Source organism: Alnus glutinosa, chromosome 3 (assembly GCF_958979055.1).
Source record: "Alnus glutinosa chromosome 3, dhAlnGlut1.1, whole genome shotgun sequence".
Lineage (NCBI taxonomy): Eukaryota > Viridiplantae > Streptophyta > Magnoliopsida > Fagales > Betulaceae > Alnus > Alnus glutinosa.
Window position 1 is genome coordinate 25,338,255 of NC_084888.1, and position 72,089 is coordinate 25,410,343.

General features: G+C 36.2%; 2 protein-coding genes and 1 long non-coding RNA gene across 3 annotated transcripts in view; 1 reads left to right on the forward strand and 2 right to left on the reverse strand.

Annotated features, from left to right (window-relative positions):
- Positions 1-16,917: 16,917 nt before the first annotated feature.
- On the reverse strand, positions 16,918-18,321 carry LOC133864069 (probable 2-oxoglutarate-dependent dioxygenase AOP1). The gene is made up of 3 exons (XM_062300267.1): positions 17,903-18,321; positions 17,420-17,741; positions 16,918-17,264 (listed from the first exon to the last, which is right to left on the reverse strand). Exons 1-3 carry the CDS (start codon positions 18,274-18,276, stop codon positions 17,016-17,018), a joined length of 945 nt encoding a protein of 314 aa, XP_062156251.1. The 5' UTR covers positions 18,277-18,321; the 3' UTR covers positions 16,918-17,015.
- A 47,470-nt stretch (positions 18,322-65,791) lies between these two features.
- On the forward strand, positions 65,792-68,235 carry LOC133864908 (uncharacterized). Its single transcript, XR_009899580.1, has 4 exons — positions 65,792-66,044; positions 66,121-66,185; positions 66,552-66,609; positions 67,882-68,235. It is a non-coding gene; the product is annotated as an uncharacterized LOC133864908 (long non-coding RNA).
- A 3,638-nt stretch (positions 68,236-71,873) lies between these two features.
- LOC133863277 (uncharacterized) overlaps positions 71,874-72,089 on the reverse strand; it is a 3,468-nt gene continuing 3,252 nt past the window's right edge. Inside the window, exon 6 of the mRNA XM_062299228.1 lies at positions 71,874-72,089. This exon is cut by the window's right edge and continues 255 nt beyond it. Coding sequence (XP_062155212.1) covers positions 71,874-72,089 — 216 coding nt within the window.

The following is a 72,089-nucleotide window of genomic DNA, read 5'->3' on the forward strand; positions in this document are numbered from 1 at the left end:
ATTTACTAATGATTAAATATTAAAATCACTATTTAATTAACTAACTCGCAATTAATTTCACTAACCCATAAATTATTTTCACTAACACTTATAATAATATTTACCCTAAAATTATATTCACTAATCACTTTTTACAAAACCTGTAGCTAATTTGGGATTACTCATCACAATAACCACAATTAATCCACAAATTAAAAATCTAGGTTTTAAACACTTTAAAACCCCCAAATTAATTTAACTCATCAAATTAAGGTTTTCAAACTTAAACCATAATTTATAAAACACTACCCCAAACACAATATTATTAACCCAATAGCATTTACTAAGGGTTAATCACATAAAAACTCAATTAAAATTAGATACTCAAAAGTTAGGGTTTGAGGAAAACTCACCAAAATTTCACCAAACCACAACCTATGGTTTGGGTAGCTTCAAGTAAGTTCCAAGTAACCCATTACCTAAAGAAAACACTAGATTAAACTCACATTTGAAGATTTTAACCCAACAATTTTAAAAACAAGAGTTTAGTGTTTTACCTCAAAACGATCTATGAAAACCTAGATCCAAGTGCAAGGATCACGTTTCCAAAGACGGATTGAAGATCGGACCATTGGATCTTCGTAGATTGTGTTTTTTCTACGAAAAAACCAAAGGGAAAAAAAAAAAAAAAAAAAAAAAAAAGAACAAGAGGCAATAGCCTCTTCGGAAAAAGAAAAGAAAAGGCCGAATGACCCTCTCTTTCTATTTTTTTTTTTTAACAAGGTGCACTGCGCCTTGTTTTTAGTAGTGAAGGGCCACTCGGCCCTTTTCTTTTTTTTTTTCTTTACTTTTTTTTTTCTTTTCAATTTTCTTTAATAATTTCTTTTCTATTCTATTTTCTTTTATAATTTCTTTTCTATTCTATTTCGTTGGACCTAAAAATATTCCCTTACATTTTTAATGATACTAAATTAATTAAATCAATTATTTACTTAAATTTCGTATTTTAATTACTATGAAATGTCTCGAATATTATAGACCACCCATTGGGATGGTCGGTCAGCCACATATGGAGCCGAGAGTGGTCGCACCACTCCTAGAGTATTTGGGGGTGGCACATGCCATCCCCGGAGACCACTTAACCACCCCAATGGGTGGTCAGCCATCCACTAGTTTTCAATTTTTTTTTTTTTTTTTTAAAATCTTTCTTACCTTTTTTTTCTTTAGTAATTTTGATTGGATTCCAATTAAAGTATATGAGTTGTTACCAAACTAAAGAGTAGGAATAGTCATTTCATCCCACTAGCTCTCTCTTTTATTCTCGGTAATAACTATTCCATTTTTCAATGGAATACTTATTCCGCAAACTAGACAAGGCCTTAGTGTATTTTGGCTCGTAATTGATGTAGCAGCACATAATTATATTAGAAGCAATAGTGCATAATCTGTGCTATTTTCCTTGTTATAAGAATCGCTAGCACAAAACCCTAAATCAGCTCAAGATAACAACCAAATTGAATAAGGGAAAAGATCAAGCTAGCATCTACTATAATACGTGTTGTGATCAACAAGGAAGAGTCTTCTCAAATACAAACCAATGTGATGTAGAATTAAGATGAAGACTTTCCAAATAGATGACGAATTGATAGCTGTAATTGAGGGATTTCTTCCTTTTGTTAAGTGTATAAATACCACCACGTGTAAATTAACAACATACACTACAAAGAAAGGGCTTTTTGAGCCGTTTTAACAAAACGGCTCTAATAACTTTTGAGCTGTTTTAATGAAAACGGCTCAAATTAAATTAGAGTCATTTTTCAAACAACTCCATTTTTAGTTGTTTTTAATAAAAACGGCTCAAATTTGACCCCTTTTTTTTTTTTTAAAAAAAAAGGAAGTTCAAATTAGAGTCGCTTTAACCAAAAAAAAAAGGTCTCAAATTAGAGCCGTTTTTTAAAATAAAAACGACTTCATCTTAGTGCATCGGTCCGATCTATTATGATACGAATGTTCGATCAATCAAACTTGACACAGTGAATGTTCGATCTAACGATCGATTGATCTTAAGTACTAGTCCGATTAATCATAATAAGATCACAGGATTGATAGAAGATCTGATCGATCTAGGTGTATTACTCTTATCGATCGAACATCCAATCAATCTTAGTGCATTAGTCTGATTGATCATGATAGAGTTCGATCAATCCAACTTGAGACAGTGAAAGTTCGATGTAACAAGCAATTGATCCTTGATCAATCAAACTTGACACAGTGAATGTTCGATCAAACGGGCAATTGATCCTAAGTACTAGTCCGATCGATCATGATAGGATCATAGGATTGATAGAATATCTTATCGATCCAAGTGTATTACTTTGATCAATCGAATATCCAATCAATCCTAGTGCATTAGTCTGATCGATAGTGATAGAGTTCGATCAATTAAACTTGACACAGTGAAAGTTCGATCTAGCGGGCGATTGATCCTAAGTATTAGTCTGATCGATCATGATAGGATCATAGGATCGATAGAAGATCTGATCAATCCAAGTGTATTACTCTGATCGTTTGAACATCCAATCAATCCAAATGCATTAGTCTAATCGATCATGATAGAGTTTGATCAATTGAACTTGACACACTGAAAGTTAGATCTATCGGGTGATTGATCCTAAGTACTAGTCTGATCGATCATGATAGGATCATAGGATCGATAGAAGATCTGATCAATCCAAGTGTATTACTTTGATCGATCGAACACGCAATCAATCCTAGTGCATCTGTCCGATTTACTGTGGTACGAATGTTCGATCAATCAAACTTGACACAGTGAAAGTTCGATCTAACGGGCGATTGATCGTAAGTACTAGTCCTATCGATCATGATAGGATCATAGGATCGATAGAAGATCTGATCGATCCAAGTGTATTACTCTGATTGATCGAACATCCAATCAATCCTAGTGCATTAGTCTGATCGATCGTGATAGAAGTTTGATCAATCAAACTTGACACACTGAAAGTTCATTCTATTGGGCGATTGATCGTAAGTACTAGTCGGATCAATCATAATAGGATCATAGGATCGATAGAAGATCTGATCGATCCAAGTGTATTACTCTGATCGATCGAACATCCATTCAATCCTAGTCCATTAGTCTGATCGAACGTGATAGAGTTCGATCAATCAAACATCTGATAGAATCTATTGCATTAGTTTGATTAATCATGATAGAGTCCGACCAATCGAACGTCCGACCGATCATGATGGAATAATATGATCGATAGAGCATCCGATCGATCTTAACTAAGCAACTAGTATGTGAGCAAGTAGTAAGTCTAATATATTCTATATAACTAAATAACTATAATATAAGTGAAAATTATTGGACTTCTAATTAACTGTGTGTGTGAACAGTGTGCAACAAAATATTAAATGCGGAATTAAAAGGAGACAAATATTTTGTTGACGAAGTGGAAACCCATTTAAGAGAAAAACCACTCCGGGGCATCCAAACCCAAGATATCCACTATTCAGAAGACAAAACTAGTTACAAAGCAGTAGCACTCACATAACCCTGATGCAGTGGTCGTACCTTAAGCTCTGACATGTAACCCAACACGAACGTCTTTCAATCAGGTCTCCTACCTAAAGGAGTCTTCAATGGAATCCTTTACCTTAGGGCCAACCCCTAAGATAGGCTTTACAGCTGATCAAATCACATACTGGCAAAAGCTAGAGAGCTAGTAGATCTTCAATATCTCCCTAAACACCCTATCTAAGCTATAAGAAATTCAACACCGAATTCTGTACATAATGCCCGACTAGAGCCTCTTATTTATAGGCTTTACAAAACCTAATTTTAGTCAAAATTGGAGTCTTTAGCACGCACGTCTGAACTTGGTCGTCCAGACGGTCAATTGTTTTCGTGTCCGAAAAGCAATTATAAAAACTTCTTGAATTTTAGCGGGCCGTCTAGACGTCTCTATTGGCCGTCCGGACCATCAAGTTGCATTATTATTCGTTAGCTTTCCAATGACGCCAATTTGATGCCAATCCAAGATTTGAGTAGAAAGTTATGATGAAAATATCGGAGGGTGTCCAGACGATGTTGCCCTAGCATCCTGACAGTTGTACTTTCGCTGCACGTAATTTCCATAATAAGGTTTGAGCGTCCGGACAATTGAACTTCTTGTACATGACTTGCCTTATCAAGGCTAGCGTCCGAACAAGAATACCAAATCGTCCGGACGATTGCAGCTGTCTTCCCTTATCTGTGTCTGAGACAAAATTCCTATTACTTGTCGAACACTGAATGGCGTCCAGACAGTATTGCCATGTCGTCTGGACGGATTCAATTGAACTTTGGATTCTTCTCGAACTCTGAATAGCTGCCGGACGATTTGCTATTACATCCAGACAGATGCAACCTTGAACAGTTCGAAGCTTCTGGACACAGAGGGACGTCTGGAACGAAAAGTTCTCATCGTCCGGATGAATGATGCTTTGACAGATGAGGGTCCGGACAGTATATCATGTCGTCCGAACGGATGCAAGGGAACTGAACTGACTATTTTGAATCCTTCACAAAGTCTTCTTGAAGCTCATAACTGAAGTGTAGACTCCGAATAAAACAGCATCCCTGTATAAAAAACATCATTACATAAAAGTGATTTTGTCCAGCAGAATGTAGACAATCACAAACTAACAATAAGTATAATACACACACACACACACACACACACACACACACACACATATAACTATTATTAATTAACCTTGCGTAATGTGATATATGTGTGTTTATATATAGATGGTTATATACCAATTATATACTAACTATACAATATATGTTATATACTAAGTATTAATAACTAATTAATATGTTAGTTTAACATACTATATAAATACTATTATAAACGTATTATAATTAATATGTAATACTATATTTAATTAACTAGTATACTATATGCTTATTTAGTATATATATATATAATTTTTTTTTTATCAAAAAATTAATTAAAAATAAAAATAAGTGATTGGAGTCGTTTCGATTGGAGTCATTTTTTTCCAAAATGACTCTAAATTTTAGGGGGCCATGCACGCGAGACATGAAACTTTTGTGTCCCGCGCGCCCCACACCTCAAATCTAAAAAATTGATGTTTTTATTTATTTATTTATTTTTCATTCTCTAAATGTCTCGCACGTTTCTCTCTCTTTCTTTACTCTCTCTCTCTCTCTCTCTCTCTCTCTCTCACACACACACACACACACACAGACACCACCGGCCGCCACTCTCCGTCGACCACTGGTACGTCATCTCTCCCTCTATCTCTCTCTCTCTCTCTCTCTCTCTTAGATTTTGGAGTTTCTGGGTTGTTCATCTGAATTAGGGTTCTTCTTGTTTTCTTGGCAGTCTCTTGGGTGTTTCTTGGAGGTTCTATTTCTTGGTGTTTCTCAGAGATCCTGTTCTGAGGTACGATTCTGGAGTAAGATCCTATTCTGGTGCGGTGAGGATGGGTTCAGTTTGGAGTCTTTTGGAGTCTTTTGGAGTGGATGGTAGGATTTTGCTGGGATCTAGATAAAAGTAAACAAACCAAAATTAGAAATAAAATAAAAACAGAAAATTATCAAGTTAAATTCAATATTTAAAACTTAATAACATAATCGTTTGCAGTCCCCGGCAACATACAAAAATTGATGTGGTCGTTTTGGGTACAAAAATATCAATAATAAAATTACCACTCATAATAGTACAAATCCTTGTAGGATAGTCTATATTGAGGGTGTCAAACCTCAAGAACAATATAGGTGTTGTTATCAATCTTTTCGAGATTATATATAACTTAATTTAAAAGATGTTTGATATTTTTTCTTTCTAAAAATTGCAAAATAGATGACTTCTATTTTAACCACGTGTGTGTGCACAATGTGCAAACGATGCAACCAAGAACAATTCGAAGCTTCTAGACACAGAGGGACGTATAGACGGAAAGTTCTCGTCGTCCGGACAGATGATGCTTTGACATATGAGCGTCCGGACGGAATACCACATCATCCGGATGGATGCAAGGGAACTGAACTACACTATATTGAATCTTGCATAGAGTCTTCTTGAAGCTCATAACTGAAGTGTAGACTTTGAATAAAACAACATCTCTTTATAATAATCATCATTAAGTAGAAGTGATTTTGTCCAACAGAATCCAGCCAATCACAAACTAACAAACTCCTGCTTTGGCCATTCTGGGACAAAAATACTTAACCGCTTAAAAATACAATCCCGGTCCAAAACAAAAAATACTTCCCCTTTTTATCTCAAAAGGACAAAGGGTAAAATAGAGTATAAGAAAAAGCACAAAATAATTACTCCCCCTCAATGTCTCAGTAGGACAAGGGTAAACACAGTAAATAAAACCAATCCTAGAAACAGTTCTAAAAACCAAAGAAACTGTTAAAAAATCATGAGAAAAACATCTTCCTGAAAAAGGGAGAGAAAAACAACAAAGTTAGTTGCTTCACAAATAGAGTAGCACACGCATGTATCCAATTATGAGAAATCAGCCAAATAGCAAGTCAAAATTACACAAACATAGAGTTGAGAGACAAGAAATGGATAAGCAAAAATTTCCCTACAAACATAATAATTCAAATAGCTTGCTCAACTTATGTAATGTGTGTGTGTGAAGGCTTTCTCAGTAAGGTTTTGAAGTTTACCGAAATGACTTAAAGCAACTGAATTTTCTAAACAAGGGAGAAAATCAATGATAGATCAGTCAAAAGTCAAACCTTATTTTACTAGGGCCTACCAACCCTCATGTGATACACTCCTCCTAAGATGTAGCACTTTTCTTTTACTTAGTTCTTTAGTGACCGTCTATTTCCACAATGATTTGGTCACAGACTGTTTCTTTAGAGACAAGATCAAGAACAGTTTTATAGCACAATAAGTAGTGGATCTTTTCATTTATCCATATTTACTGATTTTTTGAATGCTTTTTATCACTTGGTGCTGCAACCTAGAGAGAATGCTAGAATTTTTAGGTTCTAGGTTCAACTAGCGAATTGGTCAATTTGACAATCTTACAAAATAATAATAATAAAAAAATCTCTCTTATCAGAATTTTTAGGAACCAGAAGTCAGAGAGAAAAAAGAATGTACCTTAGGAGAGCCTTTGATAGTGCACAAAATCATCACATGAGGAAAGCAACTATCAAGCATAAAAAGTGAGCAGGAAAACTTCGCAAATGTCAGACTTATGATCTCAACTACATGTAAGTATAATTCATCAAAGCATAATGAACCAATAAAGCAGAATAAGAGACATGAGATAGCTGACAAACTTTAGAAAGAACAACCCCTCTACCAAACTCCCCAAAACATTTTTTTTTTTTTAATTAAAACATCATGCTTTCAGAGGATGAGACTTAAGAAACACAAAAAAGACTAATCCTAGTATGGAAAAACATGTCTAGGACATGTCGCAAACACCAATGGCTTTTCGAAGAGACTCAAACCTGATACCATCCAGAGGTTTGGTAAGAATGTCAGCCAATTGGTTATATGTGGGAATGAAAGAAAGAGATACTACCTGTGATTCCATAAGATCACGTAAGAAGTGATGTCTGATGTCAATGTGCTTCGTCTGAGAGTGCTGAACAGGATTCTTAAAAATATTTATGGCACTAGTATTATCATAGTTGATAATCATGGTATCCTGAGTGAATCCATAATCACATAGCAGCTTCTTCATCCACAGCAATTGGGTACAATAGCTTCTCCCAGCAATATACTCAGCCTCAACAATGGAGAGGGAAATAAAAGATTGTTTCCTACTCATCCAAGCCACAACATTATTTTCCACATAGAACCATCCTCCTGAGGTGCTCTTTCTATAATCATCATTGCCAGCCCAGTCTGCATCAGAGTAACCTGCAACAACAAGATTTGATTCCCTGGAATACCAGATGCCATAGAGAAGAGTATCATTTACATACCTGATGATACGTTTGACTGTAGAGAGGTGAGATTCTTTAGGATTTGCCTAAAAATGAGCACAAACTCCCACACTGATGGCGATATCTAGTCGGCTAGCTATGAGGTAGAGGAGACTCCCTATCATATTTCTGTAGAGAGTACGATCAATTGGTTTCCCTGTAATATCAGTGCTTATCTTAACACTAGTGTTCATGGGAGTATGGGCATGACTCTTCCCATCTAGGCCGAAACGTTTAACTAAATCCTTAACATACTTGGATTGAGAAATGAAGATGCCTTCAGAAGTTTGTTTGACTTGAAGACCCATAAAGTAGTTCAACTCACCAATAATGCTCATCTCGAATTCCTGCTTCATCTCTTCAGAAAATTCATGGGCTAGGGAATTTAGAGTAGCTCCAAATATGATATCATCAACATAGATTTGAGCAATGAGCTTATGTGTACCTTAATTTCTGATGAACAAGGTCCGATTAGCCCATTCCCTTGTAAACCCCTTAGCCAAAAAGATATGTGGTTAGACGATCATACCACGCTCGAGGAGCCTGCTTAAGACCATATAGAGCTTTCTTTAGCTTGTAGACATGATGAGGATGATGAGGATCTTGAAATCCTTTTGGCTGTTCTACATAAACCTCTTCTTGAAGAATGTCATTTAGAAAGGCACTCTTTACATCCATCTGATAATGCTTGAATCCAAGATGGCAAGCGATGGAGAGAAGAATTCTAATGGATTCTAAGCTGGCAACTGGAGCAAAGGTTTCATCAAAGTCTATCCCCTCAATCTGTGTGTACCCTTGAGCAACAAGGCGTGCTTTATTCCTGACCAATGTACCATGCTCATCTGATTTGTTCTTGAAAATCTACTTGGTGCCAATGATGTTATGATCAGTAGGTCTGGGAACTAGAGTCCATACATCGTTTCTGGTAAACTAATGTAACTCATCATGCATGGCAGAAACCCATCTTTCATCTTGTCGAGCTTCGTCAACTTTCTTGAGCTCTGTCTGTGCAAGGTAGCAGTTGTAGGATACTTGATTAGCTACTTCAGTTGAGGGCTGGATCACTCTGTTTCTTAGCTAACGCCCTTCTTCAAGAGTCCCATTGAGCTGCTAAGTGGGATGATTATGCTTTACCCATGACCTCTTAGGAGGATTTGTGGGAATATCCTCATCTTCAAAAGCACTGACAGTAGTATCAGAAGTTGTAAGGATAAGAAAAGATTCAGCAGCTGGAGACATGCCTGGGGTTTCTTGAGGTGAAGTGGAAGGCTTGATCATGTTAGCTGGAGGAATAGGCAGCTCTGTAGGAATGGGCTGAATTTTCTGCCCCTTGCTAGATGCCTCAATTTCTTCATCATCAATGATCACATTGATTGAGTCCATAACAGTTTCTGTTCTTTTATTAAAGACCCTATATGCACGACTATTGGTGGAGTACCCTAAGAATATACCTTCATCACTTTTGGGATCAAATGATTTTCCCTATCTCGAAGAATATAGCATTTACTTCCAAAAGTTCTGAAGTACTTAACTATGAGCTTCTTTCCTCGCCAAATCTCATAGGGAGTCTTATTTGTTTCAAACCTCAAGTAGACTCTGTTGATGATATGGCAAGCAGTATTGATAGCTTCTCACCAAAAATGTTGAGCAAGATTTTTTGAGTGGATCATTACACGAGCCATCTCTTGAATCACTCTGTTCTTCTTTTCTACAACCCCATTATGTTGTGGAGTGATGGGGGATGAAAATTCCTACTGGATCCCATACGAAAGGCAGAACTCATGAAACTTGGCATTCTCAAATTCTCTTCCATGATCACTGCGGATTCTCATTATGTGGCAGTTTTGCTCAATTTGAATTTTCTTGAATAACTTCTGAGCTGCATCAAAAGCATCAGACTTTTCTTGGAGAAGAATAGCCCATGTGTATCGAAAAAAGTCATCTACCACTACCAATATATACTTCCACCTAGACTACCAGTTCTAGTGGGACCCATGAGATCCATATGCAACAATTCTAAATTTCTGGAAGTGAGAATACATGAAGTCTTCTTATGAGCCGCTTGAGTCTATTTCCCTAGCTGGCATGGACCACAAACTCATTTCCCAGTCTTCTCCATTTTAGGAAGATCTTTGACAATTTCTTTGCTAGCTATCTTCAACATATCTGTGAAATTCAAGTGCCCCAACCTTTGTTGCCATAATTCACTGTCATCTACGGTTGCCTTATTGCAGATAATTTGAGGATCTGAAGTGAGACCAGGTAGGCCATAGCAATTGTCAACAGTCCTTTCTCCTCCCATTAGCCACTTGCCACTGATGTCAAAGATATTACACTCCTTTTTGGAGAATTGAACCACCAAATCATTGTCACATAATTGGCTGATGCTGAGAAGATTTGCCTTAAATACTTCCATATACAAGGCTTCTTGAGATGCTCCAAGTCCTGGAATGTCGATGATCCCTTTTCCAATTACCTTGGATTGACTTCCATCTCCATAGGTGATTCTTCCTCCTTTACCCATCTAAACTTCTTTTAGTAGAGTCTTATCAGCTGTCATGTGTTTAGAGCAACCACTATCCAAATACCACAAACAAGTATCAAGAATTTTAAGGAAGTATGAGCAACTAGACACAGGTTGTCCTCTTTCTTCACCCAGAATTGTTTGGAAGTTTTCTTCTTCTTATTATTAGTCAAGACAGATTTCTTTTCATTAGGAGTGAGGCTTCCTAGCTTTTCACTAATGAGTTTAACCTGATCACTTAAATTCTTGACTTGGTTCTCAAAACCTGGTTCACCTTCCCTAGGTACATGCAATTTATCCTAAGGTTTCTGATAACGAATCTGAAAGCAATTAGGGCGGATATGACCCATAATGCCACAGTGATGACAAGTAGGGATAGAATTGAAGTTTTTAAAACTAGCCCCTTTATCCCTGCAAGTAGACTGAGTATGATTATGAGACATGCTAGGTTTAATAAACATAGTTCTATGAGCAGGCATAACATGTGAAACAAAAGCAACACTATCAATACTCAAGCCAGAATTAAAAGGTTTGTCCAAAGGAAGTTTTGAATTCATTAGATCATCTTCTAAAGACTTAATTTTTTCAATAAACACATCTTTTTCAACTTCAAAATTTTTAAGTCTTTGTAAGTGATCAATGCTAGATTTTTTAAAATCTTCAAGTTGTTTAAACAATTCGACACACATCTTATGGAGTTCACCTTTTTCCATCAAATCAAAATTAACAGACATAAAAAAAATAGAAGTCAAACAAAATTACACTTAAGAATTTTTTTTCTTCTTAGAGTGTACCAAGCTCTAATACCAATTGAAAATAGATGATGACTTCAATTTTAACCGTGTGTGTGTGCACAATGTGTTAACAAAATAGTATAAAAGCGGAATTTAAATGACACAAGAATTTTGTTAACGAAGTGAAAACTCAATTAAGAGGAAAACCACTCTGGGGAAGCCAAACCCAGGATATCCACTATTCAGAAGACAAAGCTAGTTACAAAGCAGTAGCACTCACATACCCTTATGCAATGGCCGTACCTTGAACTCTGACATGTAACCCAACACGAACACCTCGCAACCAAGTCACCTACTTGAAGGGGTTTTCAATGGAATCATTTACCTTAGGGCAAACCCCTAAGATAAACTTAAGATTCAGTATAGGAACAGCACACAATGGCAACGACTAGAGAGTGAGCCGATCAGTACAACAACTCCTAAAATAAACTCTCTAAGCTCTACAGAATTCAATACCGAATTCTTACACATGACATGCCTAGGGGCCTCTGTTTATAGGCTACAGAAACCTAAATCGCGTCTGATACGATTTTTTTGTGCAGCGTCCAGACGGTAGCTGTGGGCGTCCGAACGAACAACTGTGCAACGGGCTTTCCGAATTTGCTTGATATACTTTCCTGAAAAGGGCCACGTCCGGACGGTGTTGCCCTAGCTTTCAGACGGTTGCACTTCTGCTGCACGTAATTTCCATATTAAGGCCTAAGCGTCCAAACCATGGAGTTTGACGTCCGGACGGTTGAACATCTTTTACATGACTTGCCTTATCAAGGATCGTGTCCGGACGGAACAGCCACATCGTCCAAACGGTTGCAGTTGTCTTCCCATATCTGTGTTTTGGAAAGAAACTCTTTTACTTGTCGAACATTGAAAGGCGTCCGTACGTGTTGCTGAGACGTCCTGACGGATTCAACCAAGAACAATTCGAAGCTTCTGGACACAGAGGGACGTCTAAACAGAAAGTTCTCGTCGTTCAGACGGATGATGATTTGACAAATGAGCGTCCAGGCGAAATACCACATTGTCCGGACAGATGCAAAGGAATTAAACTATATTGTTTTGAATTTGCACAGAGCTAGTCTTCTTGAAGCTCATAACTGAAGTGTAGATTCTGAATAAGACAGCATCCTTGTATAATAAGCATCATTACATAGAACTGATTTTGGCCAACAGAATGCAGCCAATCACAAACTAACAAAAATAAATACATAAAAGTAAAAGATATAAATGTTATGAGAGTAGTGATGTGAGAAAGAATAGGGGGTTGATTTCGCCACTCACCGCATAACGATGGTCAATCATAAATTAACAAGGAAAATTCATATTATGCATGATATGGAGCTCATCTTACTCGAGTAGTCAAGAAATTGCCTATAAAGAATAAGTATAATCCATCTTCGGTTGGCACGGACCGTCGACCTAACCGCTAAGATGATAAACAACCTATTTTCCCTAGGTATGGATTAGCTACGTCTTTAATAGGATATACACAATCAATGGAATAGTATAACCCAACTTAAGTTGGTACGAACTGTCTTCCTAAATTACACTAAACTAGGGTGTAGTACAATCCGTCTTTCCTAGGCATGGCGTATCTAACCCTCTTGATCATATGTCAATTAAAACTGTTGTATAACAATCATTTACATAATTACAAAAAATAAGAAAGATTGAGTTCAATCAATATAAAAAACTTTCTAAGACAAGATAAGAAATTCATAATGATTGACTATAAACATTAAGATTAATTCTCATAGTTATACAATCATCATGCATGTAGAAAAATCCAAATTAAAATACAATTAAACCATTGTTACTTGGAAAGGGCCACATTAGCACCCTATTACGAATTTATCTGCACATCATGGTGCTGGGATGGCCTCCTACCATGTTCTTCTCCTCTTCAACTTGTCAAGCCTCCAAGAAAAGTTTTCTGTCTAAAGCTAAGTACACCTTCTCTTAAACCTTAGGGGTCTATTTATAGAGACTAGGAGAGGCCTAAAAACCCTAGGAATCCAAGAAAAATTGAAACTTAGTCTCTTAGTCCAAGTAGGAGATTGAAAATTTAATCCAAGTAGGAAAATGATTCCAAATTCGTCCATAATTTGCGGTCTTTTATTGCGGGGTGATTTTGGCATAATACACGTCCGAACTATGAAAAATATATTTCTGACATATTTGTTGAATTTTTTATTAGCTTTCCAACACCACCAATTTCATTGCAATCCAAGAATTGAGTAGAAAGTTATGATCAAAACACTGAGACATGTGTAGAATCCAAATTTGAATCCTTTAACTCCTATTGGAGAATTTCCGATTTAATCATTTCCTTAATTTGATTAAACTTAACCACATCATATAGGTCTTCTATTATGATTGGTTAAGCTTAACCACATCTTCTAGATTTTCTCAAAGTGTGTTTTAAGCCCAAAATTAATGAAATTAATTGCATGTTTATGTAAAACTTGAAAACAATAAAACAACACAAAATCAAACAAATAACAATACTAAGGAATTAACATATGCAAGTTAAGGGGCTTGAATATGCAACATTCAATGCTTATCAATAAGCTTTGACCAGTGTTAATATTATATTAAGACTGGATAGAAAGGATGGAAAGGTATTCTATTTTTTTGCCTCAACCAAATCTTCGACTAGGGTTACCAAGCGTTCGATATTACAGTACACCAAATGTTTGATGCTTACATCACGAACATTCGACGACCTGATGTATGCTACTATTCAGGCAACAACTTTGTGTCAGGGGGACCACAGAATGAACAAGGACCACCAAATGTTTGACCTGGCCAAAAATCGTTGGAAAAAAAAGTACACCAAACATTCAACTAAAGTGACAAAATGTTCGACGTTCGGTAAAAATGTGTAAGAACAACTCATCCTTATCATCAAAACCCCCCAGGTCTATGAATACCCATCCCAAGCCCCTTATACTCACTTACACGCCCTTTTGCTCAGTTCGTTCATTGTGTGTGTGTGTGTGTGTGTGTGTGTGTGTGAGGTCTCTTAGAGTAAGGAAGGATTTGTATCTTTACTTGGGTGTGTGTGTGTGTGTGTGTGTGTGTGTGAGGTCTCTTAGAGAAGGAAGGATTTGTATCTTTACTTGGGTTTTTACCACAATGTCAGTTTAGCTTTGGTTTAGTATCTTGTTGATGGTTTAATGTGCCAAGTCTAGCATGAAAGTGTTACTATGGTTTAAGATTCTGGTAGGGATCATTTTAAGGCTCTTGGGCTTTATTATTATTTTTTCGCATAGTATGATTATTTTGTGTACCAAAACATGCATGTTTACAACTCACATTAAATATTTTTTTTTATTACTATGAACTATTTTGTGAAAATGAGTGGTTAACGACAAAACAATGAAAATGATGAGTTTATGAATAACATGCACGTAAAAGACGGTGAATATTAAATTGAATCATTTGAAATGATACACCGATATGTGCAAGATAACGCCCATATGCTTACTATTACACAAGTTGTTCTTTTACGGTCAAATGTTTGTTGTTATAGGATTTTCGTTGACATAACCATGCTTGAGTGGTGGTCACTATAGAAGGACTTCATTAGCAGCATGGGCCACATGAGGTCAGACTCAATCAAGCTGCTAATTCTGACTCTCGATGTTATTTTATGACTTATAGTATTAAGTTGTAATGTTTAAGTGATTTTCAAGAGCGGTCTGTTGACGTTGACATTCGATGACTATCTATGTTATGATGCTTTAGTTTCTCTCTGGTTGTTATGTGATTGTAGGCTTTAATTACTAACTTTATGTTATAAGTGAAAGTCTTCCGTTACAGACTCTCTTTTTGGAGAGAATGAGATTCATGTGATCTTATTCTTCTTAGTTTAAGACTAGGATACGAACCATGAAATTAACTACCAGCTACCAGTTAGCTAATTTCATTGGGTTGTTACGGTTGAGATCAACTATTGTCTTATTCTTTTTAGGATAAGACTAAGAGGCAAACCATGAAGTTAACTACCAGTTAGTAAATTTCATTAAGGCATTTCTAAAGGAAAAGGAAAAGAAAAGGAAGAATGAGGGGAGAAGGGGGCGTGCGTAAAATCAAATAGGACTTAGCCTTATTATTTCTGTTTCTTTTACTAATACTAAGGGATAGTATATCCCTATAACCAACCACAGCCTGATACGTGGCAGTGGATAAGATCCTCTTTTTATTTTAAGGCCCCATATTTTCTAAATTATAACATTATCCCCCACCACATCTAGTTTTCTATTTTGTTAATTGTTATTCAACACTTTTTTATTTAATTCAACTACAACTTATCCTTACATTTAATTATTCACTACACTGGAACTCATTATTAATACTTTATTTCCTAATTCCATCACCTTACTGTAAACCCTTTTTATTCCAATTATATAACTATAATCACTTAAAATATTATATTAATTCTATCTTACTTAATAAATATCATTTATTAATACTAAACTCTTGTTTTTTTTCTTGGGTGTTACAATTTTGCTAGTTGATTGGTATCTTTTATTGCATTGGACTGAATTAGTGATTTGGGTTTATTAACAGGTGAATATTTTTTTGGGAAGAATATAAAAAAGCTTCCTGAACTAACAGCCGATTTTAGAATAGTCCCCCTGAACTTCCAAGTGCAGTACTAATGTGACCCATCAAACTACCAAAGTGTGCCAGAAAGGTCACTTTTGTCGAAATATTTTTATAATACCATCATTCTCTTAAAAACTAAAATAAAAAACATTAATAAAAAAATAATTTTTTTAAAAAAAAATTTTTTTTAAAAAAAATTTATTAATATAAAACTAAAAGGTTAAAGAAATTAAAAATTTTAATTTTTTTAATTAAAAGAAAAAGAAAAGAAGAAGAAAAGGTGTGGCTCAGCAGCCACCCTAATTTAAAAAATTTAATTTTTTAACTTTTTAGTTTTATATATATTATTAACAGTGACACATATCGTTATTTTATTGATACTAACGTGGCACATTAACGGAATCTGTCAAGTATTTTGATAAAAAATTAACTGCAGATAGGTTTTACTATTTGAAGTGTTCTTCAAATAGGTTTTCATACTGTCACTAAATCTATGTTCATTTAATTTTTTGTATTTCGTGATTTGATGATTAAATATGTGGTACTGATAAATTTGTAAAATGTTGTTTGTGTGATAATATTTAGTGATTAAACAAATTGGGGTCTAAACTGGAATTCTTAGTATGCAAGGCCATTTTAAAATGGTTGGGTATATATATTTCTTACCGATCGAGTTCTCCGATCACCACGTTTTGTTTTTCCTCACCACAGATTTTGATGAGAACGTACTAGGAGGGATCTCAAATGAGTTGAGGTGTTTTATTATGTTATCTTGAAATTGTTTAAAAAATAAATAAAAATTTATATTCCCAAGTTTTTCAAAACAATTCATTCGTTATTCGTAAGTAGTCCTCGGGATTTCTTATAATTTCTTGCGTCTAGCTCTGAGTCCAGTAAGTTAATTAAACTGGATCTTATGGCCGGCCCGAGGGCCTTATAAAACAAGACTAAAATTTGTGCCACCACACGAAACCTATGATTTAAGTACATAATTAATATAGTAATGACACTTAGATAAAAAGCACTTTATTTAAAAGGTTAGGAAGGAAACGGTTTAGGCAATACAAGTTGGTAATAGCTTTATTTACTACAAATATAGCCAAATCTTTCATACACCACAATAAGTTGTTAAAGCAGACTCGGCTCTTTGACCGGCCTCAGTGTAGTAGAAGGCGAGGAACTGAACATGGTCAAAAGGCTTGAAGAGCAAAGGGTGCTCCTCATCAACTAGCTCCTCCGGGGCTTTTACAACGTAGCCAGCCCTGGGGATTGAAAACAATCCGGCAGAGTACCTTGCCTTGTTTCCGGTCATCATGACCCGATGATATGGAGAGTGCAGCCTACCGTTTGCCCATGCCTGCAAAATCAATCACAAGTCCTTAGTGTTAATTAAGTTGTTTGTTCTCATCAATCGATCAATTGATTTTGCTTTTTTTTTTTGGAAACTATTTTTGTTTGACTTTGATTTTTCTGTACGTTTCATGTAATTAATGCAGAGAAATATTTAGTTACCAGTAGAGAATCCCCAATCATGACAATGAAAGTGTCTGGGGAGGGCTTGACATTGATCCATTCACCATCTTTAGTCTTCACCTCTAGCCCATCGACTTGATTCTGGCACAAAATGGTAACTATGTTTTTATCTGTGTGCGCACTTAGGCCAAGCTTGGTATCCGTCGTTTCAGGCCCCTTATATTTCATGACCCGAAGAAGATAGTTGGTTGACCCGATATGTTCATCTAAGTATTTCTCCACACCCAAGCTCTCCAAAACCATCCTCCTCACTACTTGGTCCAATTCCGAAAGTTGCTCCGAGTATGACTGTATGGCATTGCTGCCCAAATTATACACAAAGAATATTAACAGAGAAGTCAAAAATTTATTAAATAAATTTTCTAGGCTTCTAGCATATCAAATTTTATGAAAAAAGCAATTGGAAAATATGGTTTATAATGATACTGTTTGGTAACATAAGTAGAGGAAAGAAAGTTATACGAAAATCTTGGGTTTCCTTGAGGCCAGAAGATGTTTGTGAGGCTATCAACTTTGTCAGAGATGTGCGCATCATCAATGCCCAAGCTCTCATAGAGAGGGACCATAGGGTATTGCCCTACATAGCCATGAAAGGGTTTCTTAGAAACGTTCTGTAGCTTTGTTTGTAAAGGGAGGTCAAAAAGCTCTTCAATTGCACCCAACACTGAATTTCGAAGCTCTAATGGTACTTTGCTGAACAAAGCCTCGAAGCAACCATACTCCACCAGTGCTTGCCAGACTTGGGCTTTCAACGAGTCCCACTCGGGAGTGCCAGGTTTTAGAAGCAGGTTGGAGAAATCAATCACAGGAAGTTTGAGAGTGGATTCGGAACCCATTTTCTTTTGCTCTCGATCGAGCAGCTAGATATGGAAGTTGCTACTTTGTTGTGGTTTGCTACACCTTTGGGTGCTATGGGCTAGCTATTTATACAGTTTGAAAACCAATCACATGCAACGTCATTAACAAAACCTTTTAACTTTTAAGTCTATACTCACGTCCAGCTTATACCAAATTTGTAGCTAAAATTTAGTTAAAATATCACTTTTTTTTTTTCTTTTTTTTTCTTTTATATATTTATTTCCTTTTTTAAAGTACATGCATCCTGCTCAAATGTTTGACTATATATCCACTTTCACTATTCTATTTAAATATTATTTCTGTATTATTTATTCAACAATTATTTATTCTAAAATTTTGCATTTTTAATGTTCATATTTTTTAAAATTTGTCTTTTCCTAAAGATTATATTATAAGGCCTCATTTGGTACTCGACCCCTAGATTAGAATTATTATTCCTACGAAATAGTTGAGCATTCTTTTATTTAGTAGGTCTATTATTTGGAATAGTTATTCATATTCCCTTATTACAGTATTCCTCTAAAAAATAAAAAATAAAAAATAGAGAAATAGACCACTTTCCACTCATACTTTTCTAATTTGTATAAAGCCATGGGTACAAACATGAACTCAAGAGTACTATCAAATGAAAAACATGTGACAAATGAAAAATCGTTAACTTTGATGGTAAAGTAATAAAGGGATTAATTAATTAAAAATTGAACAAAATTTAAAAATCTTATTTTTAAAATTGAAAATCTAACTTGTAAATTCAAATTCAATCAAAATTTAGAGATTAAATAAAAATTTTCGGTATAATTTGCATAGAATGCAAAATTTGCAGACGATGATTTCGGTGCTTAATAGTCGGAGTTAAAGACAAGAATATTGTCGTCGCCAATTTGCATCAAACAAAGTATTTTTAACTGTGGTTTTGATTATCTTGAGATTGATGCCTCGATAATGCCTACTGCAGGACCACTAAGCCCATACCTATCCCCAACTCCAAGCTACACAACAATGGGATTGAATAGCGTAGATTTAAAAATAGAAACTATTTTTTTTCTGAGCAATAATAGATAATATAAACGTTATATTATATAGGCCGTACTAATAATAATGATAATGATAATAATAAAAATAAAAATAACAATTTCAAATGTCGTACAATAATTACAGTTAAATATTGGGATTTCTCTACTTTGGGCTCTTGAAGCATAGTAGAATATAAAGTTATCACAATCCGTGTTTTTCTGAGCATATAACATCTCAATTGTTGATTGCCAATAATAACCCGAGGCAATGGGGAAGTGCTAATCTTGGTAAGAAGGCCATTCGAGAAAAACAGTTGTGCCAGCTCAGCTATCAAATCTAGAGCTGCAAATAAATTAGTTCGTACAACAATCCACTCGATACCCACTTGGTAAAACCCAAACTGAGCTCAAACTCAGTACTGTAGAAACCCGTTTATTACTGTAGAAACTCGTTCGATTAGTAAGTGATACATACCAAACCCGCCCAACAGAATTTGATATAAGCTTGCGAGCCTAGCTCGTATATGGCTCGACTGATCCGTACTCTTGACTAGGGCTTATGAGCATAGCTTATATAAGGCACTACAAAAAAAAAAGGGATTTCTGGACGGTTTAAAACCGTCCAGAAATCGGAAAAAACACCGTCTGGAAAAAGGTCCAGACGGTTTTTAATGGGTCGGTAAAAGTATTTGCGGACGGTTTTACTAAAACCGTCCATAATCTTTTATGGACGGTTTTACCAAAACCGTCCATAAAAAATTACGGACGGTTCGGGTAAAACCGTCCGTATATATTTACGGACGGTTTGGGCTCAAACCGTCCGTAAATATTATGGACAGTTTGGGCCCAAACCGTCTTTAATTTACAGACGGTTTGAGCCCAAACCGTCTGGAATTGATATGGGGAGAATACCGAATAATTCTGGACGGTTTGGGCCCAAACCGTCCAGAATTATTATTATTTTTTTAAAAAAATTTATATTTAAAATCAAAAAAAAAAAAACCCTAATACAACATTTCCAATCCATTTCCAAAATTCCAAATTCAAATCTAAATTCAAATACAAATACAAATTCAAATCCAAATCTATTTCCAAATTCAAACAACTCACAACATAACAATAGTCCAATAGCTTACATATTTAAAACATAATTAAACAACTCACAACGTAACCTATTATAGAATTCAAATATAAATACATAACTAAAAATCCAAAAATATTAAAACAAGTTGTTTCCATACACAATTATAATCATCAATGCATGCAAGCCGGCCCATAGGAGAATTAATCTGATTTACGACCTGTGTGCGTTGCTTGCTTCAACCATCTTGTTCATTTCTGCTTCCAGTGTTTGCTGCAATAGGTATACAAATCTCAAATTGTTAAGTAAGAATCATCTTAATGAAGTTATGATTAACATGTTTTTTTTTTCTTGAAAGGATGATTAACATGTTTTTAGGTGAAAACTAAACACTAGTAATGAGAAGGTGTTTAAAAGTTTTGTACACACAAGACTATCTCATCATACTCCCATGGCAATTCAATATTCATAATTTGATATCGAGGATCAATTATTATCTTCTCAAGCTCAACAGCATTATCAATCAAATACCTGACCTAATCGACATCAATTGTTTGACGACGTTTTCCCCCAATAACTAAAAAGACATGTTCACGAGAATTCCAATATTCAACCTAAGCATATAATAGTTAACATTCCTCTTAACTATTAGCATTCATCTTTAACCATAAATTATTTTAGTGTAATTTGAAATAAAAATATAACAATCCCAATGAACAGTAAGAGGGGACAATTAGTGACTGAAGATGGCAAAGTTAAGTGTAAACCAAAACATCACCTTCTTCGTTGTTTCCCATTGATGATTGTTTCTCTGCCATAATCAAGGCTACCATACGTTTGACGCCTGCAAGCTCTTCCTGTTGTGCTTCGTACAAAGTCTTCAAACGTTCCATCTCAGCAGCCATTTCTTGTTCTTTGGGAGTAGGTCCACTAGAGATCGATCCTTGTCCGGAGGTATAAGAGGTGGATTTACCGGGAGTCGGCCCTAGCCCTACCCCGCGTACACGACCGGGATGTTCTCGTCCTAGCACTTGTGCACACACATCATTATGCGACCAATAGATTGACCCCTGTGAACACACTCGTTCTGCAGGCGACTGATTCACAATAATTTCTCTTATCTTCTCCTGCACAAAACATCCAAGGGTGAGAATTTGAACCTAGAAATAATATTTTGTATTTACCACTTACGATAGTTTCTCCAGCCGCCGCATTCACAGGGTTCCCATCTTTCTTGGTGTGCGAGACAATGAACATATCATCTCGGTTTGGTGTTTCTCCTATGTCTTCCTCCTGCAATATCATTAACATTATCAGTTATAAGCATATTATATTACCGCAGTACGTACAAGCCGTGAACGTTTATCTATTAGACGTACCATTTCTCGTGCAACCTGTGCGATGCTCTTCGATCCCAAAGTGTGAAGAAGTGTGTTTTGGCCACGGCTTATCTTGGACTTCAACGCTCTCTCCTATAAATTTGGTAATGTAAAATGTTGATTTCTTCTACAAAGAAAAGACCAATAAGAAATACATTAAAATACCTTATCAGCCGAAGACAACCACGTATCAACTTGCATTTCGAAGTCTTCTGCATTGAACACTGGCGCTGGTGAAGCCCTACTGACCACAGATTATACGGTATCACATTCTTTCAACTTTAGACTCTTCTTCACCTCATACCTGTGTTGCCTTCTTTTCTTTGCTAGGTCCTTCAACGTTAATCTTTTTATGTGCGCAAGTAGGTGAATAGGCTCAAAATAAAATTTTTGCTACACAGAAAATGATATCCCATATCTTAATTAATTGGAAATGTAAGACTAGAAAAACTATAAATAAGAAATTATTGACATGGATATAGAAATTTTGTTACCGTTAGGGTGCGCCACATATCTTCCTTTCCTTCCAATGGTAATGTCCTCCAGTTACCATGCAGCCGTACGAATTTACCACTTCTTATGATCTTCCCACAAATTCTTCTAAATTTCTCAACCCCCGAGCCGGTTGGTTGGTAGGATAGGTTGAATTCGATCACCACCTTTTCCCCATCAGGTATGTGCCATATGTCCTTAGGACTACCAACAGTCCTAACATTCTTTCTACCCTACTCATCTGCAACTCATAAAAAAAAATGTTAGTCACACTTGTTTATTACTATAATAGTAAAAGATTACTAAAGTGATTGACTACCATCAAATATAAAAATAATTCATACCTATTGTGTAAACTTTCCCATCCCGTAATATACACGGCACCCGCGTAGTACCACTATGTTGTGAAGTCTCGGGTACTGATTGTGCTGATGATACAAACTCCATATCAGGTGCTACACATTGTTCAGAATCTACAACCCCTTGTGTCTCGTTAGGGTCCTGTGTCGTTTCGTCTGACCCTACAACCGGTTGGTCATGTACTATATGCTGAGAATGTACGCCCCCTTGTGTCTCCTTAGGGTCCTGTGTCGTATCATTCGATCCTACAACCGGTCGCTCATGTAGTACATATTGACAATCTACGCCCCCTGTGTCTCATTAGGGTCTTGTGTCGTATCGTCCAACCCTACAACCGGTCGCTCACTCGGTGTGCGGTCTATAGGCGTCCAAAAATCCTCTCCTGGTCGCGGCATTCTTTGTTTAGGGGCCATGTCTACCTACAAACACATGAAAATTGGTCACATTTAATAGTAAATAAAGTATTCAATATTTTTTGCAACACAAACGACATGCAAAGAAAATAAAAGTGAGACGACTATAAGTCATTCTAGACACCATATATTTGAATTCTATATCATAGTTTAACCATATTCTAACATACAATTATTATGTTACTTGTGTGGCTGGTACATTAGCACGTGCACAATCAATGTCATCAAAACCAACGTCACCCGTTACGTTGACGTTGAACGGCTCGTGCTCATGATAACTGTCAGCCTCAACATAATCATCACTTTCACCACTGCCAACATCGTACACATTTCTAGGTTTTGTCCTTACAGCAACAGCCCAATTTGGATTTTTAGGATCCTCGACATAATACACCTGCAATACTTGATTTGATAGTACGAACGGATCATCGGTTAGTCGCGCACCCGTATGTATTAGGTTCTTGAAATTGACAAGATCGAATCCATATTCGTCTTTTTTGTATCCCTTATTCGGTTGAATGTCGGCCCAATCGCACTTGAAAAGCACATACCGTGTCAAGTCGTAGTATGTAACCTCGATTATTCGAGTTAGCTTACCGTAGTAGGTGGGACCATCTTCAGTGGTGACACACACTCCACTGTTTTGACTTTTTTTTTCTTCATCGACATTCAGGGTGCGGTATAACACGCCATTAACCACATACCGCTTATATTCTACAGCATCAAACATTGGGCCTTTAGCATGACTTACAAGTTTCTCTCCCAATGTCCTTCTATCCGCCTCGGCCAACTTATCAACCTGTGATTTAGACACATTGTTTAATCCGGGTTTCATGATGCTTTTATAGGCAAATAATTATTCAAACCAACAATTCTCTTACGTATGACTTGTACCAACTACAGAATTGGTCCCTCTGTTGCTTCTCCAACTGTTGATGCGAGATACGTTCCCGGTTGTTTTGTTCAATTAGCGACTCCATGTGCATCCTATACGTCAACAAAAGATGTATAGGTTACTTTTCATTGTATTTAGAGGCGTATAATACGTATTTACTAATGTCACTCACGTGCGAAATTGAAGGAAATCGTCAGAGTCGAATAAAATATATCGGTGTGCTTGCTCAAACGTGATATTATCAAGTTTTATCCAATTGGTCGCCCCTCTCGATTCCTCTTGGTGTCTTGGGGCCTTATTGTGGACCGTTGGCGCGTTCACTAAATATCGCGAGCAAAATGTCAACAATTCATCTGCAATGTAACCCTCTGCAATAGACCCTTCGGGTGCGGCCTTATTACGAACGGTACGTTTATATCTACCAAGGCACCTACATTAAAGGCAGACCATGAGACCATCACATAAGACATATATATTGTAATAGGTCATTCAGTTGAACAAATGTCAAGTTAACAGAATTTTAACATTACCTCTCAACGGGATTCATCCACCTGTAGTGTACCGGTCCGCCCAATTTGCATTCACGTACTAAATGTATGATTACGTGCACCATGGATGTAAAAAAACCCAGTGGGAATATTCGTTCCAATTTGCACAAGATTATGGGTATTTGATTCTCTAGACGATCCAGATCTTCCACCCTCAATGTTTTTGAACAAATATCCCTAAAGAACCCACATAGCTCAATCAAAGGCCTCACAACATCATCCGGTAAGTTTCCTCGAAGTACAATTGGCATGAGTTGTTGCATGATTATGTGATTATCATGACTCTTCAAACCCCCAACAGTACATTCCTTGAGCTTGACACAACGTGATACATTTGAAGAATATCCATCGGGCACTCTAACATCATGGAACACTTGCAGGAAGTCATTCTTCTCTTTTTTGGTCATTGTGAAACAAGCTGCGGGAAAATATGTTTTACCGTTTTCCGCGATAAATGGCCAGAGTTCTGGTCTCAATTTCATCTTACGCAAGTCTTGACGTGCTTCGTGGTTGTCTTTGGTTTTACCGCTCATGTCCAATAGCGTGCCAAGTATGTTATCAACCACATTTTTCTCTGTGTGCATCACATCAATGTTATGGCGTACTAATTGATATTTCCAATAAGGCAAATCATATAATACACTTCGCCTCTTCCAATCTACTTCCCCAATCGGCAGATTCTGTCTGGTCCTTGCCTGATTGACAACACACTCTAACTGGCTCATGATCTCATCGCCATCCGGCACTTTGGGAGGACCAACCATTTCCTGCGCACCGTTGAATTGTCTCTTGTTTCTTCTCCATGGATGATCCGGAGGCAACCATCGCCTATGTCCCATAAAGCATAATTTTTTACCATAAGTTAACCACGTTGATTGTGTTTCATGCCTACAACAAGGACATGGTTTCCGGCCATGTGTACTCCAACCTGACAAATCACCGTATGCCGAAAAATCATTTATCGTCCACATCAAGGCCGAATGCATTGTGAAATATTTTTTCGATGTTACATCAAAAGTTTCTACCCCTACTTCCCATAGTTTTTTCAACTCACTTACAAGGAGTGCTAGATACATATCTATATTCTGTCCTGGTGCATTCGGACCAGGGATAATCAAGCTTAACATAAAATACGGTTGCTTCATGCACATCCAAGGAGGCAAATTGTAGGGTACTAACATTACCGGCCAAGTAGTGTGACTAGAGGACATGTTCCCAAAAGGATTAAAGCCATCTGCCGCTAAACCAAGCCTCACATTTCGCGGGTCTGATGCGAATACTGGGTAACGTGAATCGAATGCCTTCCATGCTTCTCCATCGGCCGGATGCCTCAACACACCGTCTTTTGTACGGCCTTGAGCGTGCCACTTCATATGTGGCGATGTATGATGGGACATAAACAACCTCTGCAGCCTTGGTATTAGAGGAAACCAACGCAACACTTTGACCGGATTTTTTTTCAAACTTTTTGTCGACCCATCTTCATTAGTTAAGTCATCCTTCCACCTGGACTCATTGCAGAATGTACATTTGTCCAACTTTTCATTTTCCCTCCAAAACAACATACAACCTTTGCGACAAGTCGATATCTTCTCATACTCAAGGCCCAAATCCTTCAAGTACTTTTTTGCCTCGTATGTGTCTTTAAGCAAACTTGTGTCCGGAGGCATCAGCTCATTGATGAATTCGAGCAACATGGAGAATGATGTATTGCTCCAACCGCTCATACACTTAATACTATATAGACGCACAATAGCTCCCAATTTGCTATGTTTTGTATTTCCATGGAGTGGCGTATCGGCATCCTTTAGCAATTCTTCTAACTTATCCGGCACCCTGTTAGAGTCGTCAATTTCAACATCCACAGACTCGAATTTGGCTTCGGCGTTAACTCCCACTTGAGGCCCACCGACTTCTACACAAACATCGTGCATCACAAAAACGTCAGTAAGCATGTCTTGCATCCCACTGGACCCCCCATTTAGTGGAACGCTATCCACTTGAAGCGTCCTGGGAGCTTCATGTTTTGTCTCGTTATGAACGGGAGGGACAGGTAATTCCCCATGCATTATCCACTCAGTGTAACCCTCAATAATCCCGGCACCTGACGTTAAATGGGCAAATACAACTTCACAGGACCATGATTTGCCCAACAAAACTTCTTACAGGGGCACACAATGACCCCTTTTCTACTCTCATGTTCACGTGCAAATTTCACAAACGCCATAACCCCGCGAATATACTCTCGCGAACTTCGTGGCAACTTCATCCAACTCTTATCCATCTTTCTAACTACATCATGTGAAGAAGAAAAAAATATTGAAAACTGAAAAGCAGAGGTGTTGTTCATGTGCAAAAACTATTAGAAGACATTTTTATGGTAACAAAAACATATATACCGCATAAGCTATATGGTAACAAACTACAGATTATGTTTCTGATAAAGGGTTAATCGTTCACGAAAGTTAGAAATATGAAAAGAGGAACAAATTATGTATATGTCAAGTTTAGCAATCTTAAATCCCATGTCAAAACAAGACCTAAACACCATGTGGATTCATTTATAACTTCAATAATGTGTCTAAGCAATATTAATGTCAATAACACAGTAGTTGTCCAGTTCTAATTTGTCCAACATACAAGTTATTATATAGCCTACCAATATTTTAATTAAGATAAAATTAGAAACAATATTTTTATTGTTTAACATTAATATTCAAAACATAAAATTAACTAAACAAACAAATGAAGAAAGCCTAGTATAAGCATAAGACCCATTCACTTTCTGGGAACCAAACAACATAAAACCTAATGTTCAAAACTCATTTTATTCTTTATACTATTTGGGTGGTGGAGGGAGTGGTTCCACCTATGACACTCTAAAAGTTAGTTTTGTATTGGATAGATTGTCCACATTGAATGTGTAGATTCTAAATGTATTCATGATTGTTAAATCTCACATTAACTCTTTAGTATGTGAGATTTAGCTTTTGTAAATAATTTTAAAAACTCTAATTGCAATTTACTTTATCATTTTGGAGTAATAGTACATATGTAACTAATTTTTTCTGACAAATATTTACAAATGACATCAGAGCAATCTAATAATACTACATGGTGCTGAGATATCACTCCGTAATAAAAAAATAAAAAATAAATAAAAGAAAAGAATGATATAATAAAATAAAATAAAAAGGTTTATTTTAGCTTTTTATTTTTTTTTTCAATATTTTATAAATATAATAAAGAAAAATTATTTAACTCATGACATGTGAAATGGCATTAATTATAATATGGTTTAGTTAGTTAAGGACCTTTGTTTTTTTCCTCAATATGGCTGCAAGTATGATTGTCTGAATATATCATTCAACTCCTTCCTAGGAGTTGAAATATGGATGATGTGACCGCTCAAATTAGGAAATTTAAATAGTATTAATAAATATGTCCTCATTTCAACTTTTTTTTTTTGGATTATATTATAACTAATAATCAATGATAGCAAGGCAAATGCCATAAAATCACTCCTTTATTGAGATCAAATAAGTATGTAGGCCACAAAGCAGAGTTTATGTAGGGCACAAGTTTGGTTTAATAAAATTTGTTAAAAAGTACTTTAATATTGGTTGAGTGTTTGGATAACAATAGTATAAAAAGTACGTTTTTATGGACAAATTACCAATAAACATTATTTATAAAAAAAAAAACCCTAACGGTTGTCAAGCCACCATTATCTTTTAAAATTAATGTGATAATGTGCTTAATATATATATATATATATATATATATATATATATATATATATATATATATATATATATATATATATATAAATATCTATCTCTTTAACTTACGAAAATAGTTCAATATAAATCTTCTTTATTTTGAAATCTTCATCTAGTTAGTTTTTTTTTTTTTTATGTGTTTTGGATAAACACTATAAGGATCAAGTTCAAATTTACAAGTTAATTTCACCACATCTACTGTTATGTAAAATCATCCTATACTATACAAATATATGGATGAAATTGACCCATTATAATTGGAATTTGACCCATTAAACTCGCTAAAATTACTACACCTGTTTCTTATGCCTTATTAAAATATGTGTCTCAATTTTAAGAAGTTTAATTCTAATTAGAACATAACTCAAGCCACACCTGAACACCAACACCAACATCCATGTTTTCTACTACCGAAAACCCAACACCAACATCCATTCGTTCTACTACCGAAAATCTAAAAGGAAGTACCCAACCGATTTCATCTCCAACAAACCCAGAATTTAACACAGAAAAATCAATCCAACAAATACAAAATCTCCAAATAATTCAACGGAAAAACAAAAAACCTACAAAATAAAAATACACCCTAATTAAAAGTCCATAATATGCAAATCATCATCCTAATTACAAATAACCAAGTCCAATAAATAATTGCAAATAGCGAGCTAGGAAAAAATTTAATCAAACCTTTAAACCGGGCGTCGACCGGCGTATGTCGGGAAAATAGGGTATTTGTCCCGGGCTAGCTGAGACGCGTCGGGCCGTCGCCGGAGAAGATGATGTAAGGACAACCAGGGTTGACTTCCAAAGAGAGGGCGCCGAAGAAGATAATGAAGGGCCAGCCGGCGGGATTGACTTCCAGATATTGAGAGGGATCGGACGGGATACTGAGCTAGAGGGGATACAGAGCTAGAGAGAGAGAGAGAGAGAGAGAGAGAGAGAGAGAGTGCTGGAGAAGAGGAGGAAGAGGGCAGCCGTCGATCTGGGTGTGCGTGAGAGAGAGAGTATGGATCGAGTATGGGGCGCGCGACAGGGGGCTAGGGATTTTCTTTCTACTTTTAGAATTAGGTCTAGACGGTTTTTCTGAAACCGTCTTTCTATTTATAGACGGTTTTAAAGAAACCGTCCGGAATTTTCTAATTCCAGACGGTTTTTTAGAACCGTCTATATATTTATAGACGATTTTAATATAACCGTCTGAGTTTTATGGGCGGTTTTAGTAAACCGTCCGTAATTTTTTTTTTTTTTTCAGACGGTTTAATAAAAAACGTCCATAATAGTTTTTTTATAGACGGTTTTTAAAACAGTCTACAAAAAAACCGTTCATAAAATGCGGTTTTTTAGTAGTGAGGCTCAACCCGACTCGCTCGGTTGATCATATATATAAATAATTACATATAAAGGATATATATATTTATATATTATAGGTTACTTTGTTTTTATAATTATATTACCCCATTTAATCGTATATAATAATCATATAAATAATGAATATGATCATATGATCTAAGTATTAATGTATTGTTATTAGTCTATTAGATAATTATGAATGATTTATGAGATCCAAGAATAAGATCAAATGAATTGTGATTTTATATGATCATATGATAATACTTAGCTCATATGATCTCATCTAAATATTATCATTAGATACTTATGATTTATGATAAATATGATATATAATTATCATTCTTATTTATTATAGTTAATCTCATATTATATGTATGAATTAATATGTTATAATGATAGTGTGATTCATATATTCTCAAATTAAGTGATTATTGTTGAAGTCAACAATGCGTTTGTTATAATCACAAATTAAGTATTATCATAAATATTAAAATTCAAACATAGATGAGATGATCATATGATCATGTGATCTAAGATTGTGCCATATGATCATAATTACTAGATTATATGATCATATATTCATATGATATAATGTTGTGTCATTTAATCACTGTATCATATGAATATGATCATTTGATTCATATTTATGATCCAAGTATTATTATTAGATACTTTGGAATCGTTGGATCACATGACCTAAGATTTAAGTTCATATGAATTGTTGAATCAATAAACCAAAATTTTATTTCTTTTTTTTTTTAATTTTTTTTTTTAAAAAAAGATGGGTGTTTGGGGTGTCATTTTTTAATATTTTTTAAAATATTTTTGAATATTTTCTTTATTTTTTTTGAGTTTTTTTGAATTAAAAAATGACACGTGGCAGGGGTATTATGGAGATATTTCGCCAAAAATGGTATTTTTCAAAGGTTTTGGTAGTTTTAGGTGCCAGAATGCAAGCCTTGGTAGTTTAGGGGGCCATCCAAAGAAAGAATGATAGTTTGGGGGGCTAAATTATATTTTTTCCTAATTAATATATAGTAAATTAATATTATTAAGTTAATAAATAAATTGAATGAAGAGAGAGCGGAAGCGGAAAGAGAGTATAGGACTACATCTTGAAAATTGATATGTATTATATAGGCTTCTATTTATAGGAATCAAGGCTATGAGCGATGAACAAGTAAAACCTAAAATACATAAGGAAATAAATAAACTAGAGAATCATGTTCAATTTTTATCTTTTTCAATTTTTGTAAATTAGTGTACTTTTCAGTAAAAAGGGGTAATTGGGAAATAGGCTCCAATTATGTTGAATTTGGATTTTGGAGGTGGATGTGAAATTTCGATGTCGTAGTTGGAGGGATAAATTACACATTTATCCTATAATTATTTGGATAAAGTTCAATTCGTCGCTAGCATATTTTGTGAACTTGACCAATTTCTTGGTATGGCCCCATATTTCACTCTCATTTTTCACCCCTCTATAGTTTACTAAAATCAGTCATACATGTACAATTGCAGTCAATTTAGTGAATTTTCCATATGAGCATCGCAAGAAGTATCAACTGCTGAATGATTTATTTTCTTCTAAGTGTTTACATCACACATGGATAAAGGCTGAAAAGTGAGAAGCATGCGCTTAAGTTTAATATTTCCCTTGCAATATTCTTGGACATCCGAATTATTTCCTTTAGTTTTTAGCCGTTGGATGTTAAATATGGATTACAACTGCAAGGCATAGAGATGTGAGAGTTATATGGTGCTCTGCATAACTCCTTGAGCTCAGTAATCCACCAACTTGCATTGAATGAAAACGAAAATTCAAAATCCTAATAAACGATCAAGATCAATACTACTACAGACATGCCTCCAATTTAACAAAAAATGCGAATGGAGGATAATTTTGAAGTTGGTGTTTTTTGCGCATGCTATAGCCTTCATCCACGTACTACATTCATTTTCAAAAATCCTCTTCAATTCTCATTGCCCTAGACGTCCCATGACTCTCATAAGCCATTTAGGGTTTTATATATTTTCTTTTGATTTTGAGATTTCACATCAAACTTTCAGCCTTGAGAGTTGAGAGTTTAGCACTTGAGAACGCTTTAGGGTTCCATCACTTTTGTGAATCATGAATCGTGATGAAATCCAACAGCCCACCACAAGATTTGTTACTTTTTGATCATATGATCCGTTCATTATGAGGCATGACAAAGATGACGCCATGGACAAAAGCTTGAGAAGACAGAATATCTACAACTGGAAGTCTGTAAGAGACGATAGAGGGGGAGGGGTGCTGAGAAAATTTAATGCTCCATTAAATGCTTTGTCTGCCATTTCATTTACAAAGACAAAAATGCCATCAAACATTAATTTAATAAAAAATATTAAACCCAATATACATTTTTTTTAGAAAAAAAAAAAGAAGAAGGAAAATAAAGGGCATGGCTCCCGGTGGTAGCCACCCTCGCTGCCACTCAGAGGTGGCCGGCACCATCTCTGGGGGTGGCTCACAGGCCACCCCACTCCCTTTCTTTCCCTTTTTTTTTTTTTTTTTTTTTTTTCATTTGTATAATTTTGAGGGTATTATATGTAAATTTTTATTTTAAGTTAGGGTATTTGAGTCCTTTTACGAATTTGACTAACGGAATGGGGGTTTTGGTATCTAAATGGTAGTTCAAAGCTCTGTTTTGGTGAGCGTGTCAGTTCTTAGTGGCATATTGACAATGACCAGTAGTTGATGGGGGGAAAAGATAATTACCCCTTATTTAAATAATATTGTAACATCCTGAGTAAGAAACTTTCAAAAAATAAAATATAATTTAGAGAGAAATAAGTAAAAATAATGAAAAATTAGAAAAATGTTATGGTGTAATATATAGAGCATGAAGAGCTCCTATGTTCTTGATCAATAAGATAATTAAAGTTGGACAAAAACCGTTTTAAATTTTCAACTTTGTTGAATCTTGTTCGAACAAGATTGGAACTCGTTCGAATGAGGAGGAATCTCCAAGTGTCATTGCTTCGCACACATGGGGGAAAATGAAAGACTGAGATTAAAATCTAAGAAATCTCTTACGAACGTGTGTCCTTTCTAGGGCTAGCAATTTTGACACGATCCGATAATCCGACACGAACAACGACAAGAAATTAGCGGGTTTGGGTTTACCTTAAACGGGTTTGGGTCTTAAACGGGTCAACCCGTTTATGACCCGTTTATCTTGGCTTGACGGGTCATGTCGCGGGTCACCCGCGGGTGACCTGCCAGACACGATTATGTTTTTTTTTTTTTTTTTCAAATATTTAAATTATTATTTAATTATTTATTAATTTATTATTATTAGCTAAAATAAGAAAACAAAAACAAAAGACAAAGAAACCCTAACTTCTTCTTTTCTGTTTCATTCAACGCCGCCCCCTCCCCCCCTCTTCTTCTTCTTCTTCTTCTTCCATTTTCTTCTTCTTCTCCCAGTCTCTCTGCTGCGCCGTCGTCCTTGTCCGGTTCTTCGTCCTCGAAGCCCCAGTGCCCTACGGTCTCCCCAGTGTGTCCGTCCTCGAAGCCCCAGTGCCCTTTGCTAACTCCCTTCGCCGAGTCGCCAGTTGTGGACTCGTGGTCTCATTCAAGCTCGGGCCTTGGTCTTCAGTCCTCGACTCCCCACGCCTGAGTCCGATTGCGCCATGAAATTGAAGAGCTTGGAGGTCAGACTGTCTGAACCACCGCTGTGCCCGAGAGCTCCGGCGAGAGCGCAGAATCCAATAGCTTGTTCAAGACGTTGGAGACCCGGAGGCTGGAGCTCAGGGCACTGTTTGGGCTCTAGTACGGGTACCTTTAGGTCCTCTTCAATATCTACTGATTCTAATTTCTACTTCAATATTTACAAGAAGTTGGTAAAGTTTTTGATGGATTTTGCGATCTGAATATTTGATTGTTGATTTGAATCATTTGATGTTGTTTTGATTGCTGAAAGTGAAACATTTAGTTGAAATTTGAGGTTCTGATTGTGGATTTTGATTTAGTTTTGAGATAATTGCTTGCCTTAGCTTTGAATGTTCAAACGGGTCGTGTCGACCCGATACGACCCATTATGTTAAACGGGTTTCACGGGTCGTGTCGGGTGACCCGTGAAATAATCGTGTTCGTATCGTGTCTGGAGCCCCGACCTGTTAACATAAACGGGTCGTGTTTGGGTCTAGCTTAAACGGGTCGCGGGTCTTAACGGGTCGTGTCGGGTACCCGTTTTGCCAGCCCTAGGTCCTTTCAAATGAGAATGACATCTCTATGTATCATTGCCCTACTAGGGCATTAGGTGAAAATCTACGCCCATATTTTATATGTGTGAAGGTTAGTTGAGATTTGATGCGTAATTTAATGCGGGCGCCACATGTAATTTGAACGAGGAAGAATCTCTTTCGATCAAGAATATTATTTCATGTTGGAAACAAAAGCTTAAAACTTAAGGAACGAAGGAAAAATCACATTTTACCTTCATTCCTCCGTTCAGACCAGAGAGAATCCGAAAGAGGGATAGAGAGATGAGTAGAAAGAAAGAGAGAGAGAACTTAAAGGAAGAGAAAAGCTTGAAAGAATGAAGAACTTGAAGACATGCTTCAAAGAGGTAACTTTATAACCTATTTTGTCCCATTCGATTGTCTAGTTCTTCGAATATTGTTGTTAAGATTTTTGTTAGAGGACGATTGTTGATGTTTTAGTAAGTTTTATGTTATTGTTTTTGTGTTTTGAAGTTTTAGTTAGAAGTTGGGAGGTGAAGGTTTCATTATTGAGGTGTTTGATGTTTTGGGTAATGTGTTGTGTAGACGTTTGTGATTTTGGGATGGTTATCCCAAGTCAATACTTCAAAAGCTACAAATCCTTAAGAGCTTCAAAGGTAGACATCTAAATATGCGTATGGATCAGCATCTACATGAAAGTGTGCCCATTGAGCTGGGTGTGAAAGTATCCCTCCTTGTACTCTTGTTGTTGGCGTAGAACCCGCGAACAAACTGGATAGGGGCGGGGTTGGACTTTGAAACCTTGGGTGTCAATCAGTAGAACTCAAAGTACTCCAAAATCCATGGGGAATGCCTCCCAATGTTAGGCAGATCTGACTCTATCTCCTTCAGAATGGGTTGCCAAAGTAGTTCTGAGAGTGGTGTTTGATGAGTGCCAAATATTGTATATTTGGACCCCTTAATTGACATTTGTTAAATCTTTGGCTTTGTTTTTTTTTAATTTTTTTGGTTTGTTTTCGTATATTTCGTATTTTGCAGATCATGGGGGAGAAAACGGTAGTTTTAAAGTAAAAAAATGCAAATTTTGGAAGTCAAAGTCGGATTGCATTAAATTTCAGGTTCTGCATAAGTCATAATATTTTCATCATAACTTTCAGATCAAGTATCGGATTGAAGTAAAATTAGAAGCATTGGAAAGCTGATTGAAAATGCTACAAATCATTATGAAATAGAATATTCCTAATTCGAATGTATGCTATGTCATAAATGCCCCGCAATATAAAAGAGCGAATTTCCTTGTTTCTAGCGGTTGCAAACACTTCAAACCCTAGCATTCTTTTCTCTTATTAGGGTTTTTTAGGGGTAGAGGTGTCATTTTGAAAATATAGCCCTAAACCCTAGCGTTCTTTTCTCCTATTAGGGTTTAGAGGGGTAGAGGTGCCATTTTGTAAAAGTTGGGTTTAACCTAATTTTCTGTTATAAATACCCCATGCTAGGCACCACTTAGAACATCCTAACACTGTACATAGCAGTAGCTGGGTTCTTTGGCTTCTATTCTTTGTAATTTTTTATTTTTATGTTCTTAATAAAATTTAGTATTTTCTTTTTAATGATGAGTAGCAAATTTTTCAACTAAGGTTGAGGATGAAACCTCACCATTGATAATACTTTCATTCTTGTTATTTTATTCAACTCCGATATTTATCAAATTATTGTTCAAGTTCAATATTCAATTAATTGATTTATGGCTTTTGATTGAATGATTATTTATGAAAAATTTTGATATTTAATGTGTTTCAACCGATGGATACATCGAATGATTTGGTAGAAACAGGATATCCATTGTGATTTGTTTGTCAAAACGGATACATGAATGATTTGATTTCAATTGGGTATTTGTTGTGATTTGTTATTAAGTTGGATTTATTGAATGATTTAATATAATTTTTACGGAACTTTGAACAATGAATATGTCTTAATTGTTTGGGGTAATTACCTTTTCCCCCCATGAACTACCAATTTTTGCGCAAAGCCCCCACAAACTACCAATTCGACCAAAATAGAGCATCCAACTACAAAAAACAACCATTTTCCCCCCTTCCGTCAGTCAATGGGGTTAAAACAAATGGTCAACGCATCACGTGACTGTCACATGCCGTTTTACCGTCATTTTCTTCCTTTTTTCCCCCCATGAAGTACCACCATCTTCCTCTTTTTCCCCCATGAACTGCCACCATCTTCCAACATGCCCCCACGTAAAACGGCACATGACCTGTTGACTATTTCTTTTAACCTCTCTAACTGATGGAAGGGGGGAAAATGGTTGTCTTTGGTAGTTGAATGCTCTATTTTGGTCGAGTTGGTAGTTTATGGGGGCATCGCGTATTTTTTGGTAGTTCATAGGGAGGAAAGGTAATTACCCCTAATTTTTTTTATTGATTGTTTTTAATACAGTTTTTATTTAGTTTATTATTTTACATTATAAAATCCCAAAATTCGGAACTAGGTTAAGATAAAATTAGTTTATATAGAAATTAATTTTTGCAACACAATTCCCTGTAGATTTGACCTCGCATTTGCACAACACTATATTGCAAACGATTCGTGCGCTTGCGAGTATTAAAATTTGCACATCAAGTTTTTAGCGCCGTTGCCAGGGAATTGTTTGTTTGTGGAAATTGATTTTTGTTTGAATTGATTTTATTTTTCTACTAGTTTAGGTAGATTTTTGTTTTATTTTTCTGTTTTGCAATTTTTGTTTCTTTTTCTTTTTATTTGCTTTTGCTTTATTGTCTAACCAAAAAAAAAAAAAAAGAAGCAAGGCTTTATGATCTATTGTTATTTCAGGTTGTGCGGAATTTTGCTAAGTCAATCGAGCGACCTTCGAAGTCGATCAATGAAACCAACACTGGAGGCGTTACCTAGAAAAGATCAGTGGCAGAAATATTTTGCCAAAAAAAATTATTTTTTGTCCAAACTTGTAAGTTTTAATTCTTAATTACCTTTTTGGTGTCTTTGTTTGTTGTATGCCTTTGTGTTAGTCTTCATTTTTTTTTATATTATTTTGTTTGTGCTATTTTTCTTTTAATCTTCAAAAAAAAAAAAAAATTGCTAGTGTGGTCTTACGGCGCTATCCAAGTGTCTAGGCAAGTTCTGGTTAGGAAAGTCTTGGGACTTAAGCGGTCCATGTGACTCCCCTCACTTTCCTAGGAACGAACCTGGGCTCTTGGAGAATTCTGTCTACCCTACTAGCATTTTCTTTTTCTTTTTTTTTTTAAAAAAAAAAAAAAAAAGAACTTGGTTCATTTCTTTGGGGGATGTTTGCATGCTATAGGGTCTGAGTGAAGCATGGATTTTTATGGTTATAGCAATTTTTCTGCACAACATGTTTCACCTAATGATAGGACACCTACTCAAACCAACTACCCTTACAGTTTCAACTCACATGAACCATGTTCATATTGCTCTGATCCTTATCATAGTGCTAGTAATTGTCCATCCTGGGGACAATTCTATAATTTTTCATATGAGCAAATGAACACAAAATTCTCCAGCCTGGGGTTCAATTCAAATTCTAATTTTTACAACCCGGACTGGAGCAACCATTCTGATTTCTCGTGGCAAGCTCAAGCCATGGGAAATTGTGCTCCCCAATTTCAGGAACTGCATCATCCTGAATACCTGTCGTTCGAAAACCTAGTTCTCAATCCTTTGTCATATGATCCCCTTCCTAAAAAATCATCATTAGAAGATACGCTGAAGGAATTTATGGAGATAACTGGCCAATCCACGATTCAAGTTCTACAAACAGAGTCGTCATTGGAGGATGCGCTGAAGGAATTTTTGGAGAACACTAGCCAAACCATGCAAGAGCTTAAGAATGTCACCATGGTTGATAGCTCAACCATTTGAGAGATCGAAGATGCCACTATGGCCAATACTTCAGCAATTCAAAGGTTGGAACGACAACTTAATCATCTGATTGCTAAGTTAAACAAAATGGAGGAAGATTGATGAGGATGGTTCCAGCAATCTTCATCATGAGCATGTCCAAGCCACCGTCATATTTGGGAGTAAGGTAGTTTTTAAAGAAACTGTTAATGAGCCAAGTCTTAATTTCCTTTAGGAGAGAGCTGTGATCAATTCGAATTCGACCTTGACTTGGTACCTGAGCAAGATGAGGCTTTATTGGATTCCGCTCTTGAGATACGACCTAAGAATGGGGAAACCACTAAGATATCATTCCCTAACACATCTTCATCAGCGGTTGAGGAAGAAGAGAAAGGAGAGTGCTTGTAATCTATTGAGCACTTTGAGCATACAGAGCCCCCGTCATATCCAAATTTGTCCACTGATAAGGAAATGAGTACTAAAGCTCATTCCTTCATCACAATCCTTTTTGAGACATTTCATAAGCCCCAAGCTTCAGATCTTCAATGTCTTAAAAAGCCATCTTTTGCCGAAACTGTCAAGGATCCATGCACACAAGGTCAAAAATCTAAGAATTGTCATCCTAAGAAGATCCTTCGAAGTAAGCAAGTTGGCCACCTAAGAAGGCGACACATTCTTCCAAAGGGGTATCAAATTTTAAAGAAGAAAGGGTGGAAGGGATTGGTTGGACATCCACGTGATCAGGGAAGGCGTTATAAATTTTCTTTTCCCTTCTACTTTATGTACATTTGATTTCTGTCATTTTTCATTTGATTTTTTGTTATTTTATTTTTATTTCTGACAGCAATTAACCTTTTGATGTTTGTTTCTATGAGAAAATGTTGATGTTAGTTTTGTTGACAGGTGTTTGGTATTTAAGTTTGGGGGACTCCCTGGCCTTTTTCACACCTCGAATATTCCTTCCCTTTTGGTAACATATTTCTACACTACACATTGAGGACAATGTGTAATTCAAGTTTAGGGGTATTTATGAAAAAAAAAAACACTCTGTTTGTTTGTTTTTTATGTTTGTTTGGTTATTTTTAGTTGTCTTTTTGTTCTTAAATTTTGCAAAAAAAAATTAAAAATTGTTGTTGTCAAGTTTAAGTTAAACCGTAGCTGTGATTTGCATTTTATTGGCTTGCTTAAAGTTTTGAACACATCATGTCATTAGGAATCTGAGTCTTTTGACTTATTTTTGGGCTAATAAGACTTCACTTGTTTGAATTGAATTATTACGAGCACATTAGCATGCAATTCGTGGGGTATGAATTTGTGCTTAATCATTGTGTATTTTGAGAATTGTTGGATGACCTATTGATAAATAACCTTGGCTTTCAAGATATATATATATATATATATATATATAAAGAAAAAAAAAAGAAAAAAAAAAAGAAGAAGATCATTTTGAGTTTTTCACTGAGTAATCGGACCTCTTGCCTCACTAAGCATTGAGTGTTTGTGTCAAAATGTGAGAATTTCAATTTGGTTGATTGTATGGCTAGTTTGGCTTCGAAGCCTTTTTTACTTGAGTAATTAAGCTCTTTTGGATGTTTCTACATCTAGTGCCCTAAAAACATCTGGTTTGGGAGTCACTGGCCCAACACTCGTTACATGGGTCAATTAGAAAGCTTAAGGGAGTCGAGCATTGCACACCCTATACAAAAAAAAAAAAAAAAAAAAAAAAACTATAAATAAAATAAAATAATTTACATATCTTGCCTTGGTTGTTTCATTTGATAGGGATTCCAATGATTTTTGAGGTACCTATCTTGAGATTAAAATGAAACCTCATGATTGTATGTTAATTTCACTCTACACTTCTGAGAACAAGTGATGTCTTAATTGTCCATTTATGAGTGATTTGATGTTGGATCCCCTATTAATGTTGATGATGGTGTTTGTCTTTTTAAGCATGCTAATGACGTATGACCCACAGTTTGTGTGAAAATTCTTTCTTATTGACAACATAGTCTTCAATGTTTGTGGGTATCATTTCTGGCAAACCCTCACGAGACTTCACTCATCCACTAAGGAGTCCTAGTCGTTTAAAAGGCTTGTTGCATATGTTAAATGCAATCGTCCCTCCCACGAAAGCGGATTTTTGTTTCTTGCTTTGATTTTATTTTTCATTTTGTTTTGCTAAGGGACACGCAAAATGTAAGTTTAGGGGTATTTGATGAATGCCAAATATTGTATATTTGGACCCCTTAATTAACATTTGTTAAACCTTTAGCTTTGTTATTTTTTAATGTTTTTGGTTAGTTTTTGTATTTTTGGTATTTTGCAGATCATGGAGAGAAAACGGTAGTTTTAAAGTAAAAAAAATGCAAATTTTGGATGTCAAAATCGGATTTGATTAAATTTTAGGTTCTGCATAAGTTATATTATTTTGATCATAACTTTCAAATCAAGTATCGGATTGACATAATATTAGCAACGTTAGAAAGCTAATTCAAAATTCTACAAATCATTGTGAAATAAAATTTTCCTAATTCAAATGTCTGCTATTTCATAAATGTCCCGCAATATAAGAGCGCAAATTTCCTTGTTCCTAACGGCTGCAGACACTTGAAACCCTAGCATTCTTTTCTCTTATTACGGTTTTTGGGGGATAGAGGTGCCATTTTGAAAAATGGCCTTAAACCCTAGCGTTCTTTTCTCCTATTAGGGTTTAGAGGAGTAGATGTGCCATTTTGTAAAAGTTGGGTTTAACCTAATTTTCTGCTATAAATACCCCATACTATGCACCACTTAGAACATCCCAACACTGTACATAGCAGTAGCTGGGTTTTTTTGCTTCTATTCTTTGTAAGTTTTTATTTTTATGTTCTCAATAAAATTTAGTATTTTCTTTTTAATGATGAGTAGCTAATTTTTCAACTAAGGTTGAGGATAAAACCTCACCTTTGATAATATTTTCATTCTTGTTATTTTATGCAACTCCGATATTTATCAAATTATTGTTCAAGTCCAATATTCAATTAATTGATTTATATCTTTTGATTGAATGATTATTTATGAAAAAGTTGCATATTCAATGTGTTTCAACCAATGGATACATCGAATGATTCGGTAGAAAGAGGATATCCATTGTGATTTGTTTGTCAAAACGGATACACTGGATGATTTGATTTCAATTGGGTATTCGTTGTGATTTGTTATTAAGTTGGATTCATTGAATGATTTAATATAATTTTTACGGAACCTTGAACAATGAATATGTCTTAATTGTTTATCGGGTGTATGAATAAAATACAAGAATGTGTTATTTGATATGGTGAGGTGGATTCTAAAACCTTAGTGATTGATTGTTTTTAATTTAGTTTTTATTTAGTTTATTATTTTACAATATAAAATCCCAAAATTCAGAACTAGGTTAAGATAAAATTAGTTTATATAGAAATTAATTTTTGCAACACAATTCCCTGTGGATTCGACGTCGCACTTGCACAATACTATATTGCAAACGATTTGTGCGCTTGCAAGTATTAAAATTTGCACATTAGTGTTGCAAAGCCATTGCAACCACAAATTTGAAAGCGTCGAAATCTAAAGGCAGAGGTGTCGTTAGGACAGGTCTGGACAGGTGTGGATCCGGATCTCAATACTAGGGTGCATTAATCCTCAGTCTCGACCTCCACTCTTTGCTTGGAGAGACGAAGTGAGAATCTAATGCCTCAGCTGCATCATGTGGGCGCTTCTACTTTCTCTTGGTGTGTACCATCGGAAGTTGTTACAATTTAATTTAGTAATCAAAACTCTACCTTAAGAGTGACCCTTCTTATTCCTAGTGACTCCTTGAATTCCATATGGTCTATTCATTGCCCTATCATGAAAAAACCTCTGGTACAACATCAGTGGCCCGATGTGCAGAAACTACCAGTCATTCTAAGACAAGTCCCATGAACCTAAGACAAGGTCATGAGTATATGTGTAACAAGAGTTTGAGTGTGGTGACTCTTGAAAGAAGAAGATTCAAGCCAAAGGATCAACCTGTTGTTATTGCATAAACACAACTTAAGTCTACTGGTAGGGATCAATATGGTTTCTCTTTCAGAAGAGTGGTCAACATGGGACTTGTTAGATTTGAGACTACATGAACAACAAGCCGTCCTACAAATGGTGTTGTAAGGTTAAAGGGACTGTAAGTTGTTGGTAATTGGTTTGCAAAATCTTGTTTACGCATTGGAAAATGAAATTACCCTCAAAGATCGAGAGTGTGGGAAAAAATTTTCTTCTTGCCCCTCAAGAAAAGTTTGGAATCTTAGGGATAATGAGACTTTTATATCTTCTCACCGATGACTAATAATAATCAAGAGTGCGGGCTCTACTCTTGCACTTCAAACTTAAACTTATTCTTTGAGAATTAACTCAAAAATATTAGTTCTTAACAACTTAAGAACTATGTAGATCAAACTACAGTTATATTTACTAGAGCTTCAGACATTTCTATTTATAGGCTCTAAATACTAGGATAGTGAGAGAGATAGGCAATGTGGGACAAGCTGTAGTAGAAGTTCTAGTCGAACTAGAACTCCCACTTGGTGCATGACACATAGAGAATAAGTCCCTAACTCATGTGTCATCTGCTATCCCCTTGGGCTTGGGTTTTATTCCAATGCCCAATTTCCCCTCTTGCATCTCATGCATAGTTTTTCTATAACCCTTAATAGGCTCGTGACCCAATTAACTCTGTATCTGTCACTAGGCTTCTGTTTAAATACATTTAATTCCACTAAAGAAATATTATTGAACTTTAGTATTTATATTTTTATCAAATCAATTAATCCTTAAAGCTTACTTAATATCGACTTTTGATTCCTCCATGAAATTTTTTGTAGTAGAATTGAAGGCATGATACTGTCATTTAATTCTCTACCTCTTTATCCTTCAATCACTGATTGTATTCATTATTCTCGTACTCATGAAAGACTTATCACATGTACATTATATTTTGGTATCTCATACCAAAATGCTCCGGATAGAGACTGAGAATAATCCAATCTATAAAATCTATCTCAAGGGGAAATGTCTTATACTTTAAAAAATGACTTAGATTCCATCTTGAAAAAGGCTTTCTCACAATGTTAGTTGCGATCACCTAACGCACTGAGAATATTGACCATAATATTGGGTAATTTTTAAATGCATCAAAGTATTCTACACTTTACATCTAAGTACGAAATCCTCTCAAGATTTAGAATCAATACAATAAGAAGTGTTGGGGGTATGAGTTTTTCCCATCGACAGTATTTTAGTGGAAAAAAACTCCTATAGTCCATAACACCTACACATCAACCCCTAGCCTCCAAATTCGCCTAATCAAGATAAACCACAAAAATTTGATGTGCAACAGTCTTCCCAAATGTAATGCCCAATTTCATTACCGACTACGAACTATACAAAGTTTAAGACTATAAGGATTATGGACTTAGAGCTTGTGTGATAACACCGTTATCCACACCATAAACCATATTAAATGTAATTTAAGGGCATTTCAAATGCAAAATATACATAATTATTATTAAGCATATAAACTATCATATACCTTATCCTAAAAAAAATTTCAGTGAATAACAATATTTATCTATAACAAACTTATATGTTAACAGTATATTCGGATTTAGGTCATAAACCCCAACATAGGTTTACTATGCGTTGTAGTTATTTCTTATATAGTGAAGTGAATCCTGGGTTTGGTTGCCTCGGATATTTTTTTTCCATGTTGAGTGTTTTCCTCTTCATCAACAAATCTTGTGTTGTGTGTTGATGATTATTTTGTTGGCTTGATATTGTAGAATTGCAATAGCGTTTTTGTTTTGATAATTATTAATCAACTGGTGCTTGTTTGTTTTCCTGCTTCGTATTGGGGTATATATTGTGGGTTGTTGGTAACCCTATAACCTTTCAGCATTAATTGCCTTGAGAGTACTTATCTCTCTTAGCCAAAACCTTATTTCATTGGGTGGCACCTTCAGAATCACCCTTGGACTTTATAGAGAATTTGGAAAACTTATTCCCACTTGTCCTTTTCTTTAACCTTAGGAACTTTCTAAAAAATTTATCAACTAAAGCAAAGTGCTCAGAAGAGTCGCCATTAGTCGAATCACTAGCTAATGGTCTTTAACACTGTTAGTATTTTTATTGGCAACATTCTGGATAAAACAAAAACACTTTATGTAATTGTTGTGTTTTAACAGGATGGTTGGTTTTAAATTCAAAATCTTCATGTATTCAGACAATGATCAAATCCTAGACAATAACTGATCACAAGCTGCTTAAAGATGTCCATGAACAGTCCTTGCAAAATCCAAGACAAAAACAACTAGTTCCTGTGCAATCATCCAGACGGGCCTTTGAAAGCGTCCGGAGCCCCACAGTGTCTCACAGATAAATATTGAAGACGTCCGGACGTCAGAACAACATCGTCCGGACACTAGGTAAATCAGTATTCAACAAGGAGTTTGATTTCAGAAGTCGACACTGCTTGGGAAGCCTCTGCAAGACGTCTAGATGACGTGGCAACACATCCGGACGATGTCCAGTAGTTTAGAATGTTCTAGAATTCCATTCGAACGCTGAAAGGATTTTAGCGAATACCGTCCAGACGCTCAGTCAAGCGGTCCCGAACATGAACCTGATAAAGATAGAATTACGTTGTTTCTGAAAGGATATCATAGAAAACCATTCAGATGAGGCTATTTTCCATCCGGACGCTCGCCAGCCAGAGTCCGAATCTCAGCAGTTTTTGAGGTCTCTTGAAGCCTATAAATAGGGGGCTCTAGGCTAGTGTTTTGTACAGAATTCGGTGGTGAATTCCATAGTGCTTTGAGAGGGTGTTTAGGGAGAATCGAAGATCCGCAAGCTCTCAAGCCGTTGCCGGTGTCTGCTCAGTTGTTTGTGTGAAGTCTATCTTAGAGGTCGGCCCTAGGGTAAAGGAATCCATCAAAAACCCCTTCAGGTGGAAGATCTGGTTGGGAAGCGTTCGTGTTGGGTTACACGTCAGAGTTAAGGTATGACTACTGCATAGGGTTATGTGAGTACGAGTGTCTTATAACTAGCTTTGTTTTTGGATAGTGGATTTCCTGGGTTTGGCTGCCCCGGAGTGGTTTTTTTCTCTTCATAAAGTTTCCACTTCGTAACAAATATCTTGTCTTATTTAAATTCCGCATTCAAGATATTTGTTTGCACACAAACGCACACACTTGGTTAAAATTAGAAGTCAATAAATATTTTCAATTGGTATTAGAGCTTGGTACACTCTGTTTTTAGATTTATTTCTTGAGTGTATCCTTTTGACTTCTGTTTTTGATTATTATGTCTCAAAATCTTAATTTTGTTCCGTACTTTGATGGGACAAACTATGGCTATTGGAAAGGCCAAATGCATTTCTTTTTAAAATCTATTGACGTCTGGGAAATTGTTGAAACTGGTTGGATTAAACGAGAAGAAACAGACGAAATTACTGTTATTCAAACAAGCGCAAGGCTTTCCAATGATAAAGCCCTCCATGCAATATGTCAAGCACTTTCACCATCTGAATTCGCAAGAATTTCAAATTGTGAAATTGCTAAAGATGCATGGCAAATTCTAGAAACAACATATGAAGGCATAAAACTAGTAAAATCTGCCAAACTTCAAATGTTGATTTCTAAATTTGAAGAAATTAAGATGTTAGAAGAAGAGACATTTGGAGAGTTCTACACTAAGATTAGCGACCTAAGAAACTCGATGGTGAGTCTTGGGAAGCAAATCTCGGATGTAAAACTCATCCAAAAGATATTAAAATCTTTTCCTGAGCATTTCAGGATTAAGGTGACAACAATAGAAGAAAGCGAAGATCTGGAGGAAATGAAGATTGAAGAGCTGGTAGGATCTCTTCAGACATACGAATATTCCTTACCTCTGGTCAGAAAGGCAAAGACAATTGCCCTCAAGGCATCTAAGGCATCAAAGAAGAAATCCATAGTCTCATCTGATGAAGACTTCGATGTTGATGAAGATGTAGTGGCAATGTCAGCCAAGAACTTCGAGCGTTTTATGAAGAAAAATAAATTCAAGAAGAAGTTCTATGACAGACTAAGAAAGGCTCCCCACACAACTGATGCAGAAGAAGCAGAAAAGAAAGATCCGAGGGTTCCTCAGTGCTTCGAATGTTAAGGTTTTGGGCACATCAGGACTGAATGTGCAAATCTGAAGAAACAAAGAGGGAAAGCCTTTAATGCAACTCTCAGCGATGAGTCTGAGAAAGAAGAAGAAACTCCTAAGGAAGGAAAATTCCTGGCATTCTTTGTCCCACATGATGATAAAGAGGATTCTTAGTCCTACTATTCTGAGAATAATGAAGAAGAAGATATGCAGTCAGCCTATCAACTTCAATATGTTGAATTCCTAAAGCTGAGGGAGAAATACAAGTAGCAGGTACTAGAGCTGAACAGCCTTAGGACTGAGAAGACCTCTATGCTTATAAAGATCAATGATTTAGAAGAGAGGCTACTGGAGACACAATTACAATAGAGAGAGTCTTAGACAAGAAGCTCACTCACATGCTCTCCATTCAGAAGTGCCCAACTGACAAGATCGGACTCGGGTATGTTCCCACTTCTATTTCTGATACTCCGTCTACCTCCAAGACCATTTTCGTGAGGCTAGTTATTCCCGAATCTCCACCTCCAAGAATGGATAAGGGAAAAGCAGTTATGGAAGGATAAGTTCCTTTCAATCCTCAGCCTCTGGTCAAGCTTCCTATCAGGAGAAAGCCTCCCACATGCCATCACTGTGGCAAAGCTAGGGCACATCAAATCAAATTGCCCACATTGGCAAGTTCAGCAGAAGAAAAAATGGCTGGCTCCTAAAACTCCCATGTGTCACCAATGTGGAGTTAGCAGTCATATCAGACCAAGGTATCCTCCACCTAAGCCTCCCAAGCATCATAGATCTCCGCCTAGAAATCATGTTCCAAAGCTTCAGCAGCTGTAGAAGCCTACTCAAATGAAAAAGACTTGGGTCCCCAAGAAGACTGTAGCAAGGGAAATCTCCAATGAAGAAACATCTTCTGCCAGTACTTTCATGCAAGATCTAGTCAGATTTCTGGCTCTGCAGCTTCAGAAGGAAGGACAGGACAAGGATGAGGACACTCACTCCCCAAGGGGGAGCAGACCTACCTAGTAGGTAAGGTCACACATGCCTAGGATTTTGGTTCCTAAATCCTAGAGCATGACAGGTACACTTGCATAGTCTACTTTATTTTATCATCTTATAAATACTTTGCATGTTGTTATGGATCCATCTTTTCTATCCCTATATTCCCTCTTGGGTTGCCTTGAGGAAATTCTGCAGGTATTAAATAGGGATGATAGTAAAAACACGTCGAGCAGCTGTTTTTTTTTTTTTTTTCTATCTTGTTACTCTCAAACCTCTCTCCCTGGGGTCAGCTTTGTTTTTACTGTACATGCTTGGTCAACACTACTCTCTTTATTTTGAAAGCATGTTTGTTGTTTATTTTTTTAATAAATTAAAAAAAATGGGGTGTTAAAAGGATGCAGAGGTTTATTGTTTTATAACTTCCAGATATCTTATGTATGTTTAACTGATGTCTCAGTTTATGATGCATTTATTCATTTGCCTTTATATAACTGAGAGTTTTTTCCTTGATATCTGCGAAGTTCCCCAAAGGCATCCATACTAGATAGTTGCTTTTCTCTTTCGATGAAAAATGTGCACTATCCAAGGCTCCCCTAAGGTATTTTTGTCTCTCATCTGACTTTTAACTTTTGGGTTTTTTTTTGTGCTAAGATGGTCAAATTGACCAACTCGCTAATTGAACCTAGAACCCATAAATTCTGGCATTCTTTCTAGGTTGCAGCACCAAGTGATAAACGGCATTCAAAAATATATAAATGGATAAATAAAAGGATCCACTGCTTATACTAAATTTGTTCTTGATCTTGTCCCTAAAGAAATAGTCAGTGACCATATCATTGCGGAAATAGACAGTCACTAAAGGACATAGTAAAAGAAAAAGTGGTGCAACTTTGGGGGAGTGTATCAAATGAAGGTAACTAGGCCCTAGCATAATAACGTTTGACTTTTGACTAATCTAACATTGACTTTCTCTCTTCTTTGAAAAATCTGGGTGATTTAAGTCAGATCAGTATACTTCATAACTTATTGAGAAAGCCTTCACACACACACACACACACATTGCATGAGTTAAGTTTTCTATTGAAAAATGTCATTCTGTAAGGAAATTTTTGTGGTTATTAAAACATAACTCTTAATTATATCTTGGAATTTTTTTTAAATGCTAATTGAATTAAGATATCAGTGTTATATACATGCGCGCTCTGGAAATTATTTGGGAAATATTTTTCTGCTCTTTTTCAGATTTTTTGTGTGAGCGTCTGGGCGGTGTTTCATGACGTCCGAACAGTGCTCCTGTATGTCCGGACCGTTTTTCTGGTTGTCCGAACGATACGGTTGATTCGTCCGGACGTTAATTCTTCTTGTCCAGACGAGCGTGTTTTTATGATCTCTACGTGGCTCTACGTCCGGACATCCCTTAAGTTCCGTCGGGATGGTGAACCCTGTAGGGTTAAATCGCGTTCTCCCTGCACCGTAGCCCATTTTTTCACCCCTTTTAGTTCTTTTTGTCGTCTTGTGCGTGTTCCTTGTGATTTTTATGCATATTTCTCACGTACATGTGTCATCTTTGCAATTTCTCTCCACCCAAGGTATGTTTTTAATACTCTTTTACTAATTTCTTTTAAGTTTTTATGCTTAAAGTAGGGTGTTTATGGATTTCTATTGTGTTGAGTTTAATGTGTATTATTCCTCGACATATGATATTCTTTGAGATTAATATTCTGCGTATTTGGTTCTCAATATTGTTGGGTTGTGTTCTCCTGATGTTGTAATTTATGGATAGTCCATTTTATAGCTGTTATAATGCCCAATTGTTTTTTGGATTAACAGGAATTAATTCTTTCATGGATTTTTGTCTATGTTTTTTATTTTTTTATTTTTTTTTAGTCCAGGAACTATGTCTTCAGATGACTCTCCTCCCCGTGTCAGACAAAGAACTGAAGAGTTAGTTGCTGACAGACTTCATCGCATGCACTCACGACAGGTCCTGTCTGAGCGAAATCTTCTCCGCGTAGATCTACGAGACCCTGTTCTGCTTCCCATCACTTAGATGCTCCTGGAGAACAACTGGGAGTACTTGTACAATTGTGCCTGCTAAGCATTTCCCAGACTGGTACGGAAATTTTACGGCCACATGGTTGTCATTTAGGATGATGACAGAGGTCTGATCATGTAGACTATGGTCACAGGCCAGACAATTTTGATAGACCCCCGGCTTATCAGTTCTGTGATTGGGGTCCCTATTCTACCAGTCTCCGGAGTTCCTTTTCTTGATGAGGCTCCCAGCATTGAGTTTTTACATGACTTCTTTGGGACAAGTCCCACTCCCAGATCAACATCAGTTCCTTTGCTCCAATGCACTGACTCTTAGCAAAGGTTGTTGTCACAAACCTTTGGCCTCAAGCTCGGCGAAGTGAGCTTACCCTCAAGAAGGCCACCCTTCTATATGCCATCGTGATGCAGACTCCATTTTTCTTGTGCAAGCACATCTTGCACACTATGCTCGAGGTTCGAGATAAGAAGAACACAAGTTTGTCCTTTCGGTGTTTGATTACTCAAATCTGCCCTCAGGTCGTGCCAGATATTTTAGACTCGGAGCCCCGCTCACGGATTCCAGATCCCCTTGGCATACAGACTCTCATAAAGTCTAATGCCCAGTTGCGGCATGAGGCTCAAGGAGGTGTTCCTCAGCCTCCATCAGCACCACCAGCAGCTGCATCATCATCATCCCAGGTTGTGCCCCTTACTTTTGATATAGAGGCGACATTTTCTCAGCTGATGTCATCCATGGGAGCCCTCCAGCGTGAAGTTACTCTTATTGGAGAGCGTGTGGAACAATGTCAGATTGACATCCGCGAGTGCCTGCAATACCATCACCCCACGGCTGATGATGAGGACTGATTTTTTATTTTTTTTTTTATTATTTTTGTTCTTGTTGTTGTTTGATGTATGCAAACAATTTTAAAATTGTGTTGACATTTTGTTTAAACTCTTATGGTTTTTAATTAATACTTTGTTTACCCTTTATCATTGTGTGACAAAAAGGGGGAATATTTTTTGGTTTTTTAGACCGGGAATGTTTTTCCAAACCGGTCAAGTGTTTTTGTCCTCGAATGGCCAAAGGGGGAGTTTGTTAGTATTTTATCTTGGCTACATTCTAGATAAAACAAAAACACTTTATGTAATGGTTGTGTTTTAACAGGATGGTCGGTTTTAAATTCAGAATCTTCACGTATTCAGACAATGATCAAATCCAAGACAATAACTGATCACAAGCTGCTTAAAGATGTCCATGAAGAGTCCTTGCAAAATCCAAGACAAAAACAACCAGTTCATGTGCAACCGTCCGAGCGGGCCTTTGAAGGCATCCGGACGACCCTCAATGTCTCATAAATAAACATGAAGACGTCCAGACGTCAGAGCAACACCTTCCGGACGCTAGGTCAATCAGTATTCAACAAGGAGTTTGATTTCGGAAGTCGATACTGTTTGGGAAGCCTCTACAAGACGTCCGGACAATGTCTAGTAGTTCAGAATATTCCAGAATTCCGTTCGAGCGCAGAAAGGATTTTAACGAGACTATCCAGACGCTTAGTCAAGCCATCCGGACGTAAACCTGATAAAGATAGAATTACGTTGTTTTTGAAAGGATATCGCAGAAAACCATTCGGACGAGGCTATTTTTTGTTCGAACGCTTTCCAGCCAGAGTCCGAATCTCAGCAATTTTTGAGGTCTTTTGAAGCCTATAAATAGGGGGCTCTAGGCTAGTGTTTTGTATAGAATTCGGTAGTGAATTCCATAGTGCTTTGAGAGGGTCTTTAGGGAGAATCGAAGATCCACTAGCTCTCAAGCCGTTTCCAGTGTGTGCTCAGTTGTTCGTGTGAAGTCTATCATAGGGGTCGGCCCTAGGGTAAAGGAATCCATCAAAAACCCCTTCAAGTGGAAGATCTGGTTGGGAAGCGTTAGTGTTGGGTTACACGTCAGAGTTAAAGGTATGACTACTGCATAGGGTTATATGAGTACGAGTGTCTTGTAACTAGCTTTGTTTTTTGATAGTGGATTTCCTGGGTTTGGCTGCCCCGTAGTGGTTTTTTCTCTTCATAGAGTTTCCACTTCGTAACAAATATCTTGTCTTATTTAAATTTCTCATTTAAGATATTTGCTTGTACACAAACACACACACTTGGTTTAAATTAGAAGTCAATAAATATTTTCAAACACCATGTTCTTCCTTTTGTACTGAGGTGAAGACAACTCATATGTTTGAAAAGACCAAACAAGCTCTTCTATTCTCAAGGAATCTAAGTCCTTACTCTCTTCTATAGCAATCACCTTCAGTCTAAACCTTTCTGGCATAGACCTTAGGATTTTCCTAACAATTCTATTATCGAAAACTTTCCACCTAGGTTAAAAGAGGAGTTCACAACATCATTCAACTGAGCATAAAAATCATCAAAATGTCTCACCATCTCTCATTTTAGTCTCTTCAAATTTGGAAGTCAACATCTAAAGTTTTGAGTTTTTAACAGATTTTGTATGTTCCTCATTGACTTCAAAAATTTCCTCAGGTTCCTTGGAAATTTCCCACAACGAGATGCATTTGAATTTCACACAATGATAGGCTATACAGAACTCATGGAGATGTTGTGCCCTGATATGGCGATCTCTGATGAACATATTATTGAGCTAGATGACCTATTCTGATTCTCCTAGTTCTACGTTATAAGGTCCTTGGATAGAAACTTTGATGATTCATCTATATTAGTCTTATGTTATCTTTAGACTACTCATGTATTTGGTGATGGCTTACCTAAACTGTGACGTATAGCATGCATATTGAGTGACCATGATGATACTTAAATGGTTATGCTATCGTGATATTACTATGGTGAATTTATGCTTGGGTGATCCATTAGATGCTATGGGTTATAACCGTGATCTGCATGATGACTGTCTTATTACAATATATATAGCGAAGATTTTTCATTGCAGCACTATGTAGGGTTATTTGTAGTACCTAGACTTAATTACCAGTTAATTAGAATCGGGAGTGCTACATTTTCACACACACACATTCACTTTTTATAAGCTTTTTCATGCATTGAAAAATGAAGCATGCAATTTTTATCCAATCGTTTTTCACATTCAAATAGAGAAGCAGCGTAAAAACAATTTTTCATTACATTCATTTTAGTGTGTTGTTGATGTTGTACGTTACCAACCGTGCATATCTCTATCTATTTACAATCATTTTCATACTACCAAATAGACTTTGTGTGATGTCCCACATCACTTGACTATGAGAATGGGTATGTGCTTATATGTATATTCGTACCCTTCTTAATACAATGCATTTTAAAGCTATGATAGCCATGAACCTATCAAAACTCCGCAGTTAAGCGTGCTTCTGTTAGAGTTGTACCAGAATGGGTAACCTCCTTGAAGTCTGTTTGGGGGAGCCAAAAGAGGACAATATTGTGTCATTCAGGGTGGATTGTTAAAAATTGTATCAGAGCCATTGCCCAGCTCGAGATGGAGGTAGTGTGCACAAGCCTATGAAAGTCCCTTGCGGGCACTCGGTGCGACGCCAAGAATGGGGTGATCTCATGAGGGCCACCAGTGGGGAAGCTGGATCCCAAGAGGGGGTGATTGTGACGTCCCACATCGCTTGGGTATAGGAATGGGTATGTGCTTCTATATATAATCGCACCATTCTTGATACAACGTGTGACATCCCACATTGCCTGGGTATAGAAATAGGGATGTGCTTATATGTATAAACACACCCTTCGTGACACAACACATTTTAAAGCCGTGATGGCCATGAACCTATTAGAACTTCGTAGTTAAGTAAGTTTCTACGAGAGTAGTACTATGATAGGTTACCTCTTCAAAAGTTTGGTTTGAGGAAGCCAAAAGCGGACAATATTGTGTCGTTAGGGGTGCGTCGTTACAAATAGTATTAAAGGTGTTGCCCAGCCTGAGATGAGAGGAGTGTGCACAAGCCCATGAGGGTCGCTAGTAGGCACTTGGTGAGACACCAAGAATGCGGTGATCATATGAGGGTCGTCAGCAGGGGCGCTGGGATCCAAGAGGGGGTGATTGTGACGTCCCATATCGTCTGGGTATGGGAGTAGGGATGTGCTTATATGTATAAACACATCTTTCTTGATACAACGAGTTTTAAAACCATGATGGCCATGAACCTATCAGAACTCTGTAGTTAAGCGTGCTTCTACGAAAGTAGTACTGACTTCCTAGAAAGTCTGGTTTGGGAGAGCTAAAAGTGGACAATATTGTGTTGTTAGGAGTGGGTCGTTACAAGAATGTGTTTTAAAGCCGTGATGGCCATAAACCTATCAGAACTCCATAGTTAAACAAGCTTCTGAAAGAGTAGTACCAGGATTAGTGACAGTATTGTGTCATTGGGGGTGGGTCGTTACACTTTGAGACCATTGAGCAAACATGAAAAGAAAAAAAATTGAAACAATATCCCAAATCTTGTAAGGACCATCACAGTAATAACCCTATAAATTTCTCATTATACCTGGATTCAGGGCATATTTTGTTGGGATAAATGCATTTTAATTCGGTCCCTATGGTTTGACTTTTTGACAAATTGCTGATTGAGTTTTAAAATGTGATTAATCACTCTCTACGGTTAACCAAAAAAACAAATTGGTCACTACCACGTGAAAAACAATCGTTAAACTGACATGTTAGCACCAATTAAATAGGAACACATGTTCGGTTTGCTTAGTCACTACAAAAGTAACACGATGAACTTGACAACAATTTAAATTAAACACGCTGGACTCCACATTAGCTTCCTCTCTCCACAAATGACAAATAAAAAAACAAAACCTCATAAAACATTGATATAATACGCTCACAAAAAAAAAAAAAATTAGAAAAAAATAACAATAATAAATTGGAGGGATTTTTTTTTTTTTTTTTTTTTTTTTTTTTTTTTTTTTTTTTTTTTTTTTTTTTTTTCTCTTGGAGGCCAAACCCTTGTCCGTCTCTGTTATTAGTCTTTAATGGGTTTTGATTATGACCCTCAGTGTGTGTGTGTATATATATATATATATATCAGGATCTTCCAAAGATTGCATATCTCAGCAGTGATGCACCAAAAGATAGCCAATCTTTTTAGTGAAAGATAATCAAATAATCCAATAAATCTGTTTGTTTGTTTGTGTTTGTTCCTAATTTTGTTGCACATATAGACCAAGACCCACATCTTCTAATGCATTCAATTTGGAATTTCGGACGGCTTAGACATTGCAATTGAATGGTTACAAAACTTCGTTGTCTTTCCATATTTTTGTTTTCATCTATTTAATTTAATTTTTATTTGTTTCCGAGCTATATTGTTGTCTTCATCGTTCATTAAGCAGAATATTCTAAGCATGTATGGGATCGAGTAAAGACAGAGTACACGCTTGAGTTGTCTTTGACAAGTTAAATACCGATAAATTTTGTCATCAATTACCTCGTACTATTAATACGATCTTTATTTTTCTTTATTTATCAGGAATAAATACATTTTTTGTCTTGTAATTTAGGATTTTAACTAATAGTTCCTTGAATTTTAAAAAGTGATTAATTATTTTTTGGGGTAAGCAAAAAGAACAAATTAATCACTGCCGTTAGAAAAGTTGACAGAAATTATTAAGGTGCCACATCAATACTAATCAAACCGGTCAAAGGGAGTGGCCAAATTAACAACCCCATAGTCATCGAAAATAGTTCGACCACTCTAAATATGCTCAGAAAGACCAAAAATGTCTTTTTTTCCTTTTTATTTTTTTATTTTTTATTATGCCATCCATACAACTACCGATAAATTACTTTCATTGTTATTCGGGTGTAGTTCAAAATTTGGGACCTTCTGTTAGAATCTCTTCAACTCTTTCAGTCATGCAAGTGATTCATTTAACTATTAGAATCACAATTACATGCATATATACTCTTTAAAGAATTTTCATAATTAATACGTTTATATTTGTTTTGTAGAATGGGAATGCTTTTAATGGAATGTATTAAAGACATTGAACGAGGAAAGTCTCACATAAGAAAAAGAGAAAGTTAAATTGACATTTAAAAGGGCCCAACTCACTTCAAGTAATGTTTGGGTGTGTGCATTTGTGCGAATACGGACACAGCGTGTGCGTGAGAGTGAGCTGTAAGGTGCTAATTGCATCTTAATGGCGCACTTGGCTCTTGGCACGAAGCATTTGAGCTCGAAGCGATCAAATCATGATCGTTCATTTTTTGATGGGCATTATTGTTCGATTTAGTGATTTAATTTAGACCGTAAGATGCTTCTAAAGTAGATCTACTGGTTGGATTTACTGGACCGTTAGTAAACTGTAATATTAAATTAACTTTTATCTAATGGTTGTGGTTAAATGATCGTTACTAACCATTACGATCTAACTGTCAGAATTAAGTGTAGTTTATTACTACTAGATTAGTGATTTATTACTGTTGAATTAGTAGCCAAATGATTGTTAGTGAACAGACATAAATAACTGACATTTTAAACACTATAGATAGTCTACTGTAGTCCAATTTTCGAAGAAAAAAAAATCACCCTTCTTCTGTTTCTCTTAAACACCTTTTGTACTTTAAATTTCGAGTCACTATTTCTTGTTAGAATAGAAAATCTGAGGTATTCAGATTTAGTTTCGTTCGTGCAAAACGCAACTAAATAATAGAGGATTTCTTGGTTCCATTGTATCCTGGACTTTTTGTAACTCTTTGCATACTATTCCTAATAGAAACAACTAATTTTTTAAAAAAACGACTTTAAAATGCACCTTAGGAGCAATTTTGATATTCTGTTTTCTATTATTTTTCTAACTATACTAAGAAATAAATCCCCAAATATATGGACTGAACTATTTCATCGTTTTTTCAGTATTTCAAGCATCACTCCGGACTCAAGCACAACCAAATATCACGGTTAGTTAATTTGAATATCATCATGCAAGCTTCGTATCATGATTCGTGGATGTCGTACTATTTATATATAATATTTTTTTGCGTCAAATTTTTTATTTTTTACTTTTTTAATGGGATTGTTTCGACCATAGCACATGGAGTGATGATTAATTTTTGAAGCAGGCAACTCACAGCCGACATCGTTACATAATATTAATTTTTGGATGGATTTACAATTTTTTCTTAATAGATTTCATCTTTTCCTTTCAATGTTACAGTTAATCAGCCTGACTAATAGATAATAATGGAAAAAGTGATATATCAGTATATTAAGTTTACAGGCAAAATACAATCTTTTGTAATATTTCTACAAATGGACCACCATATTTTACCATCTTCTTCATCTAATGCTTCGTTTGTTTCGATATAAAATATTTTTTGGAAAATGTTTTCGACATTTTCCGGTGTTTAGTGAGAGCGAAAATAATGGTCAACGAAAATCATTTTCAGTTTGACCGTAAAAGCTTCTTTAATTTTTGAAAAACGATTTAAGGTTTTTAGAAAATCGTTTTCTAGATTTCTACTCTTCATTCTTGCATACACGTTTGTGGGAATTCGCCACCATTGGTGATAAGCGTTGAATATTGCACATTCAAACCCCTTAACTTGTACATGTCAATTCCTTAGTATTGTTATTTGTTTGATTTTGTATTATTTTATTGTTTTCAGGTTTTAAATAAACAAGCAATTAATTTCATTGATTTTGGACTTAAAACACACTTTGAGAAGACTTAGAACATATGGTTAAGCTTAGCCAATCTGTAACGACCCACCCCCAATGACACAATATTGTCTGCTTTTGGCTCCGCAAACAGAACTTCCCAGGAGGTCACCCATCCTGGGATTGCTCTCGCAGCAGCACGCTTAACTGCGGAGTTCTGATCGGTTCATGGCCATCACGGCTTTTAAACGCGTTGTGTCATAAAGGGTGCATTTATACATATAAGCACATCCTCATTCCCAAGCGATGTGGGACGTCACAATCACCCCCCCTTGGGACCCAGCGTCCTCGCTGGCGACCCTCATGGGATCACCCCATTCTTGGCATCCCAGCGAGTGCCCGCCGGCAACCCTCTTGGGCTTGTGCACGCTCCCACCATCTCAGGCTGGGCAATGGCTCTGATACCATTTGTAACAACCCACACCCAATGACACAATATTGTCCGCTTTTGGCTCCCCAAACAGAACTTCCCAGGAGGTCACCCATCGTGGGATTGCTCTCGCAGCAGCATGCTTAATTGCGGAGTTCTGATCGGTTCATGGCCATCACGGCTTTAAAACGCGTTGTGTCATAAAGGGTGCATTTATACATATAAGCACATCCTCATTCCCAGGTGATGTGGGACGTCACACAATCAGTCGGGTAAGGAGTTTGTTGGTAACCCGTCTCTATCGCCAAAGATCCCCAAATTTTAGTATCCGATTGTTGGAATACGGCGGTATTGGCCGGATTCCGGCGATGGTCAACGGAATTCGATGATGTTGGCGGATTGCGGCGGACAAGATTCCGGCCAAACTGGCCGGAATCTAATCAATACGGCCGAATCCGGCTAGTACAGCCGGAATCTGGAAATTCTGACGGAATCCAACAACTTTGCCGAATTCCAGAGGACTAGATTATGGCCAATTGGCCAGAATCCGGCGATAGTGGCCGGATGTTGCCGGATTCCGGTGACGATTACTTGATTCTGTTTTACACTGTTGGTATTTTTTTTGTATGAGCGAAACTCAGAAAAATATTTTCAGGAAAAACATTTTTTCTGAATAATGATTTTGTCGATAATGACTGAAAATATTTTACGTTTAAACAAACAGAGCATAACTTCAATAGCGTCCTTTCCCTTTTTTTGTAAATTAACTTGGAAGAAGATACATATCTTATCAAGAACTTTCCGCTTTCTTAAAGAAAAACAAAAGTTGTCGATCCCTCCTTAGAATTAGCTGGGCTCAACAAGAACAAAACCCGGCTTGCAATGCATGTTCAATCCAGATTTTGGGCCAAAAGTCGAAAAATCTTTTTGATTTGACCTACACTCCAAGAGGTGTCGGCCAGAGCTGATCTTGAGAATCTTTGCTTGAAAACTGGTGACTGTTCTAGCAATCACCATAAAAATAGTTGGCATGCATTGTGAGGCTGCAAGACCTAGATCTTGCTATTGTGGTTGCTGTTAATTAGACATAGATTTAGGGCCCGTTTGTTTAGGCGCAAAGCCTTTTCTCCAAATTTTAGGTGTTTGGGGTGACTGAACATCTTTATCAAACTAAAAACCTTTTCAGTTGACCAAGATGAATAACATTTTCCGTGCGTAAAATAGTTTACACTTCTTACGGGCATAAACCACTTTCCACTGTCTCCTTCGTCCCATACCCCTAAAGGCCATCTAATTTTGGCCGTCTCTCTCTCTCTCTTCCTCCTATAGCTCTTTTTCTCTGTCTCTCTCTTCCTCCAAAACACCTCTTCACTGTTGTCGTTTGTCTATCTCTTCCTGCACTGCTCCTCTTCGTCGTATCTCTCTCTTCCTCGATCCATAGCTCCTCTTCTCTATCACCGTTGGTTTTTACCTTCCTCCACAGCTCATCTTTTTTCCATTAAAAGAAGGTTCCAGTTACAAGAGCATAACAAGGTTTTGCGCTTTTTTTCCTTGTAATGCTCTACAGTACAACAAGAGAGAGAGAGATCGAGGAATAGGTCTGACACTACCCGATTAGTAGATTTGTTCTATGATCAAATCTTACCCGAAGTATGCTTCCTCCCATCACCTTAACTTGTATCATTTTATTTAGATAATTTTCTTACATAGATCTGTTGTCTTATGATGGTCATTGGAATGTTGTTATTCTTCTTGTCCTTCATTTTTGTCATACTTACGTTGAAGCATTCAGATTTGGCTCAATTTTGTATGTCTAAAATTTTTGAATCATGTATATCTCAAATTGTCTTTGTTAACTTTTTAGTTTTGACATATTTTAGTGATTGGAATATGTTGTAAGAGCATCCTCAATGGGCTCTTTAAATTTTCTCTAAATTTTGGTGAAATAATCTACATTTTTTGATTTTAACTATCACTTTCCAAAAGGTTCCTACATCAAACTCCTTAAATATTTCTCTACTTTAAACATATATTATTTTTTTATTGATTTTGAGAATAACCACTTTAACAACTTTATTTAGTGAGTTCCTTCGACGCCATCATTCCATTAGAGACAAGGAAACTCATTCTCAACTCCAGTTGGACCTCGTTGAACACTTATGGCAACTACATAGCGAGGCATAGGAACTATCGATTAGTCATGAATATTTTATAATAATTAATATTAGCATGTGATGTTTTTTTTTTTTTTTTGGTATTATATGTTGTAATGTTATTATGGCTGTCAATGTTTAAATGGATCAATATTCTGGAAAAGCTCAACATTATAACATGAATGTGAATACTAGTAATTCCTGTACATGCGGCAGTACTAAAAATCTAAGCTAGAGGAAGTGTTTCTCCTAATAGCCCCATTGAAGTATAGTCCATGCCTAAACAAAAACATCCATCCCTAAATAGAAACAGGACCTAATGGTTCAAGGATAGATGGGTCTAACTAACTCAAACGAAGTAGACACAAACCAGCATGTCAAGTAGAGTTAAAGAACAATGAATGGGTAGCAGAAAAAAAGGAACATACATCAATATTAAAGACAACAATTTCTCCTGCACGAATGGGATCCTTACTCATATGCAAGAACAAAATGTCACCTTGCAAGAAATCCAGAAAGTTAAGTCAATAAACCAAATTAAGCCAAATACACGGATTTCACATGTAAGCCATTCGGTACATATCTTCAATATGGATGGTATAATAAATAATTAAACAAATTGCCACAAAGAACTAAGCACCATGTATAAAAGTAGTCAGAACCTCCACCATCACATGAATGTAGGTATTCACTCCTAGATTTTTACTTTCAATTATACATCATCCAATAAACCTTTATACATCTTTTTAAGCAAATAGACAAATGATAGAATTAGCTAAAACAACATACTGAGTTATCACTTATACAACTGCTAAAGCATGACCATTTCTCAACGCTCTAATAATGATAACAAGAATAGATTACAGAAAACCAACTGATCAACAATTAGAGATTTATCAAAAACATGTCCAGATTTGTCATGGACATTCATCTTAAAGGATAATCCTAGTCATGGGCCACCCCATCCTTACTGCACAGAAATTCTTTAATCAGCAAAAGCAAAATACAAAGGAGTTCAACAATTAGAGATTTATCAAAAAACATGTGTAGATTAGTCATGGACATTAATCTTAAAGCATAATCCTAGTCATGGACCACCCCATCCTTACTGCACAGAATCTAAAATCAGCACAAGCAAAATACAAAGGAGTTCAACAATTAGAGATTGATCAAAAAACATGTCCAGATTAGTCATGGACATTCATCTTAAAGCATTATCCTAGTCATGGGATACCACAACCTTCAAGGATTGTGAATTTGACCTTCAAGGATTGCCTTTTTGCGTCAACGGACATATTCTTGGCCATCTTCATCCAAGTGACTTATATCCATCAACATAAATTCTTTTTTCTCTCTCTCTCTTCTTCCAACAGAAGCGATTTTTCTCTAAGGAGCAATTCCTTATCTCTAAGGCTCACTTCCTCTTGCTTAAGAAGAAGCATCTCTTTGTCTTGCTCACGTGCTTCCTCAAACATCTTTATTTTCTTCTTCTTGTCTTCATTTATGTCACTTAGTATCGCAATAACACTTGGATTCTCACGTTCTTTTCTCTTTTGTTTCTCCTTTTCAGCTTTTCGGCCTATTGGTTGCTCTATCTCTTCAAAAGCTTTGTGAGAGGCTTCCTCATCGCCTATATTTATCACATTTGGTTTTTTCTTCAGTTTTTTAACATTGTCCATATGAGCCGCCCATTTTGGATGAAACCTCAAAATAAGCCAAGATTGTTCAAAGTGAAATAGTGATTTTTGAACATCTAAATACATTAGTCTTGCCTGTCCAATCTTAAATTTATTAGCAAATACAACATAATTAGAATCTTTTCAATAGGCATACCAAACATGGTAATGTGTCGGTCAAGCCAAGACCATAATTAGAACGTACCTTGTCTTGTCCAGTTAAGCCACTTTGTGACCTCTTTTCAATTTGGGCTAAGAAGCCACAAAACTTATTTACTACAAGTTGAATGATTGACCACCGATTCATTAGAGAGTTCTGATTACGATTGGCTCCATGTGTCTTGTGTTCGTGAAAGTAGTCACAAATTCTTTCCCAATAAATCGTATGTTTTTGCTGATTTCCTTGAACAACATCCATGGAAACATAAAGCCATGCCTCCACAAGAAAATTGTCATCGGCAATGGTGAAGTTGCTACCTCGGCATGATTTTTTAATAGTAGGTTCAACCTTAAGTTGGGGTGAAGCCACTTGGTGTTCACTAATTTCATTTGTGCTTTGAAACCCAAGATCATCTTCAGTTATAAGACTGGTGTAGTAACCGAACTGAGGAGTTTGTGAATCCATCACTAATCGGCCCCCATAATCCAAACCATACACCAAAATTTAGTTAAAAAATTAAACAATAAAACAACATAACCACAGTACATATGTGTGTGTATTGCATATGTGTAATACACTAAGAAGATGATCAATGGGTCGTGCAGTACAATTCATTTTTCTTTCAAGATAAACAAAGAATATAGGCACACATATACACATATTGTTATAAACTCTAGTGTTCTGTTTCTCAACATCCTCAAATCATCCATTTCAAGATAGATGAGTTCCACATAGCTAATCTGAAACCTAAACTATTTAAGATCGGCTACTCTTTTTTTTATTCCCAAGTAGAATTGTAAGTTGCTGTTTATTGGTGGAATCATAAATCTATTAATCAGATCATGTCAGTTGAGGTTCTCTCTTTTATTTTTATTTATTTTTGGATGAATAAGAGCTTTATAAACCAAACAAAACACCAACACACCAGCAAGTTGGACAACTATCCACCCAAAAGGGCTTACAACCAAAAGAAAATCGGAACAACAACCCTTACACAAACTTTTCTCAACAACACCACCAAAACAACACCAGAAAGAAAATCAATCCAGCAACAAGTTATGCAGATTCCAATTCTATCCCTTCCCCATAAGCCTTGACTTGATTTCCCATTAAATCCTTGCAATAAGACCTTCCTCTGAACATAGCACATTACTATGAATCAAGTTATTACGTTGAATCCAAACATGATACATGTTGTGTGTTTTAAATGTACTCACAAGTGCTTTGCAATATAGCGTTTTGTAAGTGCGAGGTCGATCCCACAAGGAATTGTGTTGCAAAAATTAATTTCTATTCAAACTAATCTTATATTAATCTAGTTCCGAATTTTGGGATTTTTAACAAAAGAAAACATAAACAAAAATAATGAAAATAAAGGGGTCTAGGGCTTTGGAATCCACACCCACCAAATCACAACAACATAGTCTCATGCTCATCAAACATATTTCTAATTCTCTCATACGAATCTTAGGTATGCTATACTTTGCTTCAAAAGTTGTTTAAATCATTCGATGAATCCATACTTGCACAAATCACAAAAGATATCTAGTTTTGACTAAATCATCAAATGTATCCATGGAATGAAACACAATAAATATCCAACATTTTGATAAATGAAAACCCAAGCCATCAATCTAATGAAACTATATCAAATCATCACTTGTATCCGGAAATCACAAGAGATATCCAACAATAATCTCAATAATTGAAGTAGAACAATGAGAAATCAAAACCCATATACTCAAATAGCATAAACAAGCATGGAAACTCAGTTTCTCTTCAATGGTGAGGTTTCATCCTCAACCCTAGACGAAATTTCAGCTACACATAACTAAAGAAAGCATAAATAAACAACAAGAATACATTAAAATCAAAGAAACTTACAAAGGATTGAAGTTCTAGGTCAAAATCAAACCAAAAAGCCCTAAACTACAGTGAGAATGGCGCCTAGGGCGCTCCCAAGCAGCCTCCTTCTCCAAAAATGAGAAAAGAATGGTATTTATAGAGTTAGCTAGGGTTTCTGAAATTCCAACTCCGCATAAATTCGATCGATCGATTTTATAACCGATCGATCGACTTCTGGCAATTTTCGATCGATCGACTTCCCAGCAATTCTGAATTTCCAGCTTTCTATGTAATTTCACTTGAAAATTACCATTTTTCTCTTAATGTCTTGCAAAAATGCAAAAACACCAAAACTAACCAAAACATCAGAAAATAACAAAGCTAAAGGTTTAACTAATGTAAATTAAGGGTCTCAATATACACTTTTTGGCACTCATCAATACACAACAACCCCTAGACTCAATTTGCAGAGCTTAGTTTTAAAGATTTTTCCTTTCAACTGATTCATACAACACATAGCTACATCATCCCAATCATCAACTAGAAAAGGTTCCAAAAAACTTGATACATTATAAACCCTATTTTTAGCTTTCCAAATAGCCTGGTCATCTAACCCAATTATTTCACTTCTAGTTTTCAATCAGTGCTACCCCTGACTTCCTATCATCAAATTATTTTTAATCATGTCCTTTCTGGTCTAGCCTAAATCTAGCATGAAACCGTAATTAAAATAAAAAAGGGTCCATGTTATATAGTAGGATCACCACAAATGGCATTAAAAACTCTTACGTGTTTTCTTCTTCCACCAATAGAGTACTTTAATCCATGTTGTCATATCCCATCTTTTATTTTATAATGATAAACATACTTGCTGAATTTCAAACAAATATGAATAAATGTTGGACTATTTACCACCAACACAGAAAAAGCAACAGACAGTTAACCCAATCACGCAAATCCAACAACAGACAATTAAGGGACTCTTAATTATTCAACCTTAAATTGATAAAGTGAGGAAATTTAAGCTAAAACTAGAACAACATCATAAACCCAAATCATAAATGAAAAAACCAAATGCAGTAGTTCATCATTTATTCACATCTATGGCAATACAACAAGTATTAAGTTCAAAGTTCCAGGCAATCATCATACCTAGATGAAAAAAAAAAAAAAAATAGATCTTTGAACCTTAAATCAATACCCATATAAAAAAAGCCAAATATTTGTAAAAAAATTGAGATGGGCCAGAAGAAATCGTCACCCAGATGTCTTCAAGTGCAAGAGAGGGAGAGAGAGAGAGTCACCCAGATGTTAATGGACTCTCTCTCGGTGTTGTATAGCAGAGAGAGCGAGAGAGAAGGAGAGACAGAGGGAGAGAGAGAAAGTAGTACCATGAAGAATTCAGCTTTGAGGAATGACAGAGTAAGAGAGACGGAAATTACTGTGAAGAACTCGTCTAGATTTTGATGAAGAAATTGCACAAAGAAATTGGGCCAGCTGCATAGAGATATGAAGCGGAAGACTGAGATGGTGCGGAGGAAAAGTGAGATGGGAGGGAAGTGAGAAGGAAATAATATTTTCCTGGAATAGCGTGAGAAAAGTGGGGGTTAAATTTGGTGAGAATTTCTAACAAATATTAGTTTGGAGAAATTATAGGGAGTCCAATGCATGGTGTTTTTTGAGATCTTTCTCTAAATTTTGGTGAAATTTTTAAGTTGGAGTGGCCAATGAGGAGGCTCTAAGTCTCGAAACACTTAGATGTTTTGGTGGTTGAAGTTTGAAATTCAAATTTTGAAAGTTAGTAAATTGGCGTTAGCTAGCACCTCAGCAAGATTCGTCCTAGCGTGATTAATACAGTGAGCCACTGAGAGCCTCATTAGCTAGAGTGTCAGCAACTCATCTTGATGCGACATGAGTAGATGACTTACAGTGAATGTCATCAGCAAGGTGGTCAACTGAATTGTCCTGATGTGATTCGCTTCAGGAACCTACGTACTTGAGAGGTTTGTCAACTAGGCGTTCTAACGTGTAACCGCCTAAGCACGTGGCAGTTTTAATAATAAGAAAAATGGATTTATCAAAACCTGTGAACTTTTAAATATTTTAACAACAGATTTGAAAGTTAAGTCACTTGAGCAAGGAGTTCCTAGTAATTAAACAAGTAATTATTCAAAGAAAATATATATGTTGCCCTTGAACATTCAAAATCCAACTTTGAATGATTAAAGCTAGCTATCCTTGAACATTCGAGATCCAACTTCAAATGATTGAAGTCAGCTTTCCTCAAACATTCGAGATCCAACTTCGAACGGTCGATGACAGCTTGTCTAGAAGATTTTAAAGTTTTGTCCTAAGCATACATGGAGTCCAATTTAAGGACCTAGTGTGACGACCCATTTTTTTTTTTTGGACGTGGGGCGCAGGTCTACGCCCCATGTGCCAATATATATATATATATATATATATATATTACTTTATTTAATTTATATATATTGGCACATCTGCGCCCCACGTCCAAAAAAAAAATAGGTCGTCACAGAAAATGGTATCAGAGCCATTGCCCAACCTGAGATGGTGGGAGCGTGCACAAGCCCAATGAGGGACGTCAGCAGGGACGCTGGGTCCAAAGAGGGGGTGATTGTGACATCCCACATCGCCTGGGAATGAGGGTGTGCTTATATGTATAAATGCATCCTTTATGACACAACGCGTTTTAAAGCCGTGATGGCAATGAACCTATCAGAACTTCGCAGTTAAGCGAGCCACTGCGAGAGCAATCCCAGGATGGGTGACCTCCTGGAAAGTCTGATATGGGAGTCAAAAGCGGACAATATTGTGTCATTGGGGGTGGATCGTTACAAAATAAATTAAATAAAGTAATATATATATATTGGCACATGGGGCGCAGACCTGTGCCCCACGTCCAAAAAAAAAAATATCAAGTGAAGGGCTTAGCCCTTCACTCAAATGGCCAGGTGGCCATTTTAATTAAATGGCCGAATGGCCTTATCAAAGAGGCAATGCCTCTTCGTTTCTATTTTTGGAACAGCAGGGGCTCCTTTTCAATTTTTTCTCTTTTGGATTTTCATAGAAAATTTACGATCTGTAAAGATCCAACGGTCCAATCTTAGATCCGATTTCGGCAACGCAATCTTTGAAGCCTGATCTACATTTTGACCGAACGTTTTGAGGTAAATCGCTAAATTCGCATTTTTGGAGATTTTTATAAATCTTGTAGAAATTAGTTTAACTTGGCGTTTTCTCTAGATTTTGTGTGGTTTGGAGTTGCTAGGAGCTTCCCGAGCATCGGGTCTTGGTGTGGTGAATTTTTGGTAAGTTTTCCATAGACTTTAGTTTTTGGGTATTTTGTTAAAATGTTATTTATTGTGATTAACCCTAAGTAATGCTTATGGGTTAGCAATATTGGGTTTAATAAAGTAATTAGAAATTATGGATTCATATTTAGGAATGTTAGGTATATATGGGTTAGGTCCTAATGCTAGTAGTTTGCATAAGTTGGAGATTTTAATTATAAACCTAGGAATAATTCTATGTATAGGTTTAGTTAATTAATGGGTAGTAATGTAAACCCTTAAATTTTGTGGGTAACATAGTAGTGTGGCTTTTGAGCGATTCAAAAGCTACCTAATGGTAATATTAGTTAGAATGCTAACTAATTCAATGTCTTGTATTTTTAGCGGCATGTTACGGTTGAGCTTAGAGTCGTTTGGATATTGGGAGTACAAGCAAACTGAGGTGGGTATTCCACTCACTGAGAAAATATATATTTTTATATTTATTGGGTTGATAAAAATATATATATTGTTTATGAAACTGAACCAACCATATGATGAAATGTATATGCTTTGAGATGATTTATTAGTTTCGATTATGTTTAAACTATATCAATGATGTTTAAGAGATAGTGCAAGAGTGAAAAGTATTGACTAGATTTAAAGTGTTAAGTTCTGCGGTTGAGATTTAAATTATGCAAATTGTTTGAGAACATGTCATGTTGAAACTGAGTAGATTTGATAAAGAAACTAAGTTTTGAATGATTTCAAAGTGTTGGGTAAAATGCTGGATTTGTTTAGTTTTAAAAGGGCGTGATTTAACAACTGCATGATTTCAGCGTGACACAGTAGTGAAATAGATACTGGTCAAGCACGGAACATTGAGCATGTAGTATAGAGCATACATATCAGAGTAACAGTATCAGCAGAGTAACAGTATCAGCACATTGAGGCAGTATCAGCAACACATTGAGTCATGCATAGCATATATAGCATTGTTTTGTGAGAGAAGTTTTTATGTTATGAGTAGTTTTACTAGACGTATTGGTATGCATAAGAGTCTTCATGAAAAAGATCTTATGTATATTTTTATCGGATAGTCATGTGTTAATATCATACATTGAACTTGAAAGTACATGGATACATGACTACCCAGGTGCGAGTAATGGCATGTCTATGAGTAGGAAGGTTGTCTGTTCTTGTTCTTCAGGAAAGACGTGTTAGCATGATTGAGTTTAACTCTAGTGCTCTCATGATCTACTGACGTCAAGGCACGAAACTGGAATACGATTAGAGATGGTGTTGCGAGTGTTTTGTTGAAGGATGTTATCCTAGTATGGAAGAGTAAGATGCCATGTTCTTTGCTTAAGACTTATGTGTATACGTGATATCTGTGATGGAGTGATCGTGTGCACATATGTCCAAGCGACCGGTGAAAAGTATTATTATAGAGGGGTCTATATGTAGAGTCTTCCAAGCGGTAGATTGGAACTTCTACATATGTTCACAGCTATATAGTATGTTTTAAATGTTTTCTAAATAGTCGGTGTTTGCTGCATTAGCTATTGGTAAATTGTGGCTAATATAGTGCTCGCACGACTAAAAATAAATAGAGGTTGGTTCTTTGTGAAAACTCAGTTAGTCTTATACCACTGAGGTCTTAGTATGAGGTATACTAAGGCGGTGAACTCATTATTTCACCTATGCGGCTGTGGATACCACCACAACCGTGTAGATGATGTTTGTTTAGCTGCAGGTACTACGGTATAGTCGATGGGTCGGTAGTAGTGTGCTTGGGATAATATGACTGAAGCTCACCGCGACGGTTGTAATTGTCGGACCACGGGCTGTTCACTGTTTTATAGGTTTGGTATAGCTTGTGACGTTTGTGTCACATATTCTTTGTAAAGTCATAGTTGTTTTGTAAATATTGTGTTAATAAGACTCAAACAGATAGATGTTAAATGGCTCTTTGTTGTAATTAATTTGTGATAGATGTATAAGTTGTAATTTCCGCTATTCAGATTTATGTTTTCCGCTGCATAGATAGATGTATGTTATACTCTGATTATCATGTACATGTTATGGGGCATGTGCCATCTGTTGGCTGAGCGACACCTAGTCGTGCCACTGCGATGACTCGTTTTACGTTTTGTATAAAAAAAAAAAAAAAAAAAAAAAAAAAACGGGTCGTCACACCTAGGATAAAACCTAGGTCCCATTTCCCCCCATTTTTTCATAGCAAAACGTAGAAAGGAAGAGATGTTCTCTTGGTTGATTTATCCTCAAAGTTTGGAGAGGCTCCTTCCCTTGTGGTAAGAAGCAAAATCCAACCTCTCTGTTCGCTTTTAAGCATGATTTTTCTATTGTTTATCATATATATTAATATGCTTAACCATATTTCTAGTTTCGTGACATTAAAGATAGTATTTTAGTTAAAAGAAGGATAAATCCATGCATGTGAGTTTTAGATTTGAAAATATAGTTTCTTTACTATAAACAGTACGTAAATACACATCACACTACATTTTATACGCTCACCTCTGTTTGTTACCAAAGGGGGATTTCAAAACTGGGTTAGAAATTTTTTGTCTTTTGTCAATGTTAATGGAACCGTGTTTGTGTTTAACATGTTATTGCCTATTATTTGATTATTAGACGCTATAGGACCGTTAGGATTGGCTTAGGAAGAGTTACTAAGTGGTTTGTTAGATCTTCCAGACATTGAATTTTCCACCCTAGAGGCTGAACGATCATTGCGTATAAATCAAACAATTGATCCTCGAGCACTAACAATCGTTGAAGGCAGTAACTAATTAGGGTTTTGCTCATAAGGTTACGGTTTTTAGTGTGCTACATGTCTAATATTAGGGTATGTATTGCCGTAATGTAGAGGTAAATATGTCTGAAAATAATGATAATCGCTCGAGGTATGTAAATGCTTACATAATGTTTTTATTGCACCATGTGACATGTTTAACAAACTGAGCACACTTTAAATCCATTAATCCATGAGCCTAATAATTTTATCAAATGTTTAAAAATGCTCCAAACTGATGTTTGTTTAATAAAATCAACATACATCAACTCTCCCCAAAGACTACAACTTTCTAACTCTAAAATCAACATCAAACCACAAAAAATCACTTTATGACTCTTTCGCAACAAACCCACACACACACACAAAAGAAAACAAAAAGTTGTAAAAAAAAAGAAAAAAGGCACACGAAACAGAAGTAGACAGGGATTAAATAAGCATAAGACATGAAAAGAAACAAGCTTTGGGTATAGGTTTTCCTCTCATAAAGGTGGAGACCCTACACCCTTCAAGAAATCTTTCCTTTACTCCCCCTATTTCTCCCTCTAGCGTCTGAGGCTTGAAGGAAGAACGCAATGGGGCCTAAGGGTCGTCCAAGACCCTTAAATAGGCTCACTCCCATTAACCCTTGCTAAAATAGCCAATTTTTATTTGTATACAGACTGCCACTGATCAATCAATTGTTTTGCTTAGTGCCATACCTATTAATTGTTCGGGTTTTAATCAGCATCGTAACATCATTCTCAGTCACCAATTGATCGTTCTTCACAAAAAACTTCACAAGTGTCCGAAAATCCAATTTACTACCCGTTTTAAGTCTTAGGACTAACTCCAAACACAGGCCAAGCTAGAGCACCATTAACCCTAATCTTAGAGCTTGGTGCTACAATATGAATATATTTTTTTTGATACCTTGCATAGGTGTGAATCTGAAAATGAATTATCAATTAAAATGATTTATTAAAAAGAAGTTGAATTTTGGAAGGAACAGAAGATTTGAAAAGGGATAAAATAAGATAATACATGTGAAAGAAATGATGATGTATGTATGCATGTTATAAGCTAGCAGTTAAGTGGCAAAATACGCTTAACACCTCAAAGCTATTAGAGGAATATATTTTTAGTAGCCCAACGAATAGGGGGGGGGGGGGGGGGGAATACGCTAAGCAAAATCCAACAGTCAATTAGTAGTATGGGTACACTTGTCAATTTGAAAAGGTAAAGTATGTGAAAGCATAATGCTGATCAACATGTTAATATGGAAGCATGTGATATATAAGTATTCTTATTTTTTAACTGTTGATTTTCCTTTATCATGTTATAAACAGTTTTATTGCTCCATATTATGTGATGTGGAGTTATGTGTATATTATGAAGATGCATAGAAAAAATATGAGAATTTTGTATATATTTATAGAAACTTCTCTATGAGTGGCTATTCTTACAAATATGACAATTTGGTGACAAACTCAGTTTTCGAAAAATATACCTATGATTATAAACACTAGATAAAGGCATTTTCGAAAAGGGGGCTCATTTTATATATAAATGATTAATTTGTTTATACCAGTGGAGCTGCGGCTTCACACATCCACTTGTAAAAAATTTTGTGGTAATTTTACACATGTTGTTGGAAAGGATGAAGATTAAGACTCATGCTTGTTTGGGGCTTTTGTGCTTGAGGCTGACTATTTTGTGGATGACTGACTTATGTTGTCAGTTTAATGCATTTTTGTGTGTCGCATGTGTCACCTTTTGAGAACAATGTTATATATGAAAATTAAGATTGTAATATCAATGTTAATATTTGACGTTTATGTAGAAGCTCTAGTATGGTTTATTTTGAGATGAGTTTGTGAAGTAAAAGAAAAAGAACAAATTTATGCACGATTATTTTAGATGCATTTGTTAGTATTATAGTTCATGTAGTAATGTCACATGAAAAATTAAGATATTTTCTACTTGCAACTTTTTGATAAAGCTTGGGTGTTACATAAGGGATTGATTGGGCATCCGAAAGATTGAGGCAAAGACAATTCGAATTCAAGGGTCAGTTCTCTCCAACTCGAGGAGAACGATGTAGTCCTGATTACACATGGCTTCATGCAATCTTGCAAATTGGTAATCATGAAACCAATTAAACCTTTTGAAGTAAACCTGTGATGTCTTTTGACTTCAATATTAGATGGGTACTAATTTTGTAGCTTTAGAAATCTAATTCAGAGGATTATAAATTTGTATTTCACAAAAAAAAAAAAAATAAATATATTCCAATATTCTCTAGGTCAAAACGGCCCCATTGGCCCTCAGGATTAACCTTGGGCTTAGTTGTGTCTGTCGGTGGATGAACACAGTGCTATCAGCTATGCCCCCTTCGACTAGCGGCCCCAGTTGATCGAAAGGTGCATTACAAAAAACTTGTACTCCCCTTTCACGTCACTGTTCTGACAAACAGTAGGACCACTTTGACAATTGGCTGTGAAGTGGAATATTTGCCAACCATTACCCGCGTTATAACAACCATGTCTGCCACACGCTAATGCAGGACGGTCAGTACTAACAAGATGTTTCCCAATAGGATAGTGCTACATAGCTCATGTTGTTATACCTCTTTCCTTATAAATAGGAGATTACTGTAGCAGGTAAATTTCTAAGCTCTTCCTCACTTTCTTGCTTTACATTCCCTCCAAAAATTCTCCATTGACTTAGGCATCAGAAAGTGTTCTACAGTAATACCTACAATGAGTCACCAATAGTGGTTTTTTTTTTTTTTGGATGAATCAAATGCTTTGTAGAACAAAACTCAACAAAAACATCCCTTCAGTAAACTGTCTGAAAACTGGAACACAAAACAAAAGTTACCCACTGCTGCGTGGAGCAGCAACAACCTTTAAAACCTCAACCTACTGCTACGTATAGCGGCAACACCCATAAAAGACCAGATAAACCAACCCAATTGCAACATCTAACAACCAATCATAACAAGGATTGCAACTTCCAACAATATCAAGAGACATATGTTTAGACAACCCCTTGATATTTCCTCTGGCCAGCACTCTAGCATGCACTTCCCAAAGAATTTGAGCAACTAAAGCCTCTTCTGTTCGTGGGGTGTTTCCATGCTG

Bases quoted from the DNA above. Each gene is read 5' to 3' on its own strand.
- LOC133864069 (XM_062300267.1), bottom strand. From the start codon at position 18,276: ATGGGTTCCGAATCCACTCTCAAACTTCCTGTGATTGATTTCTCCAAC. The intron at 17,742-17,902 runs GTATAACTTTCT...TAATTTGGGCAG, and splicing joins CAAGGAAACCCAAGATTTTC to CAATGCCATACAGTCATACT. The intron at 17,265-17,419 runs GTAACTAAATAT...TTGATTTTGCAG, and splicing joins TGATTGGGGATTCTCTACTG to GCATGGGCAAACGGTAGGCT.